The 72,089-nt window shown below is 41.8% G+C and overlaps 1 protein-coding gene across 1 annotated transcript; it reads left to right on the top strand.

Moving 5' to 3' along the window:
* Positions 1-35,628: 35,628 nt before the first annotated feature.
* LOC310641163 (cytochrome P450 2J2-like) lies at positions 35,629-69,435 on the top strand (the record flags this gene model as incomplete). The annotated part of the gene is made up of 9 exons (XM_083363993.1): positions 35,629-35,802; positions 53,949-54,111; positions 54,284-54,433; positions 56,388-56,548; positions 57,477-57,653; positions 58,384-58,525; positions 60,776-60,963; positions 66,107-66,248; positions 69,245-69,435. The coding sequence occupies 9 exons, from the start codon at positions 35,629-35,631 to the stop codon at positions 69,433-69,435; spliced, it is 1,488 nt and encodes a 495-aa protein (XP_083220119.1).
* Between the last annotated feature and the right edge of the window lie 2,654 nt (positions 69,436-72,089).

The following is a 72,089-nucleotide window of genomic DNA, read 5'->3' as shown; positions in this document are numbered from 1 at the left end:
ACAGCTTCCAGATGACATGTCCGGCCCACAGGCTGGCAGTTTGACACCCCTGCCTTAAGAATTTTTTAAGCAGTCTGTCCTCTAATGCTTATTTTTGTTAAATGCTTAAGTCTTCTCCTTTGCAGTTTTTTTCATATACATGATTTAGTGATTCACATCCCTCTTGGCATTCATGCTGGAAATCATTGTCTGGGCCTCGGTTTCCCCTTCTGATTATTATTCCTAGCTGATGTCTAGGTGTGAATGAGGATTACTTTTTAAACTTATTCTGTCTGCTTGCTGTTTGCTCACTTCTTTCACTGTTGTGAGTATCAAACCATCAATGCTTCCTGCTTCTACAACTCTGTTGGCTCACTTTTCTTTTGACATGTATGCATAAATGACCCCTTGTATTTGCTATACACTGGGCTTCTCTCTAGGCTGTAACTCAAGTAGACTTTGCATTAGTGGCTTTCATTGGGAAAATTAGCACTACCACACAAGACTTTCAGAAACGAATCATCACAATGAAGGATAACCTGGCTTGTTCATAGTCCCCATTTGCCTCTCAGCTGCTTCCAGGAAGAGAAGAGATGGGAGTCAAAGCAAAAAGACAGATTAATTATTTCTAAAAATAATAAATGCAGGCTACAAATTAAGAAATAAAAGGGAGGTTGCAGAAGTAGCCTGCAGATTAAACACAGGTAGTGCTTGAAGTATTTTATTAATATTAGGTTGGATTTTTATCCCACCTTTATTATAAGTAACTCAAGGCAACAAACATACCTAATATTCTTTCCTCCTGTTTTTTCCACAACAACAACCCTGTGAGATGGTTTGGGTTGATACAGGGTCATCCAGCCAGCTTTCTTGCCTAAACTGGGACTAGAACTCATAGTCTCCTGGTTTTTCCAGGCTAGCACCTTAACCACTACACAAAACTGACTACCTGAATATACCTAAATATATACCTGAAACGTGCAAGGAAAACAAATAGAATATCCAAAAACAAATGAGATGGTCTAGTTCAGGGGTCCCCAACCCTGGTCCATGGACCAGCACCAGTCCACGGCATGTCAGAAACAGGGCCACTCAAACAAGCAAAGCCCCATCCGCGGGATGCAGGCAGCATGCGAAACCCCACCCCACCCCTCCGGTCCATGGAAAAACCTCTCTCCGCAGAACCAGTCCCTAGTGCCCCAAAGGTTGGGGCCCCCTGGTCTAAATGCTTCCATTTCTCTCTTTCTTCATTTTAGGGAGCTATCATATTACCAGACCTGCATTCTTGTCTCCTTGATCCTGAACAATGGGAGACGCCTGAAAAATTCAACCCCAACCATTTTCTGGACAAAGAAGGACATTTTGTCACTAAAGAAGCATTTATGCCATTTGGAGCAGGTAGTATGTAGGTTTCTTTCTCTTTCATAAAAAGAAAAAATGATGTTTAGGTTTCTTTTGCTTGTAAGGAAAGAGATTGCATTTGAAAGTGCGCAGATTAAAGGGCAAAATAACATTTAGTCTATATCAGGGCTTTTCAACCTTTTCACCCATTGTGCCACTTTTAGGATATGGCAACATCCGAGTACCACCAGTCTCCTAGCAAAATGTCAAAAACTTGATGACCAAAAAAAAAGGAAAAAAGTTATGAAGTACAGGTAGTTCTTGACTTACAATAGTTCACTTAGTGACTGTTCGAAATTATAATGGCACTGAAAAAAGTGCCCCGCAAGCCACAGCCAAGCAAGACACCTGCCTGCCCGCCTGGCGGCACTCTTCTTCCTGTCTGAGGTTTTCATTGTTGTGAGCACTTCTGTTGAGGATTGGAAGCAGGGGTGGGGTGGGGGGTGTTTGGTTTTTATTCCCCCTGTCTTCTGGGTGGTTGCAGCAGGGTTTGGTCACTTCACATGACCCTGCAGCACTGTGACCGTCATAAATATGAATCAGTTGCCAAGCATCTGAATGTAAATCACAGGACCCTGGAGATGCTGCAACATTCCACCTGATCGGCACTTCTGGGCTTACCAGAAGCACCAGGATCAGTGTCGAGCTCCAGCTGGAGCCTGGTGCTGATCCTGGCACTTCCACTGAGCCTTAACAGCCCAGAAGAAGCGCTGATCCTGGTGCTTCCGCTGAGCCCTGACAGCCCCAAAGTAATGCTGATTCTGGTTCTTCCGCTGAGCCCTGACAGCCCTGCAGCTCCAACCATCTCTCACTCAGACTTGTGTGGTGCTGCCACCGGTGCAGCTCATTCCCCTCCCCCACTACTTTTCTAGAATGGTCGTGTACCACAATGTACCACATGTGGTACCCGTACCACTGGTTGAAAAGCTCTGGTCTATATCTACTGGGGATTTGGGGGAAGGAAAATTAAGAAGCTTCTTTTCCACTATATGTAACTGGATCAATGGGGGAGGGGGGGAGAACAGCATAGCATGAAAACCGAAAGAAACATTCAGTGATGCAATTCTCCTGGTGTTAGATTAACCTACTGTAAGTAAAACTCAAGAATGCACACAGCTATATTAGCTCCAGTCAGTGAGTTGTGTGGTCAAATCTTGTCATCCTTATTTTTCCTAAGATGAGACAAAAGTCCCAGAGTGGATCTCCAAAGAATGAGGCCCCATACTCCTTATCTTATAGATCCTCCACTCTCACCCCAGAGCATCTGGCAGGGTTAAAAAGAGCAGAAATACATCCATAGAGGGTCCAAAGGATCATTATGCAGTGGCCTGGGACTGTATGCTTCCTCTCTATTTTTGTTTAAAAAATGGTCCCAGCTTGAAGAAAAGAGAGAAAAAGGTAAGTTGATCAGGAATGAGGGCTTCCTTGTATATTTACTACAGTTGGGGAAGGAGCATCTGATGTACCTCAGTCACCACTATCAGACCTCACCATCCTGAATCAAGGGCTGGTGGTATCTGATATCCAAAGATAATGATTTAGAAGAGGACAATGGGTTGAGTCAGAGGAAAGACTTGAGAAAGAATTAGAGGAAGCAGCTCAAATCACACATAGAAGATGGGATCCTTCAGTGACTCCATCAAGCCACCTCATTCTCTGTCGTCCCCTTCTTCTCTTGCCCTCAACCTTTCCCAGCATTAGGCTCTTCTCCAGTGAGTCTTTCCTTCTCATTAGGTGGCCAAAGTATTTGAGTTTCAACTTCAGGATCTGGCCTTCTAAAGTGCAGTCGGGGTTCATCTCCTCTAGGATTGACCAGTTTGATCACCTTGCAGTACAAGAGACTCACAGGAGTCTTCTCCAGCACCATAGTTCAAAGGCCTCAATTCTTTGGCGCTCAGCCTTTCTTATGGTCCAACTTTCACAGCCATACATTGCAACTGGGAAGACCATAGCCTTGACTATACACACTTTTGTTGGCAGGGTGATGTCTCTGCTTTTTAGTGTGCTGTCTAGATTTCCCATGGCTTTCCTCCCCAAGAGCAAGTCTTTTAATTTCTTGGCTGCAGTCCCCATCTGCAGTGATCTTGGAGCCCAGGAAAATAAAATATGTCACTGCCTCCATTTCTTCCCCATGTATTTGCCAGGAATTGAGAGGGCTGGATGCCATGATCTTGGTTTTCTTAATATTAAGTTTCAACCCAACTTTTGCACTCCCCTTCTTCACCCGCAACAAGAGGCTCTTTAGTTTCTTTTCACTTTCTGCTATTCGAGTGGTATCATCTGCATATCTTAGGTTGTTGATATTTGAACTAATACTTCACCTAATTTATGGTCATTAGCTATGGTTATTCAATCTATAAAAATGGTGATCTCAGTTTAGTTGAAAATTACAGGCCAATCTCTCTTTGTTGCTTTACATGCAAAGTCATGGAAGCAGTTATAAACCAATTGATTATTTGCCATATATTAGCCAGCAAACAATTTGGTTTCAGAGAAAAATTGTGTAATTTACAACTTTTGCATTGTAAAAATATTTGGACTACATGGTTTGATCAAGGCAAAGCTGTAAATGTAATTTATATAGACTTCTGCATCAGTTAACAGTGGTGTTCTTCAGGGCAGTGTCCTTGGACCTACTCTTTTCCTGTTTTGCATACATGACTTATGTGATCCACTTAAAAGTAATTGTGTCCTCTTTGCTGATGATGTAAAATTGTTTAATTATGTTGAATAGGCAGTAAACGTTGCCACTACTGTTTTTGTGTTTTTATTTTATTTTCACTGTAGGTGCTCGGAGCTGCTTGGGAGAACTCTTTGCAAGGATTGAGATCTTCATTATGTTCACCAGCCTACTGAGGGCATTTAGGTTGCAACCCCCAGAAGGAGTGAAGAAACTCAGTGAAAAACCAAAAAAAACAGTGATGCTGCATCCCTCTCCTTATAAGATCTGTGCTGTTCCTCGCTCCAGAATGCCATAGAAGGAAAAAATGACAAAATGTTTATTGAGTTCTATATATTTTACTGTCTTTTTCTGTTTCAAGGCTTTGTCACACCAGTATTGAAAAGATCACAGTTTAAAACAATTGCTCTCATTAAGGTTAATTGTTGAATTGGCCTGACAGATTTTTTTTTAAAGTTAAAACTGGGTACTGGGTTGCTATTCAGTTTAACAGCCTATATATAAATTTGGCACCCCCTCTGGTTACTGGCTCGGCCTCTTGCCTGGATCACTTTGCCTCTGCCATCTCTCCTCTCCTTTCAGGATTCCAGCCAACTCCATCCTCCAAAGTCTTCCCGCCAAAAACCTGACAGAATTCCATTGTCTATTTCCCTGGCCTCTTCCTCCCTCAGCCAAAGCTCAGAAAAATAAATAAAAGATTACAATCTTTTTTTAGTCTCATTAAGGAATCTCACATTAACCATCATATGAAGCAAAATGAACATAGTATTCCTTGGGAATTGAGGTCACAGTTTGACACAGTTGTGAAATGTGATTTCTCATGACCACGTCATATAAATTTGTGACTGTGGTTTCCTGCCAGCTTCCCCATTGATTTACTTGTGGGAAGCTTGCAGGAAATGTTGGAAATAACAATTGTGTGAAAACAGGACACTGCATGAGCTTTAACTTCAATGACCCATAATACGTACCATTCATTCAGCACTGTCAGAACTTCACACAATCACTAAATGAAAGGTCCAAACCTGAGAATAACCTGTGGGATAATAATGTAATTTGTGGGACAACTATATGACATTCAAATACCAACACTGATTCCTCCCTCAGTGGATCCATTTTCAAATATGCTAATCTTGATTGCATGAGGCTAGTTGCATTGAAAATTCTACCTGTTCAGTTAACTTATAATTCAGCAGGTAGATTTGCATAAGTAACTCAGTAAATGACCTGAGGTAGCACACAGCTGCCCAACATACCTAATTAAGCTCATTACTGACATTACTCATTTTCTGGCTCTTCAGAATACACTGAACCATACCATAGTGAATCTGCTGGAGTGGGGAGCCCACCCTCAGTCACAGAACCTCCCTGGAGAAATGTGGAGTAGTTCATCTCTATCAGCTGGGAGTGGGGAAACCAGGCATCTGTGGCATCACCTGCCAGGGGGACTTTCAGCCAAGGAAGCTCTTATAAAAAAGGCAGGTATAAATCTGACAAAGGCAAATAAAGGCCTTTTGTTAGGTACACACCTGTCCGGCCACCTGATTGGCCCAGCCGCGCGGCGAGAATTCCTGGACACTGGGTTGGGTGACCAGGGGCTAGCGTGGGAAACCTGAGCCTGCGGGTTGGCCAGCGCTGGGCACGCCGGGCATATAAATACTAGCAACGGGGCAGGTAAGGCCAGTTCGGCCATGTGTACCTGAATAAACAAGTTAACAGCAGTCTGTCTCCACGTATTCACTCGCCGACCGACCCGACACAACAGTGGCGACGAAGGTGGGATCGGCAGCGGCAGAGACAGAAGCGCGAGACGAGCAGACGCGGAGCGGGAAATTCAAAGAGACGTCAGTAGCGAAAACCCCGAACCCATCGGAAGAGAATGGCGCAAGTCGGCTCAATCCGAGAATTCGACCCCCAGTACCCAGAGGACTGGGAGGAATATGTGGGACAGGTCGAGGGGTACATGCTGGTGAACGGAATCACGGACGATTGGAAGAAAGCCGCCGCGTTGCTAACGATTAGCGGGATGCCGGTCTACCGGGTCGCCGTGGGATTATGCCAGCCAGCAGCAGTAGCCAGCGTCTCTTACACCAAACTCCTAGGAAAACTGCGCGAACATTTCACCCCGAAAAGATCCGAACTATTCTGGAGGAGAATCTTCGAAAAACGGAACCAGAAACCAGGGGAATCAATAACACAGTTCGTGGCCGCAGTAAGAGAAGTCACGCTCCGCTGCAAGTATGATAACCTGGAGGTACGCATTCGAGACCGAGTGGTTTTGGGCTTACGCGACGAACAACTCCAGAACAGAATCATATCCAAGCCCACAGGGAACTTACAAGAAGTCCTCGATGAACTGCTCACCTACGAGAGCACCGGGCAACGCGACCCCCCTCACAATAGCAATGGCGCAACCGGATCCATCCACCAAGAGTGCCTTGTGGACGGTGGGGTGGAGGACTACCCATGGGAGACAGACATCAACGAAGTCACCCAACGGTTTGGCAAAGCCACAGTGAAAACCCAGCGAGAGGACGACACCGATTGGAACAGGAGGCCACCTCCCCCGCAAGCAAGACCACCGAGGGAAGGCCCGAACAGGCACAGGGACTCGGAACCCAAATGCAGGAGCTGCGGCGGCAACCATCCCCGCACAAGTTGCCGGTTCAGGAACGCCAAATGCAGGAATTGCAGAAAAACCGGCCACATTCAGAGCATCTGCAGAAGCAAGCCGCGGGAGAACCTGAATGACATCGACGCCTGGGCCGCAGGTAAGGTAACCCCCCGGAACGGTGGCAAAGGGCCCCTTAGGCCGCACACACTCACACATGACCGGGGGAGGGCAGGGGCCATCAACCAAGTGCTTAGGCCCAAACTACAAGTCGAGGTCTGTTTACAGGACACCCCCTGCAAAATGGAGGTAGATTCGGGAGCAGCAGTGTCTATAATCTCCAGAGAGACGCTGGCTCGCATCAAGGCCAGTAGCGGTCGCCGGGTCCCCATTAAACAATCACACATACAACTGGCAGACTTCCAAAAATCACCCATCAAGGTTCAAGGGTCTGTCACGATAGAAGTCAGTTTCAAGGGGTTCAAGGGACCCCTCGAACTACTAGTCACCGAGGGCCGGAGGACCAGCCTAATCGGCCTCAACAGGTTTGAGCCGCTAGGCATATGGGTCGGGGGAATAAATTGCATCCAAACCCAAACCCTGCAGGCCGTCTGTGACAGATACGCAGACGTTTTCGATGGTACCTTAGGGAAGTACAAAGGCCCACCAATCAGTTTTAAACTAGACCCCACTGTACAGCCCATCCGAATTAAGGCCAGGCGAGTGCCATTCGCACTCAAGCAAAAAATAGAAACCGAATTAGACAAACTAGTAGGCCAGGGGGTGCTAGAACCAGTAGACGGGGGGCCCTGGGAAACGCCTATCGTCACCCCCCTTAAACCCAATGGGGAGGTGAGAATTTGTGCGGACTATAAAGCCACGCTAAACCGCGGATTAAAGCAGCATGCTTACCCAGTTCCGACGGTGAAGCAAGTCCTCGCTACCATCCAGGACGGTGCCATCTTCGCTAAACTCGATTTGGCGCAGGCGTATTTGCAACTCACGGTCACCAGGGAAGCGGCAGATGCTCAGACAATTGTTACCCACAAGGGGGCGTTCCGAGTCAACAGGCTGCAATTTGGAATAGCTACAGCCCCAGGTATCTTCCAAGAAGTGATGGAGAAGACACTGAAAGGTATACCTGGGGTGTGCCCCTATTTTGATGACGTGCTAATCGCAGGGGAAAATGAGGGGGCATTAGCTGAAAGGTTAGAAAGGGTCCTAGAAAGGTTTAGGAAGGCTGGGCTCAAATTAAAGAAGGGGAAGTGCTCCATTGGAGTAACTTCCACTGAGTTTTTGGGATACAGGATAGATGCACAGGGCATACATCCAACAGAGGGGAAGATAAAAGCAATCAAGGCAGCCCCAGAACCCAAAAACAAGGCTGAGCTACAGGCATTTTTAGGCCTGATAAATTTCTATCACACATTCATTCCCCTTAAGGCTGCCATAGCTGAACCACTACACAGGCTATTGGACAGCAAAACACCATGGCACTGGCAGGAACAACACAAGAAAAGCTTCCAAACCCTTAAGGACATACTAGCCAGCAGACCTACGGTGACACACTTCATTGAACGGAAGCCAATCTGTTTAGCATGCGATGCTTCACCATACGGAGTAGGAGCAGTGATCAGCCATTGGGATGGCAACGGGCATCAAAGGCCCATAGCATATTATTCCAGAACACTAACCAAGGCTGAGCGCAACTATGCCCAAATAGATCGGGAGGCACTAGCAATAGTGGCGGGGGTAAGGAAATTCCACGATTATCTATACGGTAGGGAATTCACAATACTCACTGACCACAAACCACTATTAGGGTTATTCACCACGGACAAACAAACCCCGCAAATAATGTCACCAAGGATGCTGCGGTGGTCCATATTCCTATCAGCCTACACATTTTCCCTACAATACAGACCCGGGAAGGACATGGGCCACGCGGATGCACTAAGTAGAGTACCGCTACCAGACACTGACACTGACCCAGCCCCAGCGAGCCAGATTCTAACAATAGAAGAGCTCCCAGAATGCCCATTGACGGCCAAAGACATCGCCAATGCCACCAGTAAGGACCCAGTGCTCAGCAGGGTGACGTCATGGGTCCTAGGGGGGTGGAACCACGAGAGCCAGGAACCACAGTTTCAAGCTTATCTAAGGAGAAGGGATGAAATATCGACCCACCGCGGGTGCCTGTTGTGGGGGAACAGGGTAATAATCCCAGAGGAGCTAAGGGAGAGAGTTATCAGCAACTTACATGAGGGTCACCCGGGAATAGTACGCATGAAAGCCCTAGCCAGGAGTCATCTTTGGTGGCCAGGGCTAGACAAGGCCATTGAAGGAAGGGTGGCAGGATGCTACCTATGCCAGAGGTCTAGGCCTGAGCAAGCCCATGCACCGGTCCATAGGTGGGAGGCCACACACAACCCATGGTCACGCATACATATCGACTATGCAGGGCCATTTCAGGGCAAAACCTTCCTAATAGTGGTCGACAGCTACTCCCGGTGGCTAGAGGTAGTGCCAGTCAAACACACAACATCAGCCAAAACCATACAGGTCCTAAGGGGACTCTTTGCCACCCATGGGTTACCTGACGTGATTGTGTCTGACAATGGGCCCCAATTCACATCCAATGAATTTCAGGACTTCCTCAAGGCCAATTGGATTAGACACGCGATGTCGGCTCCCTTCCACCCATCCAGCAACAGCTTAGCAGAAAAGAACGTAAGGACCACAAAAGACACACTACGTCGAATCATCACCGGTGATTGGCCCCAGAGACTGTCTCAGTTCCTGTTGGCACAACACACCACCCCGTGCACAGCAACTGGGAAGAGTCCAGCAGAAATGAGGTGGGGCAAGAAACTCACGACCAAACTTGACAGGCTCCATCCCGACAAGACACCAGCAGAGATCGAACAAGAGTGCACAGCCAGAACTCTGAACATTGGGGACTTAGTGTGGGCCAGAAACTACAGTCAGGGGGACAAGTGGTTACCGGGGGTAGTGATGGACAAGCTAGGTCCACTTTCATACATCATTGAGGGGGAAGGGGAACGCCAGGTCAAGAGACACATAGACCAACTAAGGAAAAGGGCCCCAGAAATTAGACACATAAGCAGACCCAGCAGTCACCCAACATCTCACATGGGGGAACAGCCACACTTCCATTCACCCCACATCAGGCCAACACAGGCGTTACGTCCAGGGACGTCACAACCGAGCCGGGGACACCAGAGCCCAACACCAATATGGGGGAAGGGGAACACTCGGGATCCTTACTGCCAACGGGGCCGGACCAGGTTAGGGACCAGTCAGGGACGTCTGGACCAACCCAGGAGGGGGGGGCTGAACCAGCCAGGCCAACAGGGAGATATCCTACCAGGGTGCACAAGGCCCCAGCATACCTAAAAGATTACATAAAACAATAACAGATCCAATTGGGGGGAAAGGGGTGTTAGGTACACACCTGTCCAGCCACCTGATTGGCCCAGCCACGCGGCGGGAATTCCTGGACACTGGGTTGGGTGACCAGGGCTAGCGTGGGAAACCTGAGCCTGCGGGTTGGCCAGCGCCGGGCACGCCGGGCATATAAATACTAGCGACGGGACAGGTAAGGCCAGTTCGGCCACGTGTACCTGAATAAACAAGTTAACAGCAGTCTGTCTCCGCGTGTTCACTCGCCGACCGACCCGACACAACACCTTTAGTTAATTTATTATCAGGCTGAGGCTTTTGCCTGCTGCTGAGGTATTTTTATAAGCTTGGTCTCCTTGAAAGCAAGCTGACAAGAGGAAAAAATGGGCTCTTATGTTTGTGGTGTTTTACTTTCAATGAAGAATGTTAATACCACTTCCTTACCTTGGGTTCTTTCATGAGGGGAATGGCAACACATTAATAAAGGGAATTAATGGTGCAGCATCCATGTTTGCGTCTCACTGTGAAATGCAACTGTGCTGGTCCTGATCCTGCATCTCTGACCAGAGACCAAAGTGGGAGCAACACCAGAGCCAAGGAAAGCTCCCTCTTGTTGGATTTCTGGCAGAAGGAAGCAAGATGGCTTCCCTCCTGTGCATCAGAAGCCAGAGGATATAAGGACCCCTGGCTTCTTCCCCAAGGAAAAGAGGCCAGGTTGTATGAGGGAGGCCTTTCCAGCCAGAGGGTTTCTCTCCTCCTCCATCTTGCCCATGCTGCCTCTCAGAGGGCTAAGGAAATGGGAGCAGCTCCTCAGCTGGAGACATTGCTGAGGGGAAGAAGAAAGGGCTCCGAGCCCTCTGGGGAACGGCAGGTGATATGTAGCTTCCCTGCTCTCTAAGGGCCTCACTAGTCACCCAAGTGACACCAAGGGAAAGAAAGGCCAACAGGTGACCTCTTGGCCTGCTCTGCCCCTCACAAAAGGGAGCAAGGAAAAAGGGATGGATAAAAAAAAACATTTGGCCATAAAAATCAATTGTAGGGGAATGAAATAAAAGGCATCTGTTGTGTACTGGGTTCTTTGTAGGATGCAGGATGCAGGAGATGAGGCAAGAGAGTTCAGGCCGGAACATGCTTTTTTGAATGCAGGAAGTGAACTGTTAACCAAGGCTTCTACACAGCTATTTATACTGCTGGCCACTAGGTGGCGGCCAATAGGTTTGAAGGAGCCTATTGCCGCCCTAGAGCCAAACAAGAAGTCCTGGAGACTGCTTGTCTGAGGAGCCAGCAACCGTTACTCAACTCCCTGATTAAGCAATCTCAAACAGCCTGCAAAGACACGTTGTGCAGTTCAAATAAAACAGGCCCAATACATTACAGTGTCCATCTGGAATGAGAGATCTATTTGCTCCCAGGTTAATTTTTCCCTGAAACCAATGTTTTCCCAGCATTCCCAGAGGTGATCCAGGAGATGTGAAGTAGCAGGCCCTGGACAGTGACCCCTAACACCCACATGGGTTAGGAGTCTGTGGTCATGCACCATCCTAACAAAACTATCTCCCTCAGACATTAAAAAGCAAACAAATATTGGTGCAGATAATGGAGAGTTGGGAAAGTGGAACAAACTTTTCTTCAACTTGTCATCCAAAAACAACTCCAAGGTGGCTAACTCTCCATTATACATGGGATGCTGCCTCCTCCATGGAATTTGGGCTCCTGGATTTGGGTTGTGGTACAGTCTAAGGTGGGTGTTTGAGTATTTGTGCATACAGCTGTCTGCTCTTCCTACTCCACAAACACATTTGTAAGATCGGAGTGTTTGGCATAGTAGAAGAATGAGTAAGCTGGACAGGCATGGATGAGAATGGAAAGCTTTCAGTTGAGGGACACAAAATAATTTTTTTTCTTGTTTTCAGAGGACATCTGTTGATCATAACCAATCAATCCCCAGCATGATCAATCCTCAGTAACACGTGAAGAAGCAGTCACATAGAGTGGCAAGAATTCAGTGTGGTCTTTTATTGTCAAGGACAAAGTTGTGTATATTATAAGACAAAACCAGCTTTTACCATCTGTTCCTTAATTGTTTCTACCAGTATTTATTTATTTATTTATTTATTTATTTATTTATTTATTTATTTATTTATTTATTTATTTATATTAAATTTCTATACAGCCCTATTCCCGAAGGACTCAGGGCGGTTTACAGGGCAGCATAAAATACAATATAAAAGATAATATAAAATTAAAATACATTAAATTAATTAAGCCCAATTAAAACAATATTTAAAAAGCTAAAACCCCTTCAGTCCAGGCCTGATAGTTCGAAAAACCAGGTTTTCAGGTCCCGGCGAAATGAATGCAGATTGGGGGCGGTCCTAAGTTCCATGGGTAAATCATTCCAGAGGGCAGGCGCGCCCACAGAGAACGCTCTTCCCCTAGGAATAACCTGCCAGCATTCCTTAACCGGCGGTATCCTGAGAAGGCCCTCCCTGTGGGAGCGCATGGGACGAAGGGAGCTTGATGCCGGCAGCAGGTGTTCCCTCAGATAACCCAGACCCAAGCCATTAAGGGCTTTATAGGTCATTACCAGCACCTTGAATCTCACCCAAAGGGCAACCAGAAGCCAATGCAGCTCGCAAAGTAGAGGTGTTACATGGGAGTATCGGGAAGCCCCCATCACAACTCACGCAGCTGCATTCTGCACCAGTTGAAGCCTCTGAGTGGTCCTCAAGGGCAGCCCCATGTAGAGAGTGTTGCAGTAGTCTAAACGGGAGGTCACGAGCGCATGAGTGACTGTGCGTAGGGCATCTTGGTCCAGGTAGGGTCGTAACTGGTGCACCAGGCGAACCTGGGCAAAAGCCCCCCTGGTCACGGCTCCTATATGATCTTCTAAACTGAGCCATGAATCCAGGAGGATGCCCAAGTTGCAAGCCCTATCAATGGGAGGGTAACACCTCACCCCCCATAGTTAACGATGGATAAAACTGGTTTTCCTGAGATGCCGGTATGCACAGCCACTCAGTCTTGGCAGGATTGAGTCTGAGCCTGTTTCTCCCCATCCAAACCCGAACCGCCTCCAGCCAACGAGACATCACGTCGAGGGCATCACTGAGTTGGTTCGGGGTGGAAAGAAAAAGTTGGGTATCATCAGCGTACTGATGATACCCCACTCCGAAGCCACGAATGATCTCACCCAGCAGCTTCATATAGATGTTGGAGGGGAGAGAGGACCGACCCCTAAGAAACTCCACAAACGAGAGGCCTCGGGGTGGACCTCTGCCCTCCCGTCTACACCGACTGCAAACGGCCCAGGAGGTAGGAGGAGAACCACCATAAAACACTGCCCCCCACTCCCAACCCCCGAGACGCCGCAGCAGGATACCATCGTCGATGGTATCAAAGGCCGCTGAGAGATCTAAAAGGACTAGAACAGAGGAGCAACCCCTGTCCCGAGCTCGCCAGAGATCATTCATCAGCACGACCAATGCCGTCTCCGTGCTGTACCCGGGCCTGAAACCCAATTGGTACGGGTCCAGATAATCAGTTTCATCCAGGAACAGAGGAAGCTGATGCGCCACCACACTCTCAACAACCTTCGCCAAAAAGCGAAGGTTGGAGACCGGATGGTAGTTATTTAAAACAGCCGGGTCCAGGGCAGGCTTCTTGAGAAGGGGTCTCACCACCGCCTCCTTCAAGGTGGCAGGAAAGACACCCTCACTCAGAGGCAGATATCACTGCCTGGAACCAGCCTCGTGTCTCCTCCCAAGCTGAATAAACCAGCCAGGAGGGGCACGGTTCCAAAACAGGTGGTAGAGCTCAGCCTCCCCATAATCCTGTCCACCTCCTCGGGAGTCACAGGATAAAACTCAGTCCAGATAATACTACTCTCAAGACCGCTCGATTCTTCCCCATCAGACTCTGCCCACTCAGCGTCCAACCCGGTCCGAATCTGAGCAATTTTGTCCGCCAGATGCTGGCTGAACTCCTCGGCCCACCCCTGTAAGGGCTCCTCCCTCACCTCCTGATTAAGGAAGGAACGAGTCACCCTAAACAGGGAGGCCGGGCGATTATCTGCGGACGCGATGAGGGCCGTGAAGTGATTAGTCTTCGCCGTCCTCATCGCCGCGAGATAAGACCTAATAAAAGATCTTAGTCACAATCGGTCAGATTCAGATTGGCTGGATCTCCAGCAGCTCTCCAGACTCCGTCTCCGACGCTTCATCTCCCGTAGCTCCACAGAAAACCATGGAGCCCAACGAGATCTGCGCCGGGTCAGGGGTCACAAGGGTACAACACGGTCAAGTGCCTCGGTGGCGGCCCTCTCCCAAGCCTCCACCAAGGCATCAGCCGGGCTGTGAGTGAGGGAGATAGTATAGACCCAAGCACCGTCTGGAACCATTCTGGATCCATCAGGTGCCTGGGGCGGAACCACCTTAACTGATCTCTCACATCAGGGGGTGGATTAATGGTTAATTGTCCTGCCCTCTCACCGCAGCCAGATCCCGGGTCTGTCAAGTCCTTGGCCCTCAATGTTCTTACAATTGCAGCTGACTCTCCATAGACCAGAGAGATGGGGGCTTCTCAGCACAGATATTAATCTTGACAAGAAAAAAGTCACTGCGCCATACAAATGGGGCCGATCAGCTGTTCCGAGGCGGCGAAGGTGGTTGTTAGCCGCCATATCTCCACACTGTCCTACAACTCCAAGAGGGGGGGAGGCCTCCACGGTGCAAAGACAGCACCACAGATAGTCAAGACCTCACAAAACCCAACCATCTCAATCGGAGGAGGGAGGGAGAGAAAAATCTCCTCGCTGCAGCATACACCAACTAAAGCACCACCAGCTGAGACGCACGACGAAGCAGCAGGCAAATCCACAGCCGCTTCTCAGAAAACTCCCATCAGCGCCAATCCGCTGCTTCCAAGGCGGCAGATTTAATTTCCAGCCGCCATATTGCCACACCGTCCTAGGACCCCGGGAGGAGGGGAAGAGGTCTCCATGGCACAAAAACAGCGCCCCACAGATGATCCAAGACCTCAAAACCCGCCATCTCGGTCTGGGGAGAGAGAAAGAAAGAAATCTCCCCGCTGCAACACCCGCCAGCCAAAACACCGCCAGCTGAAGCGCGCGGTGCGCGGCGAGCAGCAAACAGTCCTCAGCCACCGCTCACAGCACTCCCACAACCACGGCCAGCTCGGGGAGGCAAGAAGAACCTTCGCACCGCGAAACAGTGCCCGGCAACCACACTCTCGTCCAGGAAAGCCCCATGCCAGGCTTTGTCAGCTGCTCAGCTGCTCAAACAGACCCATTGCAGAGCTCACAAACTCAGCTCCCGACTGACGCCGCCATCTTAATCATTGTGCTGGTAATGGTATTGGTAGACTTTATGAATGGTAAATTAAACCTTTGCACTGTGGTCTCATCTGTGAATTTGGCTGTAGCCCCAGAGTTTATAAGGCTTAAGAGTTGTATCACCCAGGCTAAGCAAAGTCTAACTGTGAATCTAAATGGAGAACTATCAGAATAATAAAATGTACTTTCTGCTATCAGCGGTCTGAGATCTCCTTCATTGCCTGAGGGCCTCCTTGTTAAATTCAATCAGAATATAGCTAGAAGGGACTTTGGAGGTCTTCTAGTCCAACCTCCTGCTCAAGTAGAAGACCCTATATCATGTCAGATAGGTGGTTGTCCAGTCTTTTGACCAGTGATGAAGCACCTACAGCTTCTGAAGGCAAGCTGGTGATGCTCTCTATCCCACATTTTTCTAGTTTATCAAGAAGGTGGTTGTGATCTACTTTGTTGAATGCCTTACTGTAGTCTAAGTATACTATGTCCACAGCATTTTGCTGATCTACTAATTAGTCACTTTGTCAAAGAATGAAATAAGATTGGTTTGGCATGATCTGTTTTTAACAAACCCATGCTGGCTACTCGTTATAACTTTCTTTGAAGCAAACAAAGTTATAACTGGTAGCCAGCACAAGTTTGTCAAAACAGGTCATGCCAAACTAATCTTATTTCAATCTTTGATAAAGTGACTAAATTAATAGACCAGTGAAATGCTGTGGACATAGTATACTTAGATTTCAGTAAGGCATGACAAAGTAGACCACAATCTACTGCTTGGTAAACTACAAATAGGTGGAATAGACAACATCACCACCAGATGGATTTGTTCCTGGCTGACAAACTGTACTCAATGAGTAGTTCTCAATGGTACTACATCCACATAGAGAGAAGCAAGCAGTGGGGTACCACAAGACTCCATCTTAGGCCCAGTGTTCTTCAATATTTATTTTATTTATTTATTTAATACTATTTCTATACCGCCCTTCTCCCGAAGGACTCAGGGCGGTGAACAGGGCAAGAATAAAAAATACAAATTACAAAAGTTAAAACAAGATTAAATAAATGCCCACATACTAAAATACATCTTTAAAACCAAATAAAATAACAATAGCAACCCCCCCCCCAATCCCCTCATCAGGCCAGGCCAGCTTGTTCAAAAAAGTATGTTTTTAGCTCGCGGCGAAAGGAGTGAAGGTCGGGCGCTGTCCGGAGCTCAACCGGTAGCTGATTCCATAGCTCCGGGGCGCCCATAGAGAAGGATCTCCCCCTGGGGGCCACCAGTCGACATTCTCTGACCGGTGGCACCCTGAGGAGGCCCTCTCTGTGGGAACGCACAGGGCGGAGGGAAGTCAATGCCAGCAGCAGGTGTTCCCTCAGGTACTCCGGACCCCTGCCATGTAGGGCTTTGAATACTATTACTAGTACCTTGAATCTCAATATCTTCATTAATGATTTAGATGAGGTAATAGAAGGGGAACTCATCAAATTTGCAGATAACACCAAACTGCTGCACCTGGAAAAATTGAGCATTATATGGCAAATATGGTACAATATAAACAGGCAAACTCAGCTTACCTAGATGTTTCCATTTCTTTCTTTCTTCATTTTAGGGAGCAGCTGTTTTACCAGACCTGCGCTCTGTTCTCCTTGATTCTGAACAATGGGAAACACCTGGAAAAAAATCCAACCCCAATCATTTTCTGGACACAGACAGACACTTTGTCACAAAAGAAGCATTTATGCCATTTGGGGTAGGTAATATACAGGATTCCTTTTGTTTGTAAGGAAAGAGATTGCAACACTCTCCCAAATTGTTCATTTGAAAGTACAAGTCATTTGAAAGTGCAGGAGGGGTGAGTGCACACGCATGTGCATGTGCACTGGCCATCTCTTCACACGCCCCAGTGGCCAAGCGACCGTGGCCCGGTAGTGGGCCATGGCCCACAGGTTGGGGACCCCTGAATTAGGGGACCTCTCTGTGTTTGGCTCCCTTTCTGTTTTTTGAGAAATCAAAAGCTGCTGTTATCCTCTTCAGTCAATAGAGTGTGCTATTCAATTTGCTGAAAGATAGAAAGGAAGCACACAGGTAATCATGGAGATAAAAGTTTTACTTTAAAAATTATTACAATCCTTAGAAGCTAAGTTTTAGAAAACTGAAAAATTGCTGGATAATAAATTGAATATGATCCATGTAGAACACATCCACACAAAAAAGGTAAAATGGAAATAAAGATAAGGAAGAAGGACACCGTATAGAACCCTAGCCCTATAAAAGCTGAAAACCTAAACATATATGCTTTCAAAGAAATCTCTACATAGATTTTAAGAAAAAGAAATATTTTCTTTTACCAGATTTAAATCAGGTGAAGACTGCACTTCATCAGGTCAAATGAAAAGATGTGAATTTTAATTTTCAGAGATTGCAGTTTGAATTATATCTCATGCAAAGGATTGTTGATTTTTTTTATTGAAAAGTTTTAACATACATTTTATCTTTAACAGTCCCCCCTCCCCCTCCCCTCTCCCTCCCTCCCTACCCCTCTCCCCCTCCCCCCCCCCCGACTTCCCAGAGCTAAGTACAAGGTATAGAAACAAAAAAAAACAATCATAAACATCCATATGCTAACAACCATAAACTCTAAAATCTATCACTCTCTGGCTCATATAGGATAATACAAACACTATTAATATTAAATATATATAGAAAAAAAGGGAAAAAAGAAAAAGAAAAGGAAGACTTATTCAAATGCTACATGAAACTTTTTAGTCCTATATTTGTTCTGGATATACTCAATCCATTTTCTCCATTCCATAATATAACGTTCTTGCGAGTGATCTTTCAAATAAGCCGAAATCTTTGCCATCTCTGCCAGGTCAGAAACCTTTAAAGTCCATTCTTCTATGGTCGGCAGTTCCTCCTTCTTCCAATACTGACCTATTAAGAGTCTTGCTGCCGTAATTAAATTCAACATCAACTTAGTGTCCACAACCGTAGCATCTGTAATTATTCCCAACAAAAAAAGTTGCGGACAAAACTTTATCCTTTGCTTGAAAATCTTCTGCATATTCCACCAGATTTTTATCCAAAAGGCCTTAACCTTTTTGCAAGTCCACCATATGTGAAAAGGATTGTTGATTTTTGCACTGGAAATGCACTAGAGTTTTATCAAGATTTAACAGAAATGGAACCGAAGGGAACAGATGATCAGCAACAGCTTGAAAATTATGGAGGAAGGATTGGAAGAAATAAAAGAATAGGAGGCATATTTTGGAGGAGAAGATACAAGATTGAAGTGGCATACCTATAGAGCTGTTATCTTTAGCTCGCTTAGGTTCCTTCTATCAATGTCCTGTTTTATCATCTGTTTAATTTCCAATTGACAAAATTTTCCCATGGAAAGTGTTTTTCTAATTAATTTTAAAATCTTTATCAAGTTTTAAAACATCTCACTGCAAATTTTCTTTAAGGCAGAGGTACCCAACCTGGGGCTGCGGCCCACTACTGGTCCATGGCCTGTTGGCCACCGAGCTGCTTGAGTGGCTGGCCAGTGAGTATGCATGTCTGTGCACACTCACCCCCCACACTCATACTAGTACCACCGTGAGGGTCGCTAGGGTAGTGCAGGTGTTAGTATCACCGTGAGGATTGTGTGGGTGCTAGCATCACCACAAGGGTTGCTGTGAGGGTCGCACAGTTGCTAGCATTGCCGTGAGGGTTGTGGGCACCAGCATCACCATGAGTGTCACACATGCGATTGCAGCCCCGTTTGCATCACATGTATGTTCACGGCCCCGGTCGCATGTGTGCATGCGTGCATAAAGGCACTTGCCCCTTTCTTTCTGGGCCGCCAACCCAGAAAGATTGGGGACCTCTGCTTTAATGTCCATCTAGGCTCTGAAACTTTCAAAGTCAAAATACTAGTCCCCCTTTTATTTTTTTCAAAAAATTAAAGTTTTACTGCAGGATCCAATCTGAGTCGGTCACCAGGACCAAAGGTTTTTAATTCCAAACTTTTAAGGCTCATGCTGGAGCCCATCCTCAGAAAACCTCTCTCTTTGCAGAATATGCACACTGGGCTATTCTACACATTGTATTTTTATGGTTCATGGTTGTGTGTAGTTTTTAGTTGTTAATTAGTGTATTGATGGCTGGCTATTAAGTCATTAATAGTTTCCTTATCCTGCCACACCTTTGGGTCCTAAGAATCAGATAAACTGATGGTAAATCAGCATGCCTGTTGGATCCTAGAATATTATCCTGGGACACATATATTTACCTTCATTTGCTAAAGTTTTACTTTTTAATCCTTAAACCTGCTTAGAACTTTTTTCAGCCATGGTAGAAGAAGATTCTCTTGACAAAATAAAACTTGCTGTTTGGAAGGTTCTTAACATCTACAAAATCAATAATAAAGAGCTTCTGAAAGTAGTTAAGAGAAGAAATACCATGTTTCCCTGAAAATAAGACTGGGTCTTATTTTATTTTTTATTTTATTTTTGCCTCCAAAAGGGACACCAGGTCTTATTTTCAGAGTAGGCCTTACCTTACATCTGGCACCAACAGCCCAACCCAGCCAGTCTACTTCTTCTGTGGCTGAGGTTCTGCAGATACATTTAGGCCTGCATTTTGCAGTCAGGCCTTTCCAGAATTCAATCCATAAGCTCGGTTCTTGGCTGCAGAGGCCTTCTGGAAAGCCCTGTGACTGAAAAAGAAGAGGCCTCAGAAGAAGAAGTGGGCCAGCAAGGAGAGGCCTGGCTGCAACGTAAGAGGGTGTTGGGCGGGTGGGGCATCTCCACACCCCCATCCCCAACCTAGCTTGGTTTTTAGGTGTGTGTCTTACCCCAAAACTAGGGCTTGTTTTTGGGATAGGCTTATATTAGGCCCACCCTCCCAAAATCAAGCTAGGGCTTATTGTTGGTGTAGGCCTTACTTTCAGGGAAACACAGTAGATGAACTAGTGTCTCTATGAAGATGCTGAATTATGGTTTAGGCCAGGGGTCGGCAACCTCGGCTCTTTTATGACTCGTGGACTTCAACTCCCAGAATTCCTGAGCCAGCATAGCTGGCTCAGGAATTCTGGGAGTTGAAGTCCACGAATCATAAAAGAGCCGAGGTTGCCGACCCCTGGTTTAGGCAATGATTTTCCCCCAGGTCCTCCAGCTCTCAAATCTACTGGAGATTGCTTTTTAGTATCTCTTCATTGGAAGATTCTTCATGGAACAAACTTGTGGATAATCCTCTCCTTAATTTGGGAAGCAGTTTTGAGGAACCAATTCATTCACTGGTTCCTTTTTTCATCACATTTTTTTTCAATTCTGCAAAAGCAGACCCATGTTCAGTCTACCATTGCTATCCTCCTGGAAATTTTTATATATTTTATGCACTCAGTGATGGCTTTTAAGAAACAACAAGAGTATATCCTTTATCCAAAATTTCATGTAGTTAGAACTGAGGAATGCTTTCAGATACGGGGCAAATTTCAGATAAGGCTGAAGTGATAATTTATGAGAATTGACTCATGGTCTATTTGACCTTCTGGTCTTGTAACAAGATTTGCTTCTCTTTCTTATAGATTTATGAAACATTTCCATTTATCATAAAATATCTCCCAAGGTCTTACCCAAAAATATTTTTTGCTATAGAGTTTATCATTACTTTTGCACAGAAGGAAATCACACAGCAAAAGGAAACTCAAAACCTATGTGAGCCACAGGAATTTGTTGATTTTTATCTATTTCAAATAGAAAAAGTAAGCATTTATTTTGTAAGTATTTATTTATCTTATTAAACAAATGTATATGGCTTACAATTCTAAATATCTACAACATAAAAGCCATATTCCCCCCTCATGGCAGCATCAATATAATCAGATCAACCACTTGATTGACTCCATCTTCATTTCATGGTCCTGACAAAACAACAGGGACTTTTGGAAAAGCAACAAGGTGGGAGTCAATCATATTTCTGGGGAAATGGTGTTTGACAGAGAAAGGGCCACTACCAAGAAGGGCCTTTTATGTGGTCTCACCAAATGTACATCCCTAATAGATGGAACGCATTATCTACCCTGCCTTCCACTCTGGTGGGCTGTGTGCATCCAACTGGAGAGAGGTGGGCCTTCAGGTAGACTGGCCCCAAGTCATGTAAGGTTTTAAAGATGATAACCAGACCTTGAATTGTCCCTGCAAGTAGACTGGCAGCCAGTACAGCTTCCACAAAAGAGGAGACAGAAACATAAGTCTAGACTGGCGCAAAATTGTGCAGGCTTTGTGTTCTGAACCAGCTGAAGCTTCTGGATACTCTTCAAGAATAAGTCTATGCACAGCACATTACCATGATTCAGACAGGAGGTGAGGAGGGCCTAGGTAACTCTGAGCAAGTCACACTGGTCCAGGAATGGGCATAACTGGCGCACAACTCATAGTATGCATTGTATGGCAATACTGCTTGATGGAAAAAGCCAAAGAATTTTCTTCCAGCTGGAACTTATTGTTGTGTGTGTTCTCTGTTTTTTTTGGAATGGGATAGATTGTGTTCTCTGTGTTTTTGGGATGGGATAGATTGTCATCATGAAGCAAGATTGTCAGCTATCCCACCTCCTATTATAACCACTTGCATTGACAATATTACTACAGTTGGTTTACCTGCAACCAGAAGAATCAACATAGTTCACAACCAAAGGGGATCAACATTGTTCCTACCCTGATCAAAACTATGATTGATATATGCCAGCCCCACTAGGTAGACCAGACCAGAAAGTCATTGCACAGGATGATTAAAACATTTTTTTATTGAGATTCACTATAATAACAAAATCTGTGATCGCAAGTCTGATTGTGCTATACTTCCTCTCCCTTATATGCCAATGAAACAGGGAGGTGTCTGCCTGAGCAGACTTCCAAATGTAATCTTGTTTCTCTGATCATAAAAAAAATGTCTGAGCACCTTTTGCCTAGGAATACTTCTTGCATATTTCTATATTGCCCACTTTCCTGACTTTTTATCTCATATGATTGGTCATTGTGATCAGGTTTCTAATTCTTGTTATAGCAAGTCACTGTTGCTAAAATGAAGGATGAGAAAGATTTATTCTTTTTATGAGCAGAAGAAACCAATCCAATACATCACCACAGCGCGTATTGAAATGATTATTTTTCTTTTATCAATTGTGTCTGATTCTCGGAGACTGCATAGATAAGTCTTTGCAGTTTTCTTGATAAGATTTTCAGAAGTGATTTGCTAAGAAAATGTGACTGGCTCAAGATCACATTGCTTGGTTTGTGCCCAAGGCAGGGCTAGAACTCATGGTCTCTCAGTTTGTAGCCAATACATATGTCAAAACCAAAACCAAGAATGACAGTTGGTGATACTTCCAAACTTTTATTGCTTCATACCTATAGAAAAAAAAATCTTGGAAAACTAAACATCCTGACTTCTGAATCTACAATATAAAACGTGCTGTCTTTACTCTCTTTCTCTCACAGATAATATCAGGATTGAATCACCTTAGTCCTTTGGAATGCATTCCCTCCCTCCAAGCAATCCACATCCTTACTACATTCCAGCACATCACCAAACTGGTTCTATTTAAAGGTTGGAGATAGGTAAGTGTTGTACTGACCCACTAGAGTTTTGAGAAAGGATATCATACTATGGATCCTCCATCAATGGAGATTATTTTTAAGAAGAGATTGGACAGCCATTGGTCTGAAATGGTATAGGGTCTGCAGCTTGAGCAGGGGGTTGGACTAGAACAGAGGTCCCCAACCTGTGGGCCGTGGCCCACTAGTGGGCCTTGAGGGGTTTGCAACCAGCTGGTGGAAACAGCTGGAAAACAAACACACATGAACATGCATCTTTGCTTGCACAAGCAGCAGGCAAGCACGCATGTGCACTCTCCATTTATGCAAGCAGCAGGCAAGCATGCTTGCCACTCAAGCAAATGGAGCTGTCAACGCTTACTGGCCACTCACATGGAACCATGCCCTCTCCCCACTCTTGCTGATCCAGAAAGCCATTGGGGAAATCTGGACACACACAACACACACACCCAGGTCCCTTCCAATTCTGACATTCTGTTATATAAAAGGTAAAGGTTCCCCCGCTCATGCATGCCAGTTGTTTCCAACTCTAGGGGCCAGTGCTCATCTCCGTTTCAAAGCCGAAGAGCCAGCGCTTGTCCGAGGACATCTCTATAGTCATGTGGCTGGCATGACTAGATGCCAAAGGCGCACGGAATGCTGTTACCTTCCCACCGTAGTGGTCCCTATTTTTCTACTTGCATTTTTACGTGCTTTTAAACTGCTAGGTTGGCAGAAGCTGGGACGAGTAACAGGCGCTCACTCTGTTACGCGGCACTCAGGATTCGACCCGCCAAACTGCCGACCTTCTGATCAACAAGCTCAGCGTCCTAACCCACTGAGCCACCGCGTCCCTATCCTGTTATATGTTGCTGTTGTTGTTAGCTGAGAAGTCGTGTCCGACTCATCGCGGTCCTATGGACAACGTTCCTCCAGGCCTTCCTGTCCTCTACTATCTTCTGGAGTCCATTTAAGCTCATGCCTACTGCTTCAGTCACTCCATCCAGCCACCTCATTCTCTGTCGTCCCCTTCTTCTATTGCCCTCAATCTTTCCCAGCATTAGGCTCTTCTCCAGTGAGTCCTTCCTTCTCATTAGGTGACCAAAGTATTTGAGTTTTAGCTTCAGGATCTGGCCTTCTAAAGAGCAGTCAGGGTTGATCTCCTCTAGGACTGACCGGTTTGATCGCCTCACAGTCCAAGGGACTCGCAGGAGTCTTCTCCAGCACCACAGTTCAAAGGCCTCAATTCTTTGGCGCTCGGCCTTTTTTATGGTCCAGCTTTCACTGCCATACATTGCAACTGGGAAGACCATAGCCTTGACTATACGCACTTTTGTTGACAGGGTGATGTCTTTGCTTTTTAGTGTGCTGTCTAGATTTGCCATTGCTTTCTTCCCCAGGAGCAAGCGTCTTTTAATTTCTTGGCTATAGTCCCCATCTGCAGTGATCTTGGAGCCCAGGAAAATAAAATCTGTCACTACCTCCATTTCTTCTCCATCTATTTGCCAGGAATTGAGAGGGCCGGATGCCATGATCTTGCTTTTCTTAATGTTAAGTTTCAACCCAAGTTTTGAACTCTCCTTCATCCGCAACAAGAGGCTCTTTAGTTCTTCTTCACTTTCTGCCATTAGAGTGGTATCATCTGCATATCTTAGGTTGTTGATATTTCTTCCAGCAATCTTAATTCCAACTTTTGATTCCTCTAACCCTGCCTTTCTCATGATGTGCTCTGCATATAAGTTAAATAGGCAGGGCGACAGTATACAGCCTTGCTGGACTCCTTTCCCAATTTTGAACCAATCAGTGGTTCTGTGTCCAGTTCTCACTGTTGCTTCTTGGCCCACATATAGGTTTCTCAAGAGACAAATAAGATGGTCTGGTACGCCCATCTCTTTAAGAACTTGCCACAGTTCACAAAGGCTTTAGCATAGTCATCCTGTTATATATTCATATATAATTATAAAGATAGAAAATATGATTAATAAAAGGGGTATCAATTGAAAAGCCACATCCTTTCATCCCAGAGCTCAGTGGTTTGATTGGTGAGTGGTTTTCCTGCTTAGAGGAACACAAGATGTTTCCCTCCCCACTAGAAGAAAAAGAGATGACATTATTTTGAGGTAATAAAAGAAGAAATAATTTCCACGTGCAACTTTGAAATAGGGGGAAAAAATTTCTGCAATTTTAAACAGTTTTGTCAATTCTTTGGATTGGCAAAAGCTGAACCAAGATGTCTAAATTGTTCCAAATATTTAGTTCCACTGAAGTTATAAAGTTTGTAATTCATAAATATATCCCACTTTTATATTCATTGTCACTAGCTTTGTTCCATCCTGATGGTTTAGATCAGGGATCCCCAACCTCTGGGCTGTGAGGGGTTTGCAATTGGGCCACAGAAACAGCCTGCAAGTGCATGCATGTGCACACATTCATCCTCACTGGTGCAAGCAGCAGGTGAACATGCGCACGCACTCCATTTAAGGGAGAAACAGCTCATGCGTTCATGCCGCTTGTGCAAATGGGGCTGCATGTGCACACTCGCCGGCCACTCGCAGAGAACCATCCCTTCTCTCTCCTGCCAGTCCGCAAAGCCAGAAACATTGGGAAGCTCTGTGTTAGTCTTTAAAGGCGAGAAAATATTGACATTATATTGCTAAAAAAAATTAGAGTTAAAAAGGGGCATTAGGTTGCTATTTACCCTTGTATAAATTTGCATGTTATGTTATTTTACACATATTTTTTTAAAACAATAAATTTTAGAAGATCCCAATTCTTTTATAGCCTCATTAAGGCATCCTACTCTCACAGTTAATTGAAAGAAAATTAACATAGTATTCTTTGGCTTTTAGTGGCAATTGGGACCAAAATTTCTGTCACTAAGTGTCAGAGTCATAAAGTGTGATGTCATGTGAGGGCCAAGCAACATGGGCTTTCTTTTACTTTTTATATTTTTATCATAATCTTGTAAGGTAGAATGAATGCGGAAGTGATGTCTCTCCACGATAAAGGCAACATTAGGTAGTAAGCTGGAAAAGCTGTTTGACTTCTCTACGTGTCTTGTGAGTGACTTCAGGTAATGATTGTGTGGGAAAACATTTGACCAGATGACTGGGTTGGATGAAAGGCTATGCACCTGGCCTGATTAGAAGAGCTTCCAGAAAACCAAAGGTCCAGAAAAAGATTTCCAGATGTATTGATTAACAAAATATGTTCTAAGGAGGAACCAATGAGTCATCGATAAGCTTATACCTCCAACGAAAGGAATTGCCTATTGTGAGCAAAGCAGATTACAGAGTCAATGTCTAAACACAGCAGATGTTGAACCAAAGGGATAGTTTGATCTGAATGACAGAGCTGCAAATCAATTCCCATGTAGAGTCCCATGTTGTAGTGGCTCAGTGGGTTAGGACGCTGAGCTTGTCGATCAGAAGGTCAGCAGTTTGGCGGGTCGAATCCCAAGTGCCGCATAACAGAGTGAGCGCCTGTTACTCGTCCCAGCTTCTGCCCACCTAGCAGTTTGAAAGCACGTAAAAATGCAAGTAGAAAAATAGGGACCACTACAGTGGGAAGGTAACAGCGTTCCATGCGCCTTTGGCATCTAGTCATGCCGGCCACATGACCACAGAGACCTCCTCGGACAAGCGCTGGCTCTTCGACTTTGAAACGGAGATGAGCACTGGCCCTTAGAGTCGGAAACGAGTAGCACGCATGTGCGGGGGAACCTTTACCTTTACCTTTTAATGATGGGTAGGGCCTCCCAACGCAAGGAAGACTGCAATTGACATATTAGGTAATCTGTGAAAAAGCTTTCCTGACTACAACTGGCACCTGTTTCTTGATCAGTGCAGCCCCACACAGAGAAACTTTAGAAGTTTGTGGAACTAGGTGGAGCGTAAACAAAGGGCTGATCACTTTTATTACTATCTTTCCCCATCCAACAATCTCCAGATATCACCTGTTTATAACTGGGTCTCAGCAGCATCCTTATGGTACTTATATCATCAGATGACCCTATAAAGTGGCAACTTAATTAAATTACCTGGATTTAAAATAAAGAGATAACTAAAATGTTAACAAAAACACAAGTGCAGGAGATAAAATAATTGATTGGGAAAACTGGCTCTCAGATTGCATAAAAATTTAAATATTTGTGTTTGATTATAGCTAATATTTGTGATATTGTATCATATTAAAATTAAGATTTACTGAGATGGGAGCTTGCGATTGCTATTGTTTGGTAGAATCTCTGCGATAAAAAATGAATATATTTTTCCAAACACTAGCAGTTTTTTAAAAAATTATTTTATTTGTCCAACAAAAATTACAAATCTGAAACAAGCAAAATCAGAAAATTAAAATGTGAGAGGGATGATAGATATGTTAGCGCACTTATGCATGTCCCCTTAGAGACTTCTTAGATGTGGAGTAAGGTCCACTGAAGTTAAGTTAAATTAAATTTAAACTATGAAAGTTAATGGCTGAGACAACTGAATCAGGTAAGATTTTCCAGATTTTGACAATTCTGTTACAAAATTAGAATTTTTTACAATCAAACTTAGAGCAGTTTACATTAAGTTTAAAGCGGTTGTTTGCACACATTACTTTACAATTAAAGGGAAAGTGTTACTATATACAATTTTTGTATGCGATACCTAGGTCTGACCACAACCGTCGCAGTTCTAAGCTATCCATACCAGGAATTTCAAGCCTAGTAGCATAAGATAGTCTATAATGGACAGAAGAATGCAAGACTTTTCTTGTAAAGTAGTTTCAAACTTGCTCAATTGTATTAATGCCTGATATGTGGTAAGGATTCCAGACAGCTGAACAATATTCTAGGATTGGCCTAACATACGTTTTGTAAGTTCTATTGGCCAATACAATATTTCCAGGGGAAAAAAACTTCATAGAATTAAATTCACAACGTTTAGTGCTGTTTTAAGTAATGCTGTTACAATGAACATAAATCGTTAGAGATGAGTACGCTCAGGTCCTTAACAAAATAAAGATCGTCTATTAGATCAATGCCACCTAGCTTATATCTTACATTCTGGATCTGTTTTCCAATATGTAAAACTGAGCATCTGAAGTTGTCAAATGGATGACCATTCAAAGATGTGGTCAATGTCGTTTTGTAAAACAAGTGAATTTTCAGTAATATTGATATGCAGGTTCTGAGGTTTTGCTTTGTAAAAAAAATACAGGAAACCAGAAGTTGCCTTCAAGCTTTATGAACAAAAGACGGGTTCCTCTAAAAGAGAGCAGCTGTGAAAGACAAGAAATCCTTGTATTTATTCTTTCTGGTTACATAAGCAAGCCATCCAGCAAAGCTGACACACATACGATAAAGATTTCACCCACTAAGTCTGACATACTGTAGATAAGAGAGTAGAAGCAACTAAACATGTTCCCTTTTGGGTGTTTTCCTAAAGAGATCATACTGTATGTTCTTGGGTAGATTAGGACATTGGATGTTTTCCTTGCTGGCCTTTCATAACCCTACATCTAGGACTTTGCAAGAGCCCAAAGACAGCAGGGCCATCTGCACATTCACAATTGATATTACCTATAATATCCGCCCTAATTCCGGGTCAACATAATTAAACAATTTTACATCATCAGCAAAGAGGACACAATTACTTTTAAGTGGATCACATAAGTCATGTATACAAATCAGGAAAAGAGTAGGTCGAAGGACACTGCCCTGAAGAACACCACTGTTAACTGATGCAGAAGTCTATATAAATTACATTTACAGCTTTGCCTTGATCAAACCATGTAGTCCAAATATTTTTACAATGCAAAAGTTGTAAATTACACAATTTTTCTCTGAAACCAAATTGTTTGCTGGCTAATACATTGTTTTCCTCCATATGGCAAATAATCAATTGGTTTATAACTGCTTCCATGACTTTGCATGTAAAGCAACAAAGAGAGATTGGCCTGTAATTTTCAACTAAACTGAGATTACCATTTTGATAGATTGAATAACCATAGCTAATGACCATAAATTAGGTGAAGTATTAGTTCAAATATCAACAACCTAAGATATGCAGATGATACCACTCTAATAGCAGAAAGTGAAAAGAAACTAAAGAGCCTCTTGTTGCGGGTGAAGAAGGGGAGTGCAAAAGTTGGGTTGAAACTTAATATTAAGAAAACCAAGATCATGGCATCCAGCCCTCTCAATTCCTGGCAAATACATGGGGAAGAAATGGAGGCAGTGACATATTTTATTTTCCTGGGCTCCAAGATCACTGCAGATGGGGACTGTAGCCAAGAAATTAAAAGACTTGCTCTTGGGGAGGAAAGCCATGGGAAATCTAGACAGCACACTAAAAAGCAGAGACATCACCCTGCCAACAAAAGTGTGTATAGTCAAGGCTATGGTCTTCCCAGTTGCAATGTATGGCTGTGAAAGTTGGACCATAAGAAAGGCTGAGCACCAAAGAATTGAGGCCTTTGAACTATGGTGCTGGAGAAGACTCCTGCGAGTCCCTCAGACTGCCAAGGCGATCAAACTGGTCAATCCTAGAGGAGATGAACCCCGACTGCTCTTTAGAAGGCCAGATCCTGAAGTTGAAACTCAAATACTTTGGCCACCTAATGAGAAGGAAAGACTCACTGGAGAAGAGCCTAATGCTGGGAAAGGTTGAGGGCAAGAGAAGAAGGGGACGACAGAGAATGAGGTGGCTGGATGGAGTGACTGAAGCAGTAGGCATGAGCTTAAATGGACTCCAGAAGATGGTAGAGGACAGGAAGGCCTGGAGGAACATTGTCCATGGGGTCGCGATGGGTCGGACACGACTTTGCAACTAACAACAACAACAATTAGTTCAAAACAATCAGTACTTTTTTCTAAAAAAAAGGTGCTAAAACTCTCATCTTGGTGGGCGCAGGAGGTGGGCGCAGGAGTTATGGAGACTGTTCAAGCAGGTTGCTAGGCAACCTGTTCAAGCTTGGCCCTTCTTACCCTCCCACTTTTGAATTAGCCTGTACGGAAATGTGTTTCCTTCGATTTGAGCCATCTGAAGGCCCGTCACTGCAATGCATTCTGGTCCTCGGCAATATGGCTGCCTCCTTGGTGTGCTGCTGAGGAGAATTTGGCTCTCAGGAAGTTTCCTTCAGCTTTTTTTTTGTGCAAAAAAAAGGTGCCGGAACGCCATTCTGAGCATTCTATGGGGGGAAAAGCCCTGAAAACAATACTTCAAAAATTGAACACAAAGGTTTGGCTAGAACAGGGGTGTCAAACTGCTGGCCCATGGGCCAGATGTGTCATGCTGAAACCGTGCCTAACCCATTGCCAGCAATGGAAAAAAAGTTGCGATACGTTGCGACCTGTCACGTGACATTGCTAGTTTGACACCCCTGGGCTAGAATATTAGAAAGTTTTTTTCCAAGAAAAATTCACATAGACCATCAGGACCAATAGATAAGGATGACTTTCAGTTACATAAGGCATTTTAACATTATCAGTTGCAACTTTGATATTTAGCAGTTTGCAACAACTGTTTGTAATGCTAGTTTGGAATGAAGGAGTGCAAGCATTGCTATTAACAAAAACTGAACTAAAATGTGTTTAAAAGATTAGCCTTAGAAATATTATCATTGCAATTGACCCATTTAACCCTTTTAAGATGGAATTGCATATGAATCTTTAAGTCTCTAGCTGACAAAGTTATAAAAACCACAAGTTGAGTTTGAATTTAACAACTTTTCCTCTTGTTTACAAAATAAATTTAAATAAGTAGCAAAAAGATATATCTAGATTTGTCTGGCAAGGGAAAAGCTTGTTGTTCCTATACCACCAAAGAATTTTGACTTGCAGGATTCAAGAGAAGACCTTTTCTGCAGTGGCCCCTCCTCTTGGAATATTCATCTGCTGGAGGTGAAGTTGGCCAAAAATTTCTGGTCTTCCAGAAAGACCTTAAAACCTGTCATACCAGCTGGCCTGAGGCCCTGATAGAGGTGCTCTTTGATGGGGGTGGCTGATAGGGTGGAGGGGTAATTATTATTATTAAATTATTAAATTCCAACCCCCATGTTGCCTATCCTCTTGGTTTTTAATTTTTAATCTTTTTAATTTTAATCATTTTGTATTATCTTTTTATCATTCTATAAGTTGCACAGAGTCACTGCAAACAGTGAGATGGGCAGCATATAAATTTAATAAATAAATAAATTCTAAATGGCGGAAACAATTCCTCACTTCATTAATAGCTTCATTGTGAATTCTAAGTCTGGTTGTTCTACTCTTGTTATTAATTTGGACATCTTTATATTTAATTTTAATCTCACTTTTTCACTGAGTTTCTTGGTTTTCATTACTGGAGTTTGCAATGTGACATACTAGGCTATAGATGACTTCCATGGAGATGGTGATGAATGAGGCTGCATGTTTGTCAGCATCGCATCATAATTTTTAAATTTTATACCGTAAACATTGGAGTTGGAGTTTTTGAAGCATTAGTCTTAGTTTTGGTTTGCCTATGATAAGCTAAGTTATTGCAGAAGTATGATAGACTGATAGCAAAGTATATAAACTAAAAGTATATAAACATCTTATCTCAGAAAAAAATACTTCAAATACTTCAATTATTTGAAGTATTTCTTCTTCCAAATTTAAAACCATGCTCATCTTCTTCCAATAAAGCTTTTCTTAATATATTCAGCATGTAAGTAGAATATATGAGAGGAGAGTATATAGTTTTGTCTCCTTTGCTAACCTGGAATCAGTGAGTTTCTCTGTAATTCTGGCCAGTATATGAGTTCCTCATGAAGACAATGAAATATTCTGGGATTCCCATTTTTCCAAGCATATTCCACAGCTTGACATGATCAATACAATTGAAGGCCTTTCTATAATCAATGAAACAATAATTTTATTTCTGATATTTCTTTGATGTTCTTTAATTATCTAGAGCAGTGTTTTTCAACCACTGTTCCGCGGCACACTAGTGTGCCGCGAGATGTTGCCTGGTGTGCCGTGGGAAAGATTTTTTAAAAAATGTCAAAAGCTCCTCCCCGCTTTCCCTCCCCCCGAGTTGGGGCCGAGCGAGGGAAGGGGCAGAGGAGACGTCGGCAAAGCGAACCGCGGCGGGAGACGGCAGAGGCCCCTTTGGAGCTGGCCGCTCGGTTTGCCTCCTCGTTAGGTAAGGCACCCTCAGGCCCCTTTAGAAATGGCTGGCGCCGTAGTCGCCTGGATCCAACTGCCTCCATTCCCATTCTGGCGGGCCCGGGGTCCACTTTCTCCACGCCTGATGCCTGCGAGGGGCTTCCCGGCCATCATTCAAGGACACATTTCGGAAGAAGCGGCCTCGGAGACCTGCTTTCCCCCCCCTCCCCCGGTCTATTTGGGAGAATGGCCATCCGATTTTTCCGATATCTATGATGCTGGAGGGGGAAATGATGAGTTTAAGGAGCAAGACCCTCTCCGCTCCGGGGTGGGGAAATTTGGGGTGGGGATTCCTTGCCTCATCTATCATTAAGAGTTAGGGATTTGATTTTTTTCTCCATATTCGAAGGTTGTGGAAGGGGAGATAGTGGAAAAGAAAGGAAGGAAAATAATGTTCTGACTATGTAAAATCGAGATCGGTTTTGGAGTTTCTGCTTCTTGAAAGAGACCTCCTCTCTGGTTGAGAGATGAAGGTCCTCCATGTTTAGATTTTGGTTTAAGATGCTGGCTGCATTTGCTTTCACAGTTGAAAAAGGCGGCTGTTTTTTTTAAAAAAAACAAACCCAAACCCAAAAGGGGTCTTCTCTAACATTTTTCATGCAGAAGGAAGTGCAGAATTGGGGATCCTGCTCTTGCTTGCAAGATTTGGAAGTATCATTTGATATTGGGAAATACTGATCTGAGGGATCTGGGACTGGGCTTTGGAATAACAATTCATTTCATTCATAATTAAGGTTTTCTCAAATCTTTGAATCAAAATTCAGTAGAGCAGACTGTTATCTGCTCTACTGCAATAATTACAAAACATACCATTTACCTCATGCAGGGTTGGAATCCCAGTCAAAGGAATTTGTAAAATCTAACAAAATGATCAGCTAGCTATATTCCAAGGGCTGCTGTCTGTGATTTTTAAACTTACTGTATTATTATTTTTCTGTGTCTGTGTTTCCAGAATGTGGAAGAAACTGGTGCATCTTTGTACCTTAGGCCTATAGTCAATATAGGCACAGAGTTAAATTTTTTAACATTTTCTAATGGTGGAGTGCCTCGTGATTTTTTTCATGAAACAAGTTTGCCTTTGCCCAAAAAAGGTTGAAAAACACTGATCTAGAGTACATCAGCAATACTGTTTCATTTTCTTCAGCCTTTTCTAAAGCCAGCTGGAGTATCTGGCACCTTTTTTTTCCATGTAGGACTATAATTTGTGTTGAATGATCCTAAGATTATTTTGCTACCATGTAAAAATATTTGTAAATTACAGTTTGTACATTCTTTAAGTCACCTCTGTTTTAATGTTGGAATGTAGATTGACCTCTTCCAATATGTTTGCCACTGTGTCATTCTTCAGATTCACTGACATAGTTTAGTTAGATATTTGTCTTATTTCTTGATCTTATATATATATACAGATAGATAATGCAGAGCATGTGGGGTGACCTGGCCCATAGAATCACTAAGAGTTGGACACTGCTGAACAGATAACATCATCATCAATCCAGGAGTCTATCTGTGTTGTTGTAAGAGCTAACTTGATGGCACAGAATTATTTAAAATATCTTTTAAGCATTATTGTATATATTGATCTTCCCATCTTCACTGATCAAGAGACATCTATAGGGGAAGCCATTTGACAATCTGGAGTTTGGTTCATGAATATGCTAATGATATTCATCTCGATCCAAGGCTATCTTGGAGAAATACTGAAAATCTTGTCTCAAAGTCTAGAGGCTGTAGGGGAGAAACAGGTTAAGATATAACACTAGTAGAATGGGGTACCTATGGATTTAGAGATCAGTAGACTGAGACAGTAGACTGAGTAGACTGAGTAGACTGAGTCAGTAGACTGAGCATTCCGTGCGCCTTTGGCGTCTAGTCATGCCGGCCACATGACCACGGAGACGTCCTCGGACAAACGCTGGCTCTTCGGCTTTGAAACGGAGATGAGCACCGGCCCCTAGCCTAGAGTCAGAAACGACTAGCACGCATGTGCGGGGGAACCTTTACCTTTACCTTTAGACTGAGACAAAACCACCTCTATATAGAGTTATGCTCCTTGGGCTAGGTTATAATCTTTTGCCCTACATAGTGGTTGTTGCAGTTCTTACATTGTATGTTGTAGATGACTTCTGTTTTTTCTTCTGGGGTTGCTGGGTCTTTTGGTTTGTCCTAAGCAAACCAAGCAAACATCCTATGCAAACCAAAAGACCCAGAAACCCCAGAAGAAGAAAAAACAGGAACCATCTACAACATGCAATGTCAGAACTGCAGCAACCATTATGTAGAACAAATAGGCAGAAGGGTGGCAGAACACATCCATGAACACCAACTGGCAGTCAAAGGCATGACGAAAATTATTTAATTACACAATACATAGACAGATTTAACCATAGTTTCAATGGGGAACATGTCACCATCCTAGACCAGACCAAATCCAAAAATGCCAGGGAACTTCTAGAAGCCTGGCACTCTGACAAATCAGCCATCAATAGACACATAGACATTAACAACATCTATCGACTATGCAAAAGAGACAATCAACCAGCCCAAAAGAGAAAAAGTCTCCAGCATCTCTCCACCAGTAATCAGCACTCAGATCATCATAGATTAACTCCAAGGTCAACTTCAGACCAACAATCAAATAATTAATACCCCAATCAAGAAACTGGCACAGAGCCATTAGTAAACAGCCCAGGCAAAGAATCCCTAAGACCGCCCCCCCCCCTCATATAGGCAAGACACCAGAATATAAACTGACAGCAAACTCTACTCCTTACTAGCACTGATGATATTATCTAGATTAGAGGTTCCCAACCTTTTGGGCACCAGGGACTGCTTCCAAGGAGAGAGGTTTTTCTGCAGAGTGGAGGGGGCGTGGTTTTGTGTGTTGCCTGCATCCCACAGATGGGGCTTTGCTAGCTTGTGCGAACCGATTGCTAGCATGCCAATGGCCCGCTACCAGTCCATGGACCAGGGGTTGAGGACCTCTGACCTAGATAGGAAAATGAAACATCTGCAAGAAAACAAGCAACCTCAAAGAACACCAAGGACCCCTCATTTCAACCCTGAGCTACAAATATTCTCCTTCATTAGTTATACATAAACAATATGAACTGATAATTGATCACCTGCATGGCCAGAGTTGGGTTAGAGTGACCTTTGGTATTAAACATCTCTTCAAATGTTTCTCTCACCTCTTTAATAATTAATTTTATCTCAAACATCCATAGACAATCACATTCCTAAGCTTCTTGATTGAGGTGTCAGAAGGAATCTTAATAAGTAGTGATATATAAAGGCTGATAGTATCAGAACAACAAAGAGAAAGAAGGAACAATATCTCAGAAGAAACCAAGCAACTGATAGAGAAGACGTTTCTCCCCAAAGGTGATACGCAGGCATTCAAAATTAGAGAGGGAGAAGGCAGAATAATGTTGCAACAGCTTTTATTTTGGATCATTAAGATTCCATACACGATTCTTGGCTTTTTGAAAAAGTCCTGCTTATACAAAGGCAAACGCTATCCACCAGGACCTTTTCGGCTTCCTTTCATAGGAAGCCTGTGGCGGCTTGGGATTCGTTTGTCGGAGAAGACTTTCAGAAAGGTATGTTTTTCTAAATACTTCCTCCATCAAGAAGCAGAGGAGAAGGAGGTGTAAAGCTTTAGAAAGAAAAAATTATTTTCATAGATTCCATGTAGATGCTACCTTTCCATAATAAAGTAGTAAAGGCACCAATGAGTCATAAGAAAAAATCATATGGAAAAGAATCGAAACCAATCGGTTCAATACTTATCCATTTCAAAAAGCCTGTCTAAAAAGAAAGATTGGATGTTAGGAAACAGCAAGATGAAGATAATGCACGATGGCCTAATTAGAGAAGACATGGACTAGTCTTCACTGGGCATGTTCCTAGCAAAATTAGAAGGTTGTCTGCCTGGTATATCTGGATTCTACACTGCATAGGACTGGATTCAGCAACAGATCTGACATAGTTTATGAAAGAGTGGATTTTATAGGCTGGGCTTTCCCTGATATCTGAAAAAATAAAACTGTTCAGAAAGGGAGTCTTATTCCTAGCAATAAGAGGAGTTTGAGAATGGAACCAAGGGAGATGGTGACCTTTCTAGTGGATATTCTTGAAGCAGCAGATGGACAGCTATTGGGGATATTGGAATTCTTTTTCTTGGACTAAGTAGGGAATGAGACTTGATGCCCTCACTGTCCAACTTTATATGGCTGAGTCTGCATAATGTGCTATGTTATCCTTCCCTCAAATAAATAATTGAATGGGCAGACTTCTCATGAAAGTGGCTAAGTTTTTCTTTTTTCCCCTTTTTATTTTGCTGTTATAAATCTTTATAACAAGATAATGATGAAATGTGAGTAATGTAATGTAATGTGAATAGAATAGAATAGATTAGAATAGAATAGAATAGAATAGAATAGAATAGAATAGAATAGAATAGAATAGAATAGAATAGAATAGAATAGAATAGAATAGAATAGAATAGAATAGAAACCTACAATCACAATTGGGCTGAAAATTTCCATTGTTAAGTGAGACATTTGTTAAGTGAATTTTGCCCCATTTTATGACCTTTCTTGTCACAATTGTTAAGTGAATCACTGCATTTGTTAAATTAGTAACACGGTTGTTAGGTGAATCTGGCTTCCCCATTGACTTTGCTTGTCAGAAGGTCGCAAAAGGTGATCACTTGACCCTGGTACACTGCAACCATCATAAATATGAGTCAGTTGCCAAGCATCTGAATTTTGATTGTGTGACCACCGGGATGCTGCAATGGTTGTATTGTAAGTATGAAAAACAGTCATAAGTTACATTTTTCAGTGATGTTGTAACTTCAAATTGTCACTAAATGAACTGTTGTAAGTCAAGGACTATCTGTATGACAGTGTAGTGTAGTGTAATGTTAATAATATAATAATATAATATTATAATATAATATAATATAATATAATATAATATAATAATATAATATAATAATATAATATAATATAATATAATATAATATAATATAATATAATATAATATAATATAATATAATATAATATAATAATATAATATAATATAATATAATATAATATAATATAATATAATATAATATAATATAATATAATATAATATAATATAATATAATATAATATAATATAATATAATATAATATATTTATTTATTTTATTATTTATTTTAATTCCATTTATATCCCGCCCTTCTCCGAAGACTCAGGGCGGCTTACAAGCTTAGCAGTAGCCTTCATTCTATGTATATGCCTGCTTGTTAGGGCTTTCACACACACACACCCAAGCGGCATTATTACAAAGTCAGCTTAATTGCCCCCAACAATCTGGGTCCTCATTTTACCTACCTCGGAAGGATGGAAGGCTGAGTCAACCTTGAGCCTGGTGGGACTCGAACCTGCACTAATTGCAGGCAGCTGGTGTTACTTAAGGAGGCATTAGCCCACTGCTCCACCAAGGCTCTATAATATAATATAATATAAATTCAATAATGCCAGTTTGGTGAAGTTTTTAAGACATCAAGCTAGAAACTGGGGACTGTGTGACTAGAAGTCAGTTTTAGTCCTGTCTGAGGCATAAAGACAGCTGGATAACCTTGGGTCAATTACTTACTCTCATCCCTAGGAAGGAAGGAATGGCAAACCACTTCTGAAGGACTTTGCCAAGAAAATTGCAAGGATTTGTCCAGGCCAGTTCCAAAAATCTGACATAATTGAAAGATAGATACATACACACACACACATACATATGGCTGCAATCCACATCACAGATTTTATTGTAATGGTTTCAATCTTAAATCAATAGTTTACTATTAAAATGTCCATTGTGCTGTAACTACATAAGAAATAAACCAGATTTTTTTTTAAAAAAACAGCACCACATATTATGGTACCTATAGAAATTTACTTAGATAAGAGTTAGATAGCAAAACAGGTCAAAAACAAGAACGGGATGCAAACTGGATGCAAATCAAAAACTGGATACAAAACGGAAGAAAAACTTGAAAGAAAGTTAAATTCCAACAATGGAAAAATAATGGAATATGAGTACGTGCGATGACTATTGGAATTAGGGGCTGTCTAGCACAGGGTGCTTCTCACTTCATTCAGAGACAATTAAGATTTAAAAGGAAAATATCTTCATCTGGTTCAACATAAATATCTAGGTCAGGGGGTCTTCAAACTTGGCCCGGCTGGCTGAGGAATTCTGGGAGTTGAAATCCACAAGTCATAAAAGGGTCAAGTTTGAAGACCCCTGACCTAGGTTATATCATATTGATTGAGATTATTTTAATTTATATACAGTATATTTAATTACAACCCTAGTGGTATTGGATTGTAGATAATTCTCTATTGTAGATAATTCTCTATGGCCTGATGGGATGGGGTGGGTTTGTTATTATGACTTTAATTTTAAATTTGTACTATGGGCATTGTTTAATCATGTTTTAATAATTTTAACTTTTGTATCTGTCTTTTACATATTGCCCTGTTAACCGCCCTGAGTCTCTTGAGAGAAGGGCAGTATATAAATTAAATAAATAAATAAATAAATAAATAAATAAATAGATCATCCCTCATGTTCAAATACTCGTGTCTGAATATAGCTTTGATCTGGATTCATTTGCCATTCCCGTAACAACAGCATTGCTAAGTTATAAGCTGCCAGCCCCATTTTATCTTTGTCTAAAAACTTATGTAAACCCAGCCATGGTGTCAATAGCAGGTATTCTATTAATTTAAAATTCATGATGTGAATAAAGAAATGGAAATACAGTGTTTTTAACAAAAAATAGATGATGATGATGATGATGGTGATGAAGACTATGATAAAGGTGATGATCCGCTTTTGTGAATTGAAGCTTCTTTATAAATGAATCATTTACAATAAGAGAAAATAAAATATATTTACTGGTAATGTTCACTATAATATCCCTGTGTAGTGAAGGACTTTATTTACACCATTTGGTTAACTACAACAGTTAAAAATCCTAAGAAGTGTCTTCACACAACTTTCTTTAGATTGTTGCTGTCATTGTTTTGATTTAGTATGTTTTCACAAATCCAGCTGTAAGAAAATGAGGCAATTCAGTAAGCAGAATAAATGTTTGGGGTCAATGCAGTCAAAGTGTAGCTACATCAGAAATAAGAAAGCAGCAGGCACTGTATATTTAAAGAGAAAAATGTACATTCATAGGAAATCAAACCCAAAGTGTTGTGCAACTGAAATAAACAGTAATTAAGGTGCCGGACCAAAAGCTGAGAAACAAGTTCCAGTCCTTCCTTAGGCACAAAGGATATCTGATGACTTTGCACCAGTCACTCTCTCTTGGCCAAACTTAGCTTACGTGTTTGTTGTGATAAAAGCATTGGCTTGAGTTGTACAAAATAAAAGTGGGATGTAAATTAATCAAACAAATGAATGCATTGGCTCAGAATTATATCTGACTACACTGCTTTTTTATACTATCCTTCTACTGGACCAAATAATAAATAATAAACCTTTATTGTCAAAGTACAACATGTGTACATTGAGATTAGCTGAGCCTCCCCCTGTGCTCTCTCCCCCCAACACACAGTGACAACAAACCCTCCATCCCACCACACTACGTGAACCAACTACACAACACACCGGCCTCCCAAGTCAATTCTGCATAAGATTATGTCCCATTTAAAAGCCTAACAGCCCACGGATAAAAGCTATTTTTCAGCTTGTTGGTACGGCTGGCTATATTCCTATATCTCCTACCGGATGGTAGGAGAGTAAAGAGATACCGTCCAGGGTGTGAGTCATCCCTGAGAATCTTCCTCACTCTTCCAAGGCAACGAGCCCTGGCGAGGTCATCCAGTGGTGTCAGGGGACAGCCCACAATGTCTTGTGCTGTGCTCACTACCCTCTGTAATACTCTCCTATCCGCAGCTGTCAGACCAGCATACCAAACCAAAATACCATACGAGAGGACGCTCTCTATAGTAGACCGGTAAAAGAGGGTCATTAGCTGTTGTTCTACTCTGTTCTTCCACAAGACCCTAAGAAAGTGAAGCCTCTGTTGGGCCTTTCTAGCCACCTGAGTTGTGTTAACTTTCCAGGTCAGATCTTCGCAGAGGTAGACTCCCAGAAATTTAAAGGAGGAAACTCTCTCTGCACAGTTCTCTCCGATGTGAAGTGGGGCAGGTTCCTCCTTTTTTCTCCGGAAACATGGGTTTTGACTGATATGCTGTGGCAGTAGAACTGAAAGCATCTCTTCCTGATAATAAATGATGTGATTTGATTTGTTTTTGCCACAGATAATGCAAGAGGCTCTCCTATATTCCACGTTTTAAGGGATCTGGCAATAGCAATATAAATGCCATTTTGTGCGTGGTGTCTGTTATTATGTTCTCTTAAGAGCTTATTAAAGGGATTGATATCTTTGTAAGATCATCAGTGGCTTGACTTCTGGGCCAATCAGATTTTAGGGCAGTTTTTAAAGGCAGTTTTAAAGAGAGGTTTAAAAGTAATTGATCATTAGGTTTTTATCTCCTGTGACCTCAGCAACAACAACAGCAGCAACAGAGACTACACACATATGTTAATCAGTTTATTACATTTTGGGCATTGCCACTATTATTAAGATAATTACCATTCTTATATCACATATATTCCACATACTGCTGGTATCCTTGTTTACAGTTCTTCTATTTCCTCAACAATTTGGTACACTATCTCAGAAAACTATTCCATGCATCTAGTGACACAAGTTATAATCTATGACAAATTATGCTACAATGGTTGTGGGAGACATTTAGAGATTTTGACTGTTAATAGTTAATTAATTAACTGTTAATTGGAGCAGTGGGCAAATGCTTCCTTAAGTAACACCAGCTGCCTGCAATTAGTGCAGGTTAGAGTCCCACCAGGCTCAAGGTTGACTCAGCCTTCCGTCCTTCCGAGATAGGTAAAACGAGGAGCCAGATTGTTGGGGGCAATAAGCTGACTTTGTAAAAATGCCACTGGGGGGGGCGAAAGCCCTAATAAGCAGGCATATACATAGAATGAAGGCTATTGCTAAGCACATTGGTTTGTGCTTCTTAGATTGTAAGCCGCCCTGAGTCTTCAGAGAAGGGCGGGATATAAATGGGATTAAAAAAAAATAGAGACCAAAGCTTTATGCAGCAGCAGGATCTGTTATGAAGCAAAATTGTGTAATTAACAGTAATACCTGTTTTAAAAAATCTGACAACTTGATATTTTAGCACACAGATCCCAACCATTATAGAGAATGGGCAAAAGTGGAATCTGAACTTCATGAGCTACATATTAAATCAGTTTGCTTAATCCAATTTACAAAAAATGATATACTTACCACTGTAGGTGATTAACAAATAAATACAATGAAGAGAACCAACCAAATAATTTCTCAATATCCATCCAAACCAACTGTCTTAAAATAGTAAAAAAAGCAAAAAAATAATTAAGGAAACTGATAAATAGCCAAAACATGACCCCCAATTGAGTGCTGAGCCCCCAGCGAGGGGGGGAAAAGTATTTCCAATGGCTTCCAGATTGTCAGGGATGATGGAGCTGTCTTCAGTTCTTCACTACATGGACTGTGGCATACAGAATAAACCCCCTGAGGTGAAGAGTACACACACACACACACACACATACACACACACACACACACACACACACTCATGAGAGCTTTCGGGTTTACAGGATTTTGTTCAAAATGCAGTAATCTCATTTCTTGTGATTGTTTTGTTGTTGTTGTTGTTTTGCTATTTCTTAGCTCAGCAAAGCAAAACAGGTTTTCGATCCAGGCAGAGCTTTCATCAAGTCATCTTAACTAAACATGCCAAATTCTTTTCTTCCTTCTTTCTTACTGATAAATAGCCACAAAGCACCAATTAAAAACATAAAACAACATTGAACCAACAAGTAATACAGTTCAGTGGCAGGATTCAAATATGTAAACAACCGGTTCTCTGTGTGGATGCTGCTTCCAGAAGTACAATCTGGGCCTGGGCAACAAAATATTAGCTACCTGTTATGTTCTTGGTTTGGTTAGGCATTGACGAGGCAGAGCGGTGAAACAGCAAACATGTTTATTCAGTAACAACAGAAGCAGCCCTAACAGCTGCTGAACAGCTATATACACAGATTGCCTCTAGGTGGCAACCAATAGATTTAAAGTAACAATTCCCGTCCAAAACACAATTAACAGTCCTGGAGACCAGCAGTCTGAGTTTCAAACAATACATCTATTAAGCAATCATTCAAGTGAGTACAGCAATTAAGGTCAACACATTACACAATTGATTGCAGCAATTAAGGCCAATTTAAAGTAACAATTCCTGTCCAAAACACAATTAACAGTCCTGGAGACCAGCACTCTGAGTTTCAAACAATACAGCTATTAAGCAATCATTCAACTGAGTACAGCAATTAAGGTCAACACATTACACAATTGATTGCAGCAATTAAGGCCAATACATTACACTACCAGTTCTGTTGAAGTGGTGGGGACTGGCTGAATCCCACCACTGATATAGTTGCCAGAAATTGTAAAGCAATATTTCTTTTCCAAAATTAAAGCAAGGATTCCTTTTTCTGGTAAAGTCTATCTTTTCATGTATGCAGTCTACAACGTTGGCTAAATCTGAACCAGTTTGTACTTCTATTCTGTATTCCTAGTTTGTACTTAGAAATAAATAAAGAGCATAATTGCATTGGCTGACCTTTTCCCCCTTTGGGTTGCAAGTTGTTTTCTCTGGTTGGCTGGATATGATGTCCCTCTGTTTCTTGGCTTCCCAGAAATAGGACAGGATACGTTTGTTCCATGTGGTCTTTGGACTCTCTTCACAATCAACTCAAAAGATTTATCTTAGCTCATCCCAGAAATATTAACAGTCAACAGCCAATTTTGTCTAGAAGCCATGCTGTCTGCCATCTAAAGCACTGACATTGTTTCTCCTTTCCATATAATTTTTATTTACATCACCAGATTTCTCTTCCTTTGTCAGCTCACTCTTTTTTCTTATAGTACAGTGTACAAAAACTTGTTATCTCCTCCATGCTAGAAAGAACAATAAATCTATCTGTATGTATATGTGATAGGTTAACCTAGAGCCATTGGTAATTGTATGTTATCACACATACATATACAAATAACACCAAAAACTAATAATGTGGACCCTAAACACAAATGTCCTTAGAATACAAGCAAAGCTCCATTATCTATTACAGATTGGGGTAGTTGAATATGATGCATCCAAGGCTTTTTCCATCATAGAACACCCAAAATGGAGTTCCGGCACCTTTTTTGAATGGAACCTTGTAGGGTAAGCAAGGCGGGTTGTATGACGTGTGTGAGTTCCAGCACCTTTTTTTTTTACAAAAAAAAGCACTGGATGCATCTATTTATATTTTCTAACACTAAAACTACAACTGTTGTCATCTTTCTGTTGTACTTTGTCCCACCTTTAGAGTAATAAACAACTTACCAACAATTTTTGTCTTCTCTGGAACAATTATAAATTATGAGCTCTCTAATAGTCTATTAGTCAAGGATTACCCAGGGCTAGGATAGGAATGAATGCAGCAAATATTAGAGTTTTGCAGTACTGTAGTTGGGATGGGTCTAGGACAATTTGCCATGGCCAGTTTGACATAACCAACTCACCATGGCCAGCTCACCACAGGACAACTCACTGCAATTCAACACTGTATTAATCATTTCCTTCAGTTCTTTTATTATTGGTGAGCACAGTTTTGTTTAAATTATTGTAACTTTTGTATTTCTGGATTGACTTTATTTATTATTGACCACAGTTCTGTTGAAATTAATTTAACTTTTGTATTTGTTAAATTTGTGAGTTATCCCATGGCAAATTGGCCACAGTGAATTGTCTTCCAGAAGGTTGGCCATGGCAATTTGGCCATGGAGAGTTGTCCCATTCTGGGTTGGGATACTTAGTGGTCTTGTAAAAAATGGTCTGTTTTATTTATTATTTAATATTATTGTAAACCATCTATGATTATCTAGGTGAATTTTCCACTGTAGCTATTAGAACATTCATTGATGCCTGTAAAAGGGAATTGGCCAAGAGTCTAAGCGTGGTTTCTCTTGAGTAGCCTCTTTCTGTTGGCTAATGCAAGGAAGTATCCCTGGTATAATAAGAACCTCCATGAGATTAAGCAAGAGAAGAAATGCCTATTGAATATTAAAGAGAAATGAAAAATAAATTTGAGTACTGATTCAAACATATATAGTATCTGAGTCTACACTATAATGGTTAGAGCAGTGACAGAATGACATATGCATAGTTCTCTTTCCTTATTGCACCAGAAGCTGACCCTCAGGCAGCCTTCTTCAAAGTTGCCCATTGCCTCTTAGGAAATACCAAGATGGAAGAACTACCATCTGATTGATGTGCCCAATTAATGCAACACTTCACTGCTTAGCAAGTTGCTATAATAGTGCCTCCTGGTAGACACAACATGATATAGTGCCTGAAGCAATGTTTGGAGTTGAAGCATGTGAGAATTCTTTTGGCATCTGTACTCTGATGAAGTCAAAAGAGTGCATTGGTTCCTCTGGTCAATGACCTGCATTGTGATCTGGTTATAGAAAGTGCATCACCCTTATTTTATTAGGCGCATGATGTTCCAGTCATTTTACTCCTACCTGAGTAAGCAGTACTAGTTGGTAACAATGGGGGAAGAGAAATTGGCTTGGTGACTCCTCATTTGCAGAATCCTGAAGGATTCTAAGTTTTCCCTCTGAAGACAAAAATCTATCTCTTTAGCAGATACTCAGTTACATATTTCTAACCTGGCGCAATCAGGTTATGCTGTGTAAGTTATGAACCAGTGTTTGGAGGCTCTTCATTTCTGTACTGGGACTGAAAAATCAGAAATTGTGGTCAAATTAATTTGAATTTCTGTTTATACAGAAGGGATTGTTGTAAATAACTCTTTAAAAATGTGGTGCTCCCCTCCCTCAAAGAAAGAAGTAGCAACTTGGGGGTCTTCCTAGTTTCATGGTTTACTGATAGGTTGATAGAAGTTGTGACCAAAGAGTCTTTGCCCAGATTTGGGTGATGTGCTAATTTTGACCTGGTTGGTATGACACTTTAGCCTGTGATGGAACATGGATTTGGTTGAAAAACTGGGAAGGGCATCTCAGAAGGAATATCCAAGTCCTGACAAAGTAGAACACATGAGAAAGAAACTCAACACATCTTGACTTCCGGTTCCTGTTTTTCAGTGGAGCAGTTGGGAGATTTGGAATGCCAAATCCTTCAGCTGAAATTTCTTTTTGTTGGGGACCCTAAGGGGCCAGAACCCACCCTGAAGGGGTAGAATGAAGGAAGGAAATCCCAGGGACTTAGGAGAGACGGTGGTCTCTCCGAACAGTCCTGGAGAAGCCTCCCAGAAACCAACAGAAGAAAAGGCTGGCTAACTTCATGTTCAGACATAGCTGAAAACAAACGGAAGTCATAAGCTTTTAAACTAAGTGGATCTTAAACAGCATGCTTGAATCTGGATAAGAATATTGATTTTCTCTATCCTACCTATTTTCCTGAAGAAGAAAGTCCCCAAAATAAGAGATCTCCAAAGAAGGAAAGGGGGAGGGGGACTCTGCTCCCTCCCTTTTGGTTAGCGGAGAAACTTACCCTTTAGAGAAAGAAAAAAGAAAGACCTGAAAAATGAGCAAATGCTGACATCTGCTGGTGGATGAGGATTTTTTTTCTGACCCTCAAAGTTTTAGAAAATGCAGCTGTGTAAACAAAGTGAGAATAACAAAAGCTGAAGCAATGAATACTTCACAAAAGGAAACATAGATAAGCAACAACAATTTCAAAGGACAATGATTTTAAAATCCAGAATAACTTTGAGAGCATGAATCAACTTATTTCCAATTTAATTTCAATCCAAGAAATTTCCCAGGAAAATACAGTAGAGATGACTGAACAAAATTCTGAGGATAGAGACTTAAAGATGGAACCATATAAAATGATCACTTCACAAAAGGAAACATGATAAGCGGCAAAAATTACAAAGGACAATGACTTTAAAATACAAGGCAATGCAGAACAACCTTGAGAGCATGAATCAACTTATTTTCAACTTAATTTCATTTCAATAAATTTTTCAGGAAACTACAGTAGAGATGACTAAACAGCAAACACCTTGATGCAAACAAAGTCATCACTAAAAGTCAACATGGGTTTGTCAAAAACAGATCATGCCAGACAAATCTTATTACATTCTTTGACCAAGCGACAAAATTAGTGGACCAGAGGAATGCTGTAGATATAATTTACTTGGACTTCAGTAAGGCATTTGATAAAGTAGATCACAACCTACTACTTGATAAGATAGAAAAATGTGGGTTAGATAGCATCACCACCAGATGGATTCGTAGCTGGCTGACAGGCCGTACTCAGCGTGTGGTCCTCAATGGAACTGCATCTACATGGAAGGAAGTGTATAGTGGGGTGCCCCAGAGCTCTGTTCTGGGCCCAGTGCTCTTAACATCTTCATCAACGATTTGGACGAAGGGATAAATGGGGAACTCATCAAATTTGCAGACGACACCAAGCTGGCAGGAATAGCCAATACTCCAAAAGACAGACTTAAAATACAGGAGGATCTGGACAGACTCAAACACTGGGCGCTATCTAACAAAATGAAATTCAATGGTGAAAAAAGTAAGGTTCTACATTTAGGCAGGAAAAATCAAATGCACAGGTATAGTATAGGTGGTACCTTGCTCAATAGTAGCAACTGTGAGAGGGATCTCGGAGTCCTAGTGGACAATCACTTCAATATGAGCCAGCAGTGTGCTGCAGCTGCCAAAAAAGCCAACACAGTGCTAGGCTGCATTAACAGAGGGATAGAATCAAGATCAAGTGAAGTACTAATACCACTTTACAATGCTTTGGTAAGGCCACACCTGGAAGACTGCATCCAGTTTTGGTCACCACGATGTAAAAAAGATGTCGAGACTCTAGAAAGAGTACAGAGAAGAGCAACAAAGATGATTGGGGGACTGGAGGCTAAAACATATAGGGAACGGTTGCTGGAATTGGGTATGTGTAGTTTAATGAAGAGAAGGGTGAGGAGTGACATGATAGCAGTGTTCCAATATCTCAGGGGCTGCCACAAAGAAGAGGGAGTCAAGCTATTCTCCAAAGCACCTGAAAGCAGGACAAGAAGCAACGGATGGAAACTAGTCAAGGAGAGAAGCAACCTAGAACTAAGGAGAAACTTCCTGACAGTTAGAACAATTAACCAGTGGAACAACCTGCCTCCAGAGGTGGAGAATGCTCCAACACTGGAAGTTTTTAAGACAAGACTGGCCAGCCACTTGTCTGAAATGGTATAGGGTTTCCTACCTGAGCAGGGGGTTGGATTAATGACCTCCAAGGTCCCTTCCAACTACTTCTTCTTCTTCTTCTTCTTCTTCTTCTTCTTCTTCTTCTTATTATTATTATTATTATTATTATTATTATTATTATTATTATTATTATTACTATTACTACTACTACTACTACTACTACTACTACTACTACTACTACTATTATATAGATTATAGAAACTAATTGTTAAGGACTATTTTATAAATGTTACCCAGACAACATGCTGTTTACAAATTACTGAATGACTTATGTTATGTTAAAAAATTCTAATAAAATATTGAAGAAGAAAAAAAGAAACTCAACACACCTTGCCTCTGATTATATTTGATGCAAGTTGAAGTAGAAAGGAGCATTATCAGATTTTCAGATTCTGTTGTCATGCCCTAGCTGGTCTATTAATATTGGAATTTTTAGCCTCAGGAATATGTTATACATTATGATCAGCATTACCATCTTAGGTTTCTATTGCTGTATTCTATTGCTGTTGATTTTAATCTTCTATGTGTTACCTAGGTTATGGTTATGCAAAAGCTATATTAAAACAAATAAACAAGTCAAAACTGCTGTTTCTTGACTTGGACAGCTTTGAAAAGATGACGCAAATCACAGTGACGCAAAGCTCTTATCACCACCCATATGAATTGTTGCAACGTATTCTATGTTAGGCTCCATTTGCAGATTACTTGGAAACAAAAACAATATACTTTTCTGGGTCAATCAGAGGCCTCCTGCTTACATCCTGATTGTACTTGGTGGTTTAATATGTTGCTCAAGCCAAGCTTTAGTTATTTCATGTGTTGCACAAATCTAGAACAGGGATTAATTTAATATCAACTTCAATATATTAAGAGTCCTGGATGTACCAGGATGTAGGGTACTTATATAAAATAACAGTCAGATTATAATTTATTTATTTTTATCCAGAACAATGCAATGCAAAACATCTACACTGTAGCCAGAAAACATCCAGGTGGCAATCACCAATACTGTAACCAAGGAACAAACTCACTGGGACTTATTTTTCTTTGGGTCATGAGTGCTACCTCAGCCCAATAAGTAGCAGCATGTATGTTCTCATCTGACTCAGTAAACTATAGTAACCTTATTTAATACTTGGCTTAGAGGCATCCTAGGAATACCAAGGATGTAACAGAGACTTCCACATTGAATGATTAAACAACCACCTGGATTGAATTTGCACAACATAAGTCACTACAAAAACATTACCCAAAGACAACAATCTCAGAGTGTTGTGCAAATGAATCTTCTATGCCAGGCATGTCAAACTCGTGACATCGTATGACGTATCGTGACATTTTTCCCATTGCCAGTAATGGGGTCGGCACGGTTTCAGTGTGATGCATCCGGCCTGTGGGCCAGCAGTTTGACATGCCTGTTCTGTGCCTTTACTTGAGCTAGTTAATCATGTCGTATAAGCACAGCTTATATATGTGACTCAGGTCATCATTGTCTTTATCATACCCAGAAACTGTGTTAAAGTTGCATTGCAATTATCTATTCTAGAAACATCATTTTAAATGGCTTTGGTAAATAATTATTAAATATGACATTGCAATCTTCAGCTCAGGTTATAAATAATCAGAGAAATTTTTGCAGTGAACTACAGTTTGAAACCAAACCAAATCAGTTGACTTATATGATATGTTTTTCTTGGTACAACAGAGAATTATGATAGGAAAGACAGGATTATGCAGCATCCTGGTCCCCAACCTTCCCAGCTCCATGGACTGGCAGCAGTGGTGGCAGGTGAAGGGAGGTGATGGTTTCACCTGTGCATCTGCTGCTTGCGCAGATGGAGTTTCCCAGGTGGTTCCCAAAGGGCCGTGGATTGGCACTGGTCTGCAGACCAGGGGCTGGGAACCCCTGATGCAACACGTTGCAAAGAAGTAATTCCTATGGTTTTTGCCTTTGATGAGGAGCCTTGGTGGAGCAGTGGGCTAATGCCTCCTTAAGTAACACCAGCTGCCTGCAATTAGTGCAGGTTCGCATCCCACCAGGCTCAAGGTTGACTCAGCCTTCCATCCTTCCGAGGTAGGTAAAATGAGGACCCAGATTGTTGGGGGCAATAAGCTGACTTTGTAATAATGCCACTGTGTGGGGGGGGGGGGGCAAAAGCCCTAATAAGCAGGCATATACATAGAATGAAGGCTATTACTAAGCGCATTGGTTTGTGCTTAAATTGTAAGCCGCCCTTAGTCTTCGGAGAAGGGTGGGATATAAATGGGATTAAAATAAAAAAATAAAATAAATGAGCTATTTGTTGGCATCTTTTTAACTACATTCTATGCTGTTTCTAGGGGACGCGGTGGCTCAGTGGGTTAGGATGCTGAGCTTGTCGATCAGAAGGTCGGCAGTTTGGCGGGTCGAATCCTGAGTGCTGCGTAACAGAGTGAGCGCCTGTTACTCGTCCCAGTTTCTGCCAACCTAGCAGTTTGAAAGCACGTAAAAATGCAAGTAGAAAAATAGGGACCACTACGGTGGGAAGGTAACAGCGTTCCGTGCGCCTTTGGCGTCTAGTCATGTCAGCCACATGACCATGCACACGTCCTCAGACAAGCGCTGGCTCTTCGGCGTTGAAACGGAGATGAGCACTGGCCCCTAGAGTTGGAAATGACCAGCACGCATGTGTGGGGGAACTCTGTTATGCGGCACTCGGGATTCGACCCGCCAAACTGCCAACCTTCTGATCGACAAGCTCAGCGTCCTAACCCACTGAACCACTGCGTCCCTCAACACTAAATTCATCATCACAAACTGGAATCCCCGGTGTAGACATTTGAAAGTCATGCCTAGCAGCAGCTTGACACGTATCAGCTGTTAGGTGCGTAAGTCTCGTCGCGCCACGTGTAGTCATGCGCTGGCTGACAGGCTCTTCATTCGAAGTAGAGTCAAGGAGTTTGTCTCGTTCACTTGCGTGCAGTCATCACAGGCTTGATTCTGCTGTGGAAGGGAGCAAATGTCCTCGTGGAGTGTGTAAGCAATTTGCTCTCCTTCGTGTTTCTTTGCCTGGTTGCTGTTAAATCGGCTCTGTTGTGTGGTTTGACTTGTCGGATCTTAAGACTCTTTTAGTGTGTGGTTGTTGTGTGTGTCTGTCTTGTTTTGCACAGTTGTTTGGTGTGTTTGAAAGTAAGTGTTGTGGTTGTCAGTTGTGAGTGATTTTGTGGGATGTTTGATCTGGCTTGTTATTTTTTTGTTTTGTGCATGATGGGACAGATTTCAGTTTTGATCGTGGTCTCAATATTCTGTTGTTGTTTGGGTGTTGTGTGTGTTTGTTTTGTGTGTGGTTATTTAGTGAAGTTGCAAGATTTGTGTCTTGGTTGTTGTGGTCAGAAGTGGTGTTGTCTTTGTGTGTAGAAGTGTCAGATGGTGTGTTGGTTATGCAAGTTATCATTATTGTGTTAGAATTTTGTCTGTTGTTTAGTTCAATTGGAATGGATTGTGTTATAATAATCTCATCTGTTGTGTTGATATGGTGTTTGACAGGTGGGTGGAGTGGTGTGCTTGTGTCTTTGTTGATTGTATTTAAGCGTTTGGATGTTTTGTGTTGTTGTAAATGCCTTCTCAGAGTTTGGTATGGTGGTAATAATTCGATATGTCTATTAATTGAGTTATTATCAGACAACCAAGCCTCTTTCCATAGACGACCACCTTTAGTGGGGTCTTGAGAGATGACTATAGCTCCTTTGAAATCAAAGGTATGGCCATGTTCCGCTATATGGGCCCAGACTTGGGAGCGTTGTTCTTGTCTTTTAACTGCTAGAATATGTTCATGTATCCTGGTTTTTAGTCTTTTGGATATTTCTTTGATATAATTGCAAGAGCATTTGTTGCAGTTGGTTTTGTAGATAATAGATGATAAATTGTCCTTGGATAATGGTTCTTTGAAGCTCATTACTTTAGAATGTAAAGTTTGGTTGGGTCTGTGTGCAATGTTGATATTATATGGTGCCAGGATTCTAGCAGTTGCTTCAGAGACCCCGTTGATATATGGAATGGTTGCCCAGGTTGTGGTGTTCTGTGAATCACGCATTGAATGTGGTGTATTATCCTTGCAACATCGTTGGACAAATTTAGGTGGATAGCCATTTTGTTTGCATACGTGATAAAGATAAGCTTTCTCCTTGGATTTAGCTGTCTCTGTGCTGCACTGTGTTTTGACTCTCTTGAACAATGTTCTTATGCAGCTAGTTTTGTGGGAAGTTGGATGGTTGGTTAAATAGTGTAAGATGCGATCAGTGTGAGTAGTTTTATGGTAAACTGTGGTTGAAAGATTGCCATCTGGATGTCGGTGGACCATTACATCTAAAAAAGGTAAGGAATTATTGCTTTCCTCCTCTGCTGTAAATTGGATGCTCGGATGTACTGAGTTGAGTTTTTGTAGGAATTTGGTGGTGTCACATCGTTTAATGACTGCAAAGGTGTCATCTACATACCTAACCCAGAACTTGGGTTTGTAATCAGACATGACTATCTGTTCAAGGTTCTGCAAAACAGCCTCAGCAATAATGCTTGATATGTGTGATCCCATGGGTGTGCCTTTAACAGAGTGAGCGCCTGTTACTCGTCCCAGCTTCTGCCAACCTAGCAGTTCTAAAGCATGTACAAATGCAAGTAGAAAAAAAGGGACCACTACAGTGGGAAGGTAACAGCATTCCATGCACCTTTGGCATCTAGTCATGCCAGCCACATGACCATGGAGACATCCTCAGACAAGCGCTGGCTCTTCGGCTTTGAAACGGAGATGAGCACTGGTCCCTAGAGTCGGAAACGACTAGCATGCATGTGCGGGGGAACATTTACCTTTACCTTTTATATGGTGTTATTAAAAGTAAAATACGTTTGAAGGCAAAAACCTAATAATTGGATGTAGTCATCTGTATTGGGGGAGCCAGGTTGTCATGGTTCTTCTCTTTGTAATAGATTTTTAAGAACAGAGATGGCTAGGTTTTGAGGCATAGAGGTGAACAAAGATACTATGTCAAATGAGATCATGATCTCATCATCGTTCACCCTTAATGCGTGTAATTTTTTTAGAAAATCTTCAGAGGATTTAACACATTTGGTTAAGTCTAAAATTCCAACACTTAGTTGATAATTCTACAACCTCTGTAAAATCCACGACAACCTGGCTCCCCTAATGTCATGCTGAAACCTCACCCACTCCATTGCCAGCAATGGAAAAAAGTCGCGATATGTCACGACACATTACGTGACATTGCGAGTTTGACACCCCTGTACTAGAGGGACATTGTTTTTATTGCTATGGCTTTGCAAGACCTTGTCCTTGATGTTCTTCATACCTGCTATGTCTAGTGAAGTAGCTCATGCCTAGGTTGTGTTTCTTCTGAGCTTCAAATGCTTTCCACAAAATCAGCACTAGAGGTGGACTAGAAGGTCTCCAAATCTCTTCCAACTCATTGATTTTTTTGAGTTTGGCACATTTTATGACAGCTGCAGTCATGAATAGTTTAGAACCCTCTGTGCTTGAAACAATGGTCTGGGCTTCATATAGTCCACTGTATCCAAGTCCTCCTCCAACCAATCAGAATGCTTCCCTCCTGAATTAAACTTTCTGTCTTAAAATAACACTAAGTTTAAAAGTAAAGGTAAAGGTTCCCCCGCACATGCGTGCTAGTCGTTTCCAACTCTAGGGGCTGGTGCTCATCTCCGTTTCAAAGTTGAAGAGCCAGCACTTGCCCAAGGATGTCTCCGTGGTCATGTGGCCGGCATGACTAGATGCCAAAGGTGCATGGAATGCTGTTACCTTCCCACTGTAGTGGTTCCTATTTTTCTACTTGCATTTTTACGTGCTTTCGAACTGCTAGGTTGGCAGAAGCTGGGACAGGTAACAGGCGCTCACTCTGTTACGTGGCACTCGGGATTCAACCCGCCAAACTGCAGACCTTCTGATCGACAAGCTTAGCGTCCTAACCCACTGAGCCACCACGTCATTTCAACACTAAGTTTATCATCATAATAGAAACCACCTACTCTCAGGAGATACTTATTTTGATTTTTCCGTATCCTCTTCTATAAAGATTGAAATTCAATCATTCAGTATTCAGAAGCATAGTGTATTTCTAAACTGTTAAGTTGTAGTCTCACTAGCTATTTCAAAATCCAGCAGCAGTGTTGGGAGTCATGCTGGGCCATGGACTGATGTTTCCCAAGCTTTGATGTAAGAGAAGGAAAGGAAGATGAGAAGAGTGGAAGGTTTACTATTCAGTTGAAACTTTGTTACAATAATATAAAACTTTTCTCTTTTTTTCCAAACTGCAGCTGGCAAAACAATATGGAAACATTTATTCTCTGTGGATAGGGAATCAACATGCTGTAATCCTGTCGGGATACAAAGCTGTGAAAGAAGGATTGATTGACAATTCGCAAGCCTTTGTTGATCGTCCATCCACCCCTTTTCTTATAGCTCTTACCCAAAACAGAGGTAAGCCATGGTCAAAGATGTAGGATATTACTGTGTTCTCCCTTATTATACTGTGCCACTCAAAGCCAATAGGGCCAACAAACAGCGTTCGATTTAAAGTATTTTCTAGGCTATCAACCCTCCTATTAATTTTAGGGAGCAATGATTTCTGATTTTTCTTTGGTGGCTCCAGGTATTGGCTTCTCAGGTGGTCATGTCTGGATGCAACAAAGACGCTTTAGTGTTATTACCATGAGGAAGCTGGGACTAGGGAAAAGGGGTCTGGAAACTCAAATCCAAGAGGAGGCTCATCAGCTGGTGGAATTCTTTACAAGTACAAAGGGTAAGTGATCATTTGAGGTGACGGTAGTTTGAATCTCATCTGCAAAAATCTTCCAGTGTTCTGTCACTGTTCATTTATGACTATGCTCAGCACCTTCTATGGTGTCCTAAGCCTTCCAAATTTCCTGTTTTATCGACTGATATTTTAAGGAAAGAAATAGCTTCCATCAGTGGACGTTCTCCTGAGATTTAATGTAATATTCTGAGAACTAGTAAAGCCATGAAATATTGTAACATTTATGAAAGTATTGGTTGCAAAAGAAATAACAAGGCTTGTCAAAGGATTCAGGACAGATGGAGAAGAAACAAAAAGAGAGAGAGGAGGGGAATAGAATAGAATAGAATAGAATAGAATAGAATAGAATAGAATAGAATAGAATAGAATAGAATAGAATAGAATAGAATAGAATAGAATAGAATAGAATAGAATGGGACCTTGGAGGTCTTCTAGTCCAGCCCCCTGCTCAATCAGGAGAACCTATACCATCTCAGACAAGTAACTGTCTAGTAGTCTCTTCTTAAAAAATCTCCAGTGATGGAGCGCCCACGATTTCTGGAGGCAAGCTGTTCCACTGGTTAATTGTCTTCACTGTTAGGAAGTTTCTCCTTAATTCCAGGTTGCTTGTCTCTTTGATAAGTTTCCAACCATTGTTTCTCTTCCTTCCCTCTGGTGCTTTGGAGAAGAACCTGGCCCCCTCTGCCTTGTGGCAGCCTCTCAGATATTGGAACACTGCTATCATGTCTCCCCTATTTCTTCTTTTCTTTAGACCAAACCAGGGGTAGGCAACCTTGGCTCTTTTATGACTCATGGACTTCAACTCCCAGAATTCCTGAGCCAGACATGCTGAGGGGAAAGGGAGAGATTTCCAAGCTGAGCCTTGCTGGCTCAGGAATTCTGGGAGCTGAAGTCCACAAGTCATAAAAGAGCCAAGATTGCCTACTCCTGGACTAGACAAACCCAAGTCCCACAGTTGTTCTTCATATGTTTTAGTCTCCAGGCCTTCAATGATCTTAGTTGCTCTTCTCTGAATTTTTTCCAAGCTCTCAACATCTTTTTTGTGATATGATGACCAAAATTGGCTGCAGTATTCCAGGTGTGCTCTTAGTAGGGTTTTATAAAGCGTGATCTTGATTCTATGCCTCTGTTTATACAACCCAGGATTGTATTAGCTTTTTTGATTGCTGCTGCACATTACTGGCTCATGGTCAAGTGATTGTCCACTAGGACTCCAAGGTCCCTCTCTCAGTCAAGAAAAAGAAAAACATATAAATAAACCTGATGTTTCACACAACATGCTGAAACATAAATTATCCAGTTCAATTTATAAGTGTTATGCTAATCTCTCCATCATAATATTTAAATTTATATGTACAGTATATACAAATATAGAAAGCGTGTTAGAAGAGATGATTCCAACATTTTAAACCTGACAGTTTTGTGATGTAATGGTTATTTAAATGTAGTCCAGAACACACTTTCGTATTCCAAATGTACCCTTATGTCCAGAAAAATTATGATTGTACATCTAGCACTGTGTTCTATAGATGCTTAAAATATTCTCTCATGATCAAATGCATTCAGTTCAGAAACAGTGTGCCCCCCCCAAAATAAATCTCATTCTGTTTTTAAGATATATCACTCCTTCTTCTTCAAGCACATAAAAGATAAACCAAAACAAGAGGTAATCTTGAATATTCTTGAAAAAAGCTTATTGACAGCCAAGGAATTTTTGATGGAGATATTATTCAAAGTTTTTTTCCCAAATTTGCAAGTTTTGCTGCAATGTATTAAAGCTGCATTCTCAACACTTAGGTTATATAATATTTATTATCTACTATACAGTTAGGCTATATAATAGCAAGTAATAACTACAAGTTCTTTTGTTTATTTCAAGCAAGCTCAATGGTATTTACAGGATTAATGTGAAAATTAATAGTGACCCTCTCATTTTCAGGGCAGGCATTTGATCCAGCAATGCCCATCACAAATTCAATCTGCAACGTTATCTGTGCTGCAGCTTTTGGATATAGGTTTTCCACTGATGACAAGGAGTTCCTGGAGATGATAGAAGCAATCAGAATTATCTTAAAATTTCCAGGCAGCGTATGTCATGCTGTGAGTATTAATACTTTTACTGCTGTTCTGACTTTTCCCTTCCCAGCCTAATTAGTCAATTCATAATTTACCATATTAACAGAAATTCACATTTTAAAATCACATTTTCTTATTCATTTTTTAATTTCAGTGCAATATAAATGTTGTACACTGTCAAATTAGTTAATCTTTAAGCTAAAAGTTTGGAGTAAAGGAGATAATGAGAAAGAATGTATCAACATGAGGATTGTTGACAGAAGAAACTATTGTCCACGTGGCAATGTTTTTTTCTCCAGGGAGATGCCATCCAAATGTATAAACCGAAATGTTGAGTTGTGTAATTTCAACATACATGAGTATGTACACATATATTGTACATAACTGATGTGTGTGAGAGTCTGTTATTAGGAAACAAGACAATAGATTTCTCTTGTGGATTGACTAGATCTACCAAAAGGCTAAATTCCATGTACTTAAAGGTAAAGGTAAAGGTTCCCCCGCACATGCATGCTAGTTGTTTCCAACTGTAGGGGCCGGTGCTCATCTCCGTTTCAAAGCCGAAGAGCCAGCGCTTGTCCAAGGACATCTCCATGGTCATGTGGCTGGCATGACTAGATGCCAAAGGCGCATGGAACGCTGTTACCTTCCCACTGTAGTGGTCCCTATTTTTCTACTTGCATTTTTACATGCTTTCGAACTGCTAGGCTGGCAGAAGCTGGGACGAGTAACAGGCGCTCACTCTGTTACATGGCACTCGGGATTCAACCCGCCAAACTGCCGACCTTCTGATCAACAAGCTCAGCATCCTAACCCACTGAGCCACCACGTCCCTTCCATGTACTTAGGTTCAGAGAAATATGGTTGAAGAGGTAGTCCATAGGAGCTGGCTCATTATCTATATGAAACAGCTCCCTGAGTTGCAACTAGATTTGCTTTGTTTTTTCTGCAGCTCTACGAAGTTTTCCCATATATCATGAAATATCTGCCAGGTCCGCACCAGACTGTCAAGTCTGCATGTAGGAGAATTATTTCTTTTTCAAGGAAGCAGGTTAAACATCATAAGGAGAATCAGAATCTGCATGAGCCACAGGATTTTATTGATTTCTATTTGTTTCAAATAGAAAAAGTAAGTCTTTGCATCATATGGGAATATTGATTTATGGGAAATCTTTGCACTAGTCAGGTGCAAGAAACCGGAATGATGCTGATAATTGATCACAGCTTTATGTTTACTGATGTTCACCTACTCACAAGAATCTCGTCACTTTGGGGTTTGGAGGGGAGGGTCAGTTCTCCATCACTTCCTCCCCCCTTCAGAGATTCCAGGCTAGCCGTATCTTAATTCCTCTCCCCACTTCAGCTGCACATTCCACCAATCACCCTTCCTATGCATTACTGAGGGTGCCATTTGTAGATCCACCTACAGTTCACGTTCCCATACACATCCTCTTCACAACTTGTTGTTACCTTCTGGGAGGAAGCTTTGTGGTATCCGAAGCAAGGCTCACACTAAAAAATGACAATAAAGGTTACATCTTATCTTATCCACTGCCTTATTTACAATTAAGCCTTTCACCAAGTTCCTTCTCCAAGGTCCTGGAATAATGTAAGCAGTCATGTGATAGGAGCACTTGTCTGTTCTGGCTTGCTAACTAACAAGCCAGAAATAACAAGAAGCAACCGTAAGCAGAAGAGCTAATATTATGCATATTTGATATCCAAAAGGAAACAAGAGTATTCATGGACACTGGGAGATTCAATCTTAATCATTTTAGAGAAATAAAATTTGAAAAATATGAGCAATAAAAGATACATGTTTATAAATACCATTTCACCATGCTTACTGTTAAACACAGAGCCAGGACCATCCCAATTCTACCTATAATGAAGACAATTTGACTCATTGCATTTTTGACCTCTTTGTTGCTGGGACAGATACAACTTCATCTTCTCTGAAATGGGCATTGCTGGTAATGGCAAATCATCTGGATGTTCAAGGTGAGATAAATTACTGCATTGCTGACAGTAAAATTGGGTTTATAGAATACTTCAATATTGTCATACTGTTGCTTTCTAATACAGCTAGTCCTTGACTTACAACCACAAATGGGACCAAAATCTTAATCGTGCAAAGCAGTATTAAGCAAGATGCCCATATGACTATTTTAATAATAATAATAATAATAATAATAATAATAATAATAATAATAATAATAATAATAATAATAATAATAATAATAATAATTTTATTTGTATACCACCCTTCTCCCGAGGAGAGGTCTCACCACTGCCTCCTTCAAGGCATTTTGAACATTTTGTTCAATAGCCACAATCCTGGGACTCCCAGTTGTAGTTGTTAAGTGATCTCCTGGTTCACTAAGGCAATGACATGAAAGTGCCATCTGCCAAACAATTTCAGCTCTATTGACCTGGTCCTTCAGCTGCACGGGACAAATAGCCACCAGCCAATCAGGTGGCAGACAGAAGCAATGGTGCTGGATAGGGGGGGAGGGGTTGCGGCTGCTCCACATGTTTTTCTTAAAGGGGAAGTGTGTTAAACCAATGCAATGTTCACAGAGCATTACCAGCGTGTGTGTGAATAGAATACGGAGACTCTTTCCTCCCCTCCACCTGTTGTGCAGCACAGAATGTGTTATTTCCAATCTTCTCTGTTTGGGATGGGGGGCTGCAAGGGGGAGTCACACTTACACACAGAAACATGCACACAAATCTGCCTCCTGTTTGCTTCCTCCCTTAAACAGGCCACTACTCTTTTCTCCTCCATAGCAATGCCAGAAGCCTCACTCAGGCACCATTCAGTTAGAAAATAGTAAAAATTGTAAGAATATTATTGGAAGAAGAGAAAATCAAGCAAAGCTACCATGTGGACTATAAAATTATAGAAACTAAATGTTATTGTTTTTTTAAATATAAACCCAGACAACACACTGTTTACCAAATATTACGGTGATTATGTTAAAAAAATCAATAAAACGTATCTTTTTAAAAAAAGTCAGTTTGTTCTTAGAAAAATCAGAATCCGAGAATATTTCATTATCCTTATGCACAACCTATAGTATTATAGGTCAGGAAAACAAAGCATGGACAGAAGATAATGCTGTCCAGGCTGGCAAAAAGATGAGACAAGTTTATATAACCTTTATGTATGTATTCAACCTATGTGCAGAATATATACTGCTCAAAAAATAGGGAACACAAGATAAGACATCCTACTATTAAATACAGTACATTGTGTTGTTTAAGTGTTCCCTTTAATTTTTGAGCAGTATATATTAAGGGAAGCCAGGTTGGAAGATGAAGGACCTGGTTTTAAAATTGGAGGAAGAAATATCAATAACCTGAACTATGCTGAACACACAACAGTATTGCTGCTTTTGAACTTTGGTGTTGGAGAAGACTCTTGAATATACCATGGACAGCCAAGAAAGGAAACAAATGGATAATTGGATAAATTAAACCAGCATTCTTAACTTGAGGCACAAATGACCAGGGTTTAATTATTATGCACATTATGCATAGATCTAGCTCTTTGGAAACAGTCTGATGCTGAGAAAAGTGGAAGGAAAGAGAAGGGGAAGACTAGCAGTAAAGTGGATGGACTCAAGTTACAGTGGTGATGGGTGTTTATTCATCACGAATAAAATCTGTTTATATGGTCATTAACAATCACCATCAGCTTGATGGCACATAATCAATCAATTTATTTTGGGTTAGTTGATTTCACCTGTTGTGTTTTGCCTACAATTCCTTGTATTTAATTTCTTGAGATGGAAAGCCATATAAATTGTTTACATAAATACATATATAAATAAATAGTAAACATTCTGCTAACATGCACAAAATTAATTTACTTGCTCCAGGGTTGTTTTTTTGCCTTTATCTATAACTAACAATTGTTCATTTCATTTTTCCTGTCAAATCCTGCTATCTTAATTTTGTTATAATTATTTTCACATTGATATATCTTATACAAGCTTACACTTTTGACATTCTTGCAACATTTGTGAATTCCTTTCATCAAAGGAAAGAACACTAAAAAAATAGCATTTATTTTAACTTGTTTCACTGCCATTTTCATGCAAATTATTTACAATTCATGTTTTTCAAACACCAATGATATGATTTTTTTTTCGGATAGAAAATTTCCCCCCAATATTTGTCTCATTTGTTTTGCAAGACAAATTGCAAGGCATTCCATAAACCTACCTTTCTTACTCCTTTCCTCAGATAAAGTCCACGAAGAAATAAAAGAAGCTTTGGGTTCATCTCACTCAATCTGTTATCAAGATCGGAAGAAAGTGCCCTACACCAATGCTGTGATTCATGAGATCATGCGAAACAAATTTATCTTATTATTTGGCTTACCAAGACAATGTGTGAAAGATGTCTATCTGAGTAATTTCCTCATTCCCAAGGTAAAGTATTTAACTTACTGAATTTCTGGAGTGCTGCATCTTCATGTAAGAAATTTTTTCTCATTTCATGAGAAGGACCATAAGCTACCTAGCAAATTAAAAAAATGGTTTTGAGATATTTTTCAACCATCTATTAATATGATTAATCTGAGTTATATAGTTTACAATAGCCGATCAAATACATTTACTTGTATAATAAAGAAAGCTCTCAGGGTCAAATTAGCTCATCTCTCTGAGATATTTTGGTTCTGAGGTAACTCATATCTGAGGGTGAACAGTGGCTTGAAAATTAGCCTTCTTTGCTGCTGCCCCCTTTTAATAGTAGTAATAATAGTCATAAAGTTGGAAGGGACCTTGGAGGTCTTCTAGTCCGACCCCCTACCTAGAGCATTGGAGAAATTTCCTGTTAGAACTCTATACCACTTCAGACAAATGGTTGCCCAGTCTCTTCTTAAAAACTTCCAGTGCTGGAACATTCACAGCTTCTGGAGGCAGGTTGTTCCACTGGTTAATTGTTCTAACACTCAAGAAATTTCTCCAAAGTTCTAGGTTGCTTCTCTCCTTGATGAGTTTCCATCCGTTGCTTCTTGTCCTGCCTTCAGGTGCTTTGGAGAATAGCTTGACTCCCTCTTCTTTGGGGCAGCCCCTGAGATATTGGAACACGGCTATCATGTCCCCCCTCATCCTTCTCTTCATTAAACTAGACATACCCAATTCCAGCAACCATTCCTTATATGTTTTAACCTTTTAACCTTTTTGTTATAAACCAGTTTTTCCCTTCCCCGTCAACCCTCTGGGGAATCGTGGGAAGACCAAAGCGACATCCTCAACCTGTCCTGGAGCTGACTAAATAAAGAAGGAAAGCATGAACGTTTAAATTTCATTTCATTTCATTTCATTTTATTATATTTATATACCGCCCTTCTCCCAAAGGACTCAGGGCGGTGAACAGGGCACATATAAATAGAAAATACAAAAATTAAAAATGATTAAATAATAGCCCAGATAAAGACAATAACAATGTAAAAAAACCCATTAAAAAACCTAACATCCCCCATCAGGCCAGGCCAGCTTGTTCAAATAAATGGGTCTTCAGACCGCGTCGGAAGGAGCGAAGGTCCGGTGCCATCCAGAGTTCGACCGGCAGCTGGTTCCATAAAGCCGGAGTGCCCACAGAGAAGGCCCTCCCCCTGGGGGCCACCAGCCGACATTCTCTGACTGGAGGCACCCTGAGGAGTCCCTCTCTGTGGGAACGCACAGGGCGGAGGGAAGTTGACGCTGGGCAGCAGGTGGTCCCTGAGGTACTCCGGACCCATGCCATGTAGGGAGTTAAAAACCATTACCAGAACCTTGAATCTCACTCGGAAGACAACTGGCAACCAATGCAGCTCGCGGAGCAAAGGTGTAACATGGGAGTACCGGGAAACTCCCAAGACAACTCTCGCGGCTGCATTCTGTACCAGTTAGAGCCTCCGAGTGGTCTTCAAGGGAAGCCCCATGTAGAGAGCATTGCAGTAGTCCAGACGAGAGGTCACGAGCGCACGAGTGACCGTACACAGGGCATCCCGGTCCAGATAGGGCCGCAACTGGTGCACCAGGCGAACCTGGGCGAAAGCCCCCCTAGTCACGGCCTCTATATGGTCTTCCAGAGTAAGCCGTGAATCTAGGAGGACTCCCAAGTTGCGAGCCCTATCTACGGGGGGTAAAAACTCACCCCCCATAGAAAGAGGTGGAATATTCTGAATGTCCCGGGATGCCGGTATGCACAGCCACTCAGTCTTGTCGGGGTTGAGTTGAAGTCTGTTCCTCCCCATCCAGACCCGAACGCCTCCAGGCAACGGGACATCACGTCGAGGGCATCACTGGGGTGGTTTGGGGTCGAAATGAAAAGCTGGGTATCATCGGCGTACTGATGATACCCAACTCCAAAACCACAAATGATCTCACCCAGCGGTTTCATGTAGATGTTGAACAGGAGAGGCGAGAGGACCGACCCCTGAGGAACTCCACAAACGAGAGGCCTCAAGGTCGACCTCTGCCCCCCTGCCAACACCGACTGCGAGCGTCCCAGGAGATAGGAGGAGAACCACCGAAGAACTGTGCCTCCCACTCCCAATCCCCTGAGACGCCACAGCAGGATACCATGGTCGATGGTATTGAAAGCCGCCAAGAGGTCTAATAGGACTAGGACAGAGGAATATCCCCTGTCCCGGGCCCTCCAGAGATCATTCACCAAAGCGACCAATGCCGTCTCCGTGCTGTACCCGGGTCTGAAACCCGATTGGTACGGGTCTAGATAATCCGCTTCATCCAGAACCAGAGGGAGCTGATGTGCTTGGGATAAATCCATGCCTATCATCTGACAAAAATAAAAAATAAGATAAAAATAAGAAAAATAAGAAATAATAATTAAAATTGAAAATAACAAAAATAAAATAAAATAATTATTAAGAACAATAATTAAAATAATAAATAAACAAACAAACAACCACAAAGGTCTTTTCCTGCCGTCAGTTTTCTATATTTCTATGAAGCTAAAGAGAAATTTTGAAGAGTCACTAGCTCAAACTGACACACGGACTAGAAAGCTACCAGTCAATTCTAGGATTTAAATAAAAATCAAATATATCTCCACACACAGTTTAAATACCTCCCCCCCCCAAAACAAATCCCAAAGTAATTCTAACTAATTTTTGACCTTGCCTGAGTTAACATGCTTCTCCAGACCTCTTGCCAACTCCCTCATAGAGATACCCATAAATTTTCCCGCCATAATCTGAATCACTCTTCTTCTTTTTTTCTATTGGCCCTCAACAATCATGTGATTTTTTCTGGGCTCATTGGGGTGATTTTTGACTGAAAGAACCAGTTGTTCCCCACTCCAAATTGATACATTCCCCCTCCCAAATACTTAAGGGATTTTGAACAATAAACAAACCTCTATTTTTATATATTTCCCTGGAAACTTTATTACCCAAGTCTCAAAACTTTATTACCAAGTCAAAAGAATTGGGTATGTGTAGTTTAACGAAGAGAAGGGTGAGGGGTGACATGATAGCAGTGTTCCAATATCTCAGGGGCTGCCACAAAGAAGAGGGAGTCAAGCTATTCTCCAAAGGACCTGAAAGCAGGACAAGAAGCAACGGATGGAAACTAGTCAAGGAGAGAAGCAACCTAGAACTAAGGAGAAACTTCCTGACAGTTAGAACAATTAACCAGTGGAACAGCCTGCCTCCAGAGGTGGTGAATGCTGCAACACTGGAAGTTTTTAAGAAGAGACTGGACAGCCATTTGACTGAAATGGTATAGGGTTTGCTGTCTGAGCAGGGGGTTGGACTAGATGACCTCCAAGGTCCCTTCCAACTTATTATTATTATTATTATTATTATTATTATTATTATTATTATTATTATTATTAAGTTCTTACTGCAGAATAAATTGGTCTGATTCTGATTCATTATATCGTCAGAAAATGTGCTATATTATTTATTTATTTTTTTATTTTATTTTATTGAATTTGTATACCGCCCTATTCCCGTAGGACTCAGGGTGGTTTACAGGGCAGTTAAAACCATGAAATACAAAAATTAAAATCAATTAAAACAATTAAATTAAATTCAAGCCCCAAGAGTAAATCTAAAACCCAATTAAATTAACAACCCCACAGTCTGGACCAAACAGCTCAAAGAGCCAAGTTTTCAGGTCCCGGTGAAATGAGCGAAGGTCAAGGGCAGTCCTACGTTCCGTGGGTAGTTGGTTCCATAGGGCAGGCGCACCCACAGAGAACGCCCTTCCCCTGGGAATAACCCGCCGGCATTCATTAACCGGCGGTACCCTGAGAAGGCCCTCCCTGTGGGAGCGCACAGGACGATGGGAAGATGATGCCGGCAGCAGGTGTTCCCTTAGATAGTCCGGACCCAAGCCATTTAGGGCTTTATAGGTCATTACCAGCACCTTGAATCTCACCCAGAGGGCAACCAGAAGCCAGTGTAGCTCGCGGAGAAGAGGTGTTAAACTTATAAATCCAAAATATGGATTCAGAGGTTTGAGAATTGCTGAGAAGACCTGAAATGTCAGCACTGGATATTAGCGACTTGTTCAAATCCCGCACTGGTATAACTTGAATGTCAATAGATTGTTTGGTATGATGAGTAGGTAGCTTCTGCTCCTCCTGTCTGGCTCCCCACCCCTACCCCATATTTCATGGCAGACTGACAGCTAGCAAATGCGAAGCTCAAGCATATGATGGCTCATGGAGCAATGTTATAACATGGGCATATCATGGTGCACCTAAAAGAGTTTGTGCCACTGTATTCTGGACCAGCTGCAACTTATAATTGTTCAGGCACAGGAGTAAAACAACCGATAACATACAGGACACCAAAATTATTACAAATTTACATTTATTACTCAAATTTCAGAGGTCAGACTTACTTAATATTCTTGCCTCAATGCCCCAAGACTTTAAGACCCTTTTAAGGGGTAATGGGATTGGGGGTATCTGAATCTTGGATGTAAAGCTGTTCCAAGCCCCACAACAGAGAAGGCATGCATTCTGGGTCCCATTATATGACAGTGTTTCATCGAAGGTACCCAGCACCCACCAGATATAGCTAAATGAGCAGAGATAACTTGTGCTGTGTATCCAAAAATCTTGAATTGCACCCAGATTCCTATCGGTAGCCAGAGCAACTCATGGAGCAATGTCATAACATGGGCATATCATGATGCTCCTAAAACTGTTTGTGCCACTGTATTCTGGACCAGCTGCAACTTACCAATGTTCCAGCACAGTACCACACAGGATATATTGCAAAATCCAAATGGGGTATGACAAAGGGAAGTGTGAATGGACATCACCAAAGCTTTCCCATCTAGGAATGTGTGTAATTGGCCACAGATACCACTGGTTCTTCAGGTAGGAATTGTGAGTTGACAACCTTCAAATTGTCTTATCATCTCATTTGGAGGAATGTTACTGCATTCAGAATGAAAAATGAAAAAAAAATCACTGGTCATTTTCTTTCTTTCTTTCTTTCTTTCTTTCTTTCTTTCTTTCTTTCTTTCTTTCTTTCTTTCTTTCTTTCTTTCTTTCTTTCTTTCTTTCTTTCTTTCTTTCTTTCTTTCTTTCTTTCTTTTATAGGGAGCCATTCTCACCCCTGACCTGCGTTCTGTTCTCTTTGATCCTGAACATTGGGAGACACCCGACGAGTTCAACCCCAATCATTTTTTGGACAAGGAAGGAAATTTTGTGCCCAAAGATGCATTTCTTCCTTTTGGAGCAGGTAATATTTAGAGTTGGGACTAGGTTTAAAAAGGAAAGAAAAAAATTATTCCATGTAACCTGGGGATTTGAAAAAATGATACAATTAAGGTTGTTTTTCCCAGAGCAGTTAACTGGGTCAATGGCAATGAAGATTAGAGTAGCATAAAAATTCTAAAAGGGCTTCACTGTCCCTATACCTGATATTAACCTCAGGCATTCAATAATGAATAATGAATACAACTTTTGTTGTAGGGACTCCAGACTGAAATTTATTTATTTCTTTCTTTATTAATGGGACTTATATCCCGCCCTATCTCCCGAAGGACTCAGGGCAGCTAACAACAATAACATATAATAAATACAGAAATTAAGATAAAATTAAAATTAAAGGCCTCTGTACAATAAATTAAAATTAAAAATTAAAATAAATTAAAATTAGAGTTAAAATTGTAAACATAATTAAAATGCCTGTCAGTCCAGGTCAGCCAGGTGGAAAAGGAGTGTTTTGAGGCCGCGGCGAAAGGACTGGAGATCCTGGGCTATCCGAAGCTCAGGGGGGAGCTGGTTCCACAGGGTTGGTGCTCCCACAGAGAAGGCTCTTCCCCTGGAGGTCGCCAGCCGACATTGTCTAGCCGACGGTACCCTGAGGAGGCCTTCTCTGTGTGAGCGTACTGGGCGATGGGAATTCGTTCCCGGCAGCAGATGGTCCTGCAAGTATCCCGGGCCTAAGCCATGTAGGGCTTTAAAGGTAAGTACCAGGACCTTACATCTCACCCGGAGGGCAACCGGTAACCAATGCAGCTCACGCAGGAGGGGTGTAATATGGGAGTATCGGGGTGCTCCCATCACTACCCGTGCAGCCGCACTCTGCACCAGCTGAAGCCTCCGGGTGGAAATGTTAACTAAAACTTAGTTAACCAAAATATTTGAATTAGAAATCATAAATGATTTCTAGAAGGAGTACAGAGAACAGCAACAAAGATGATTAGGAGACTGGAAGCTAAAACATATAAGGAACGCTTGCTGGAATTGAGTATGTCTACTTTAATGAAGGGACGTGGTGGCTCAGTGGGTTAGGACGCTGAGCTTGTCGATCAGATGGTCGGCAGTTTGGCGGGTTGAATCCTGAGTGCCGCGTAGCAGAGTGAGCGCCTGTTCCTCGTCACAGCTTCTGCCAACCTAGCAGTTCGAAAGCATGTAAAAATGCAAGTAGAAAAATAGGGAACACTACAGTGGGAAGGTAACAGCATTCCATGTGCCATTGGTGTCTAGTCATGCCGGCCACATGACCACGGAGATGTCCTCAGACAAGCACTGGCTCTTCGGCTTTGAAATAGAGATGAGCACTGGCCCCTAGAGTTGGAAATGACTAGCATGCATGTGCGGGGGAACCTTTACCTTTACTAGTTTAATGAAGAGAAGAACGGGGGGGGGGACATGATAGCAATCTTCCAATATCTCAGGGGTTGCCCCAAAGAAGAGGGAGTCAACCTATTCTCCAAAGGACCTGAAGGCAGGACAAGAAGCAACAGATGGAGAAAATAACCAAGGAGAGAAGCAACCTAGAACTAAGGATAAACTTCCTGACTGTTAGAACAATTAACCAGTGGAACAACCTGCCTCCAGAAGCAGTGAATGCTCTAACACTGGAAGTTTTTAAGAAGAGACTGGACAGCCATTTGTCTAAAATGGTATAGGGTTTCCTGCCTGAGCAGGGGGTTGGGCTAGATGACCTCCAAGGTCCCTTCCAACTTTATTTTTATTATTATTATAAAACTCATTCCAAAATGTGTCAGACCTCAGTAATGCTCTGTCCCCAACTCAAAAAGGTTGGGTCTTTTGAATTCAGAAGTAGTGACCACACCAATCTGAGTAGATAAGGCATTATTTCAAGGCAATATAAGAAAATAACATAATATAGCCTGAGACAGAAATCAAAGAGAACTGAAGAATATTAAGAAATACAACAGAACTTGTGATCAATTAATATTCAAGAATACAATAATATAAAGAACAATCTTATACCCTTTCTGATAGTCAGAGAACTTCACAGAAATGGTGGCAGACAGACCCCCCTTTAAAATCGGCAGATATGCTGCTGGCTGCCAGTTAAGTCTGCATTAAAGATTCCCCATAGGATTTTTTTTTAATTAGGTTATATAATCTCTGAATGAGTAGCATGGTAGCCTAGTGGTGAATACTGTGAGCTTTTACTTAGAAGATTTAGAGTTTCAATCCTAGGTAGAGGAAGATGTTTCTTTCCTGGGGAACAAAGAAAAAAATATCTGCTGCAAACTCCACATAGGGCATCTGGCCTGCAAATGCTCAACTCCGTGCAGTTGCCCTGACTCTACCCCATATAAGGACTGCAGAATTGTGAAAAAAAAGAGTTATATAATCTCTGAACCACTATTACTCACGCCTGTTTTTGATGTTCTCTTGTCCCTGGAATTGAGGCAAAAAAAGTTCATCTTATCTTGTGCTTAGAACGCTTTGTTTAGTTCTGCCAAAAATAAGACCATGTACACTAAAGAATATTTGCTTCTATCAGGTGCAGGTGGGACTGTTTTAGAGCCATTTTAAGGTTTTTAGACTAATGAGAAAATCATCTTACACCACCCAGATGTCCTGCCAATGACAGGACAGAACAAAGTACAACCTCAGAAAAACCCTTTGGTGACTAAAATAAATACTTGCTTAATTTTCTATTATGCACACTACCATTACATAGAAATATAAAGTTCTATTTACTATGCACCTAAAAGTAAAAAGGTATACACCACAATCCAATTCTTCCTCACCAATCTTCCAGTAAACCAAGTTCTACCGCTTGTGTATGCTGAATTATTTCTTATCTACGCTTGAGGCGTTTTTTCCCTTTTTAAAGAACAGAAGGAACAAATTGTTACTGATCTCCACCGTTCGTGTATTTTCTGTGCAGGAGCTCATGTTTGTTGGGGAACTCCTAGCAAAGATTGGGTTACTACTGATTTCCTACTTTTATTTTCTCTACAGGAGCTCGGGTCTGTCTGGGGGAACTCCTTGCAAAGATTGAGATTTTCATTGTGTTCACCAGCCTGCTGAGAGAATTCAGGTTCCAGCCACCAGAAGGACAGGAAAAACTCAGTCAAAAAACCATCATAGGCTTGGGTGTGAATTGCCTGCCTTACAAGATTTGTGCTCTTCCGCGTAACAAACAATCATAATAGGGGCAAACAACGAAAGGGCTCCTTCATATCTGCACATCTTCCTGTCTCCTTCTATTTCAATTCATCTGCACATAGTTCTGTTTCAAGGTTGGCTTTCCAGGTGCTAACACCACCTCCCAGCACACCTTGAGTGTAGTCATTTTTCTACCCACTCTTGGCAATATAAACATAGGTTTTACACATTGGCTACCAGTAGTGGCAACTGCTGCCTACCTGACCAATGAGAAGGGACTAATGAGGCAATTAAGCCATGCCAATACTCTCTTAGATCAAGGGTTCAAGGAATATTAGTCACTTCTTTGGGGAAACAAATAGGAATTATAGTCCCAAACTAGTTCAGCTGCTGCCACAATTACCCATAAGGCAATCTCAGCTGGCTAATATGTTATGAGGTTAAGTAAGTTGAGGGAATGGGAATCGTTTCCAAGTCGTTGCCATCAGTTTCAAGAGGGTCTACCCTACCCTGTTCTGAATTGGTTTCAGGTGTGAGATTATAAATATACACCTTGTATAGTCAGGTATACCCTATATGACATTCCCTTTGGAGTTGGGCCCTATTTCAAGATGTGCACAAAAAGAGAGAGAGAGCAGTAAGCCAAGGAAAATGGAAACAGGGTAAAAGGAAAGAAAATCAAATATCATTCACTGCGTTTTTCCCTATTCTTGCCATTCATTTTTGGCTTGCATCACCACATACATTCTCTCTTGTTTTTTTCAACCTCTGACTGTCACTTGGAGGGTCTCATCAACTGAACTGACACACAACTTCCTTGACTTTTTCCTTGTTCTCAATTCATTCAATCTCCCTTCACATATTTGGGTCATTATGGGATTGCCTTGATGCATTTCTAATGCTTCTCTCTGGATAGAATCTGAAACAGAGCTTAATCCCGACCTCATTTCTGATGTTCTATGCCTCCTCTGATACTGGTTGATAATACTTGATGCAGATGAAGAGAAACGTTGGGTCCCCTTCTGTCTTAACATTGAAACTTTGGGATGGAGCTCTTCAAAGAGCCAGAAATGTGATTTCCCGCTAAGTCATGCACTTAAGAGCCAAGCTCCAAGAAGCAATACAAAGCTCCTCAGCCTAAGAGTTCAGCAAAGCAGAATCCAAGATGTTGACTCTGCAAGCAAGCTCAGGGTTTCATTATTAGCAACTGTCTGAGCAGGCAAAGCCTCACTTATGTCTGCTAAGTGGAAAGATTTAAACTGCCTTTCATCGCTGGGATGGTACCACTTCAGCGAGAAGTTAACAGCACTCCATGATGTCATGCTGGCCATATGACCGTGGAAATGTGTTTCGACAGTGTTGGCTCAATGGCCTTGAAATAGAGATGAAGATTGCCCCCTATAGTCGGCAACAAGTAGCGGAGCAGAATCCGCAGGGATTCTTTCACCTTCTTTACCATTGTTGGGAGCAACATTTGCAGCTGGCCTTGTGAATACCTGCTCTTGTTCCCTTCTTTGTCTGACCTCAGCCAGCATGCTCTGTCTTGCCCCTTGGTTCTTTTCAATTTATTGTACGGCAATTAGATTACAGGCTGTCTACTCCAATTGCACCTCTTCAGCAGCTAGTCAGCTGTCATGTTCATTCATGTTTTTTCCTTCTGTTTCCGTAAATCATGTTCTGTTGCCTTCCTCCACCCGCCTGCAGCTTTCTCTCCAGACTAATCTCCTGAAGTTTACAAGCTGCTGCAAACATATTGCCTCCAGCTGCTCTACTCCTTTCCCAGTATGTGTATTCCCACCCAGCACCTGTGACAGCCTTGCCTGAAGCACCTGCAGCATGTCTGCAGTTTGCTGGCCAATTGCACAAATGTTTTCTTTCTTCATTGAAGCCAGGGCATAAAATGCTGTTTGTGTAGGAAACATAATAAAACATTGGTCTTGGCAAAATCTAGTCTTGCAGTTCTTCAGACATCCTGGTGTCTTTTACTACTTGTCTTCTACTGTAATGGAGGAGAGAGTTGCATGAGTACCTGGTCAGATGGGGTGGTTGAAAGAGTGGATTATGCACAGTTGTATTTCCAATTGTACAAAGATGGATATTCTGTTTTATTATTGTTGCTTAACAAAATTTTTGTCATGTTTTTGGTTATGGCTTATAATATTAGGGATCAGGTGTCTCAACTTGTATGATCAATTTTAGGGAAATGTTATTTTGTTTGTATGACCAAACCATTTTACTAGCCAGTTTTATATTCAGTCTAAAGACAGATCCTTTCCATATTGATCCATGTATGCTTATCAATAGGACCCAAATAATCTACATATAGAACAGAACAGAACAGAACAGAATAGAATTCTTTATCATTGTAAAAAAAGATAAATAGCATCCAACAAAGTAAGTGCTGCTTGTATTTCAGCAGTGAGCAAACACCCATGGCTTAGAGTAGTTATCAAAAATGATTCATGTCTTGTCATTATTAAAAAATCCATTTTTGCCAGTCTACGGTCTGCTGAGCTAGGCAAATAGATACCCCTAAAGATTATGTCTCTGTAAGAATCTTAAGCTCAATATGTGCTCAAGGGCGTATGTGCAAATCCATTTTTATCACTTTGAGTTATTAAAAAAAACAACGTAGGATAAAAAATCTAAAAACTTCACCACTTCTTACATGCTTAGCTGTATTCAGAAAGTTGTGACT

The sequence above is a fragment of the Vipera ursinii genome (genome assembly GCF_947247035.1).
Source record: "Vipera ursinii genome assembly, chromosome: 5".
NCBI classification, from domain to species: Eukaryota; Metazoa; Chordata; class Lepidosauria; order Squamata; family Viperidae; genus Vipera; species Vipera ursinii.
Note: the sequence above shows the minus strand (reverse complement) of the source record. Positions and strands in the feature narration are given on the sequence as shown.